Source organism: Budorcas taxicolor, chromosome 19 (genome assembly GCF_023091745.1).
Source record: "Budorcas taxicolor isolate Tak-1 chromosome 19, Takin1.1, whole genome shotgun sequence".
Taxonomy (NCBI): domain Eukaryota; kingdom Metazoa; phylum Chordata; class Mammalia; order Artiodactyla; family Bovidae; genus Budorcas; species Budorcas taxicolor.
Window position 1 is genome coordinate 6,258,604 of NC_068928.1, and position 72,089 is coordinate 6,330,692.

Consider the following 72,089-nt stretch of genomic DNA (forward strand, 5'->3'; position numbering starts at 1 on the left):
TGATGTTTACCGTTGCAAATGTATTATGCATCCCTCAAGATAGAGTGAACAAATGAAGTTGCTCAGTCGTGTCCGACTCTTTGCCACCCTGTGGACTGTAGCCCACCAGGCTCCTCAATCCATGGGGTTCTCCAGGCAAGAATACTGGAGTGGGTTGCCATTTCCTTCTGCAGGAGATCTTCCTGACCCAGGGATCGAACCCAGGTCTCCCACATTGCAGGCAAACTCTTTAACCTCTGAGCCATCTGGGTGAACAAAAGGGCATTGTAACTTCATGTAGTCCGACTGCTTGCTTAAATTTAGGTTTGGGCTCAAATGAGAAAAATCTCTGATTATCAGTCATCTTGGACTTATTCACAGATGTTGGGCTCTATTCACAAATGATTTATGTCTTTGCATAAAAGAGAGTGGGGACTTTGTATGTGTTGCTCAAAGAACCATCAACTGCCTCTCCTGAGGAATTTGTATAAGATCAATATTTATCTATGTGAGCCAAGAATTGTGCCATACTGCTCGAGAGCCAAATACTTCATTTTCTGTCTCTCCGCCCCTGGGAGGAGCACAGCAGACTGAACTGTCGGCACAAAAGCCACTTAAAGTTCTCACTCAGTTTCTGCTGCTTTAGATACCATGCGAGGTTTTGGCTGAACTGCAGATTTCTGTCATGGATGCTGCTCATGACTAACACATAGTATATATATATAGAGAGATATAGATAGATATTTATCATATATATATAGTGTATTTGTAAAATAAATGAGCAAAGAGAAATAAGCAAACATTGTTGTCACAAACTCTTCACAAAGAAAAAAGAGGATAGCCTTGAATGTATTATTTTAAGATATATTAACTGGACACCCACCAGACATTTTTGCCTTGAATGAGGATACAGTTGTTACTTGGAATGATCTTCTAGTCATGTATGTAAATGATTAAGAACATAATAACGAAAAGCCCCGTATTCTATATTAAAGGTTAAAAAGAATTTCTTGGAGATTCAGAGCAAGAATCAACATTCTGTTTAGAGAAACTTAGGAAAGACTAAGAATCTATAGGAGTTCAACAAGCTTGTGATGAATGAGGAAGGGAATTTTAGAAAAAGTAAGGACATAAACAAAAGAAACATAAAAGAAACGTGAAAGACTTTCAGATTGTAGAACTAGAATGCATTGCCATGAACAATTAGAGGACTTGTGTCAGTAAGAACAAGTTAGTCTGAACTTTTCCATTAGAATTGGATTGTATAAAGCCTTATATACTCCATTAGTGAGCTGTCACCTTCTTTTGTAAGCAAGAGATCCTCATATACTTTTAAACATGGAAGTGACATGATCAGATTTCCTGTAGTGATGCATCTTTCGTGCAAGGGGTCAAGCACATTCTTGTGGGTACGGTGTAGACGAAGCATGGACTCTTAAGCAGGGCATGTACAAAGAGCAAGTGAACAGCCATCTTGAGTGACCTGGGCATACACACTACCACTACATACCCTGCAGGACTTTTATAATCAATGTCCACCTCTCTTTCTTGATATCTCTGGAGTCAGCTATGTTGAGGTGTACTATAAGAAAACACCAAAAATGCAATAGAGACTCCTGGAGCTAAGACTATCAAGAATAAGCCAGGTATTGACTTATGTCACTATTTCATGAAAGTCTGGAGGAGAACAACAACAGCATCTTGCTGTAGACTCAGCAATCAGAGTCATGTCACAGTGAGGCCACCACTGTCACCCAACCTGCAAAGAGGTTTCCCTCCACCCAGCCAGGGAGTGAAATGTAAGATGCTTAACAGGTACAATACAGGGGGAGACCACGGGCTTTAAGCAAATACAAGCAGTAACAGCATTCTGAGGAAACACCACCCTTGCCTCTGGTTTCTCTCGGCCTGCAGAACCATACTGCCGTCTACACTGAGTCCCCACAGCCAGGGCCAGATGCTGGGACAGTCTATACTATCTACACACCATCTGGTGGAGGAGGACAGAGAGGAGAGGACAAATGGGATTCCACTTGTTTATCAAGTCTAGTACTCTCTCTATGAAATGCTGCTTTGAGAAGGGCTTCGGAACTTCATTTGGACTCAGCAGGAAAGCCCAGTAATAAGGAAACTAACTTGTCACTAGTGTAAGTAGGGAAAAGAAGGCATAAGCTGAGCATTTGCCATTCTTGAACTATCAAGATTTTGGCAAAGTCTACATGAGAAATCACAAAACATAAATAACAGCAATCTTAGTTTGTAAGCGAGAGGTGAAGGGAGCATATTTAAAGATTTTATATTATACACACTAAATACATAAAATTACTATTAAAGATTTTATGTAACCTATATATACTAAATGCATTTAGAGGACTTCATGAATCATATGAGTTTTAAGATGTGAACCTGGGGAAAGCAATGGTCATTAATTAACACATTTTTAACTGGAATTTTTTTATTTTTCAGAAACTAACACCTGTGGCATTAATAAGTCTTTTGTCAATAGTGTGTTAAGAAAGATTATACAATCAGTTGAGGCTGGTAAGGAGGTGAAATGGAAGATGATATCAGTATTGGGCATAAGTTCTAGAAGCAAAGAGGGTATCCAGAGAGGGTTGCCATTTTCTTCTCCAGAGGATCTTCCTGACCCAGAGATCAAACTCAAGTTTCCTGTGTCTCCTGCATTGCAGTTGGATTCTTTACCAGCTGAATCATCAGCAGTAAATAAAACAGACAAAATTCCTTGCCCTCCTGGAGTTCACTTTGCAATGGATAAAGAAAACAGAAAAACATCATCATTTGGGAGATATAATATTAAATTATTTGTTCCTAAAAGTCAGTTGCTGAGCTGGTCTCCTATATGCAGCTTAATTCCCTGTCAGACTTTTAAGCCTAGTACTACAAATATTTAGTCTATTTTGCTGAAAAATTTTAACATCGACCTCCACTGTTATCTTGGATAGAATACATTGTCTTTACCATTAAAATAATATCTTGTGCTCAAAGTTGAATCTTCTGAGAAGGAAAAGGAAGTAGATGCATCTTTTAAAATGTTTTCCCCCAAATAACTGAAAAATAGAGCTTGGGAAATGCTTACATTAATATGGAGGTAAAATTTCCTTCATGATCATTTCTTTCCGTCTCTTTATCTTCTCATCATCATTTTTTTTTTATGCATGAGAAAGTAAAATTTGAAAATTAAGATGTAAAATAGAATCTCATGAAAGAAATAACCAGGAGCCTTGTATTTTTACTTCAAGGCAAAAAGCTATTTCCTGGTCTCCTCTTTCTTCTACTTCTGCATGTCAATGTCATATACAAATTCTTTATGGTAGGAAGAGTCATTTTTAGTGGATTCTAGTCCCTGCAGTTATCGGCAGAGCACCTCATGGTACTCACTGTGGACAGGTTAACAGGTATTACAGCTTTTTCAGTGCTACCTTAGCCCCAGCCTTGCTTTCACTGCTTCTGAGTTCCCACCTGGTCACAGCTGCTTCTGCTGATGCTCCCCAGGTACAGGGTCAGCTTCTAACTTTTTCCTGATGAAGATGAATAATGTATCACCACTCCCATTCCAGGTTGGCATTATATTACCCTTGACTCCAAATTCATGACCCTAGATGACTGAGGAACTCCTACACTGCTTGCCGCTAATTTGTTCTGAGGTGTACAAGCAAGATTGGTTACTAGGAGGACTTGTGTACATTTGTGTTGCAGTTCACTTCTACATTTTCCCCTACATGCACCCAGTCTGCAATCTAGAACTGCAGTTCTGATGCCCTCTCCTTTTCCAAACGAGATTACACCTTTAGTTTACTAGTCAAGATTCTTGCTGTAGTTATCTAATTACTACTCTGGATATTCTTGCTGTGAACAAGACCTTGGAGATTGTGTCCACCTGGCTTGTTAGACTGGTCAGTTTCCACCAGTCTAATTCTTGTTCCACTCTCCAGATGCAATTCACTGTGAAAGCCATTTTGAAATTAAAGATGGAGACAGATACAGCCCTAGCAAAACTGGGCATGACCTGACTTCTAATGCCTCTGGAGTTGTCCCTTGTCTCACATCGGTGTTCATTTCAAGCTAACAGCTGCTCCATCCCCAGCTGATAATACTGTAGATATCAGTAAAAAGTGTCCAAGTTCCAAATCTCAAGTGGGGATAATCTATAATAGGACTTACCTCATGGTAGTGACAGATGCTTTTGGTGTCAACATTTATTAGCTGTTAAATATTCTGTAGATCACTTTGTCCCTGATCATAGAAATAGACAGATCTGGATTTTATATTTATCCCAGCTTCCTGAAGAAGGTCAAGGGATTGAAAACAGGAGTGGCTTCTCTGGGGCTAATTCAAGACCCCATTAGTCTTCCTCTGGGAACTTCCTGGGAACCACAACTCTAGATTCTTTGGTGCATCCATAATATGGAATAGATTTCATATAATCACCAGTCTTTTTAATGTTCCCAGTTTTTTTCTTTCATCCCTGTTCTAATGGTTCCTTGAAAAAAAAAACAAAACTTTGGTGCACAAATTTGTGAGTGGGAAGAAGGAATCTGGGAGAAAAGTGAAAGTGAAGTTCAGAAGCTTGTTTAGAGAACCAGATGTCTCTTAAGTTAGCAAAGTGGGCTACATTGCCAGCAAGTGCATAGATAAGGTCCGTCTTCTACCCTATCTCTTCTTTGGTTTCTGCCAATCATGCTTGGCCACACTCTTGCCCTGATCCTTAACACATACTAAGGCTGTGTGTGGCCTCCCTTGCAGGCAGAAAACTTGTGGCTATGGAAGAATGGCCTCTGCCAGGAGTTTTTCTGAGGAGCAATTCCAGGAGGCTTGTGCGGAACTTCAGAATCCCAGGCTATCAGGCTGGAATTGGCAGGTGGAATCCAGGGGCTTTACCGTCTACCGGAAGCTAAACAGGGTAGGCGTTGGCTTGCTGCAGGCCGCTAGGGTGGCAGCACACAGGGGATACTGGAAAGCTGCAGCCTGTCTGGGCCCTAGACATCTTCTGGAGCCAGGAGGGACAAGCACTTGGGTGGTGCCTCTAGCCTGCTTTGCCACTTTTGGGTTGTAGTGGGTGGAGAGGACAACTGAATTTATTCTCATATCTGAGGCCTGCCTGACAAGGGCAAGTGGTTTGTAAGAGAGGTTAATGGTAAACTTAACATGTGTGTGTGCCTGATTCTCAGCCCCATGCACTTGCCTGTAAAAGATATGGAACCACTCTCTTTGGCTGATGCCTGTGGTGTTTGCGTGGCATAGCATATCTTAGGTTTAAATACAGGTAGAGAAGAGACTTGGAGAAGGAAATGGCAGCCCACTCCAGTGTTCTTGCTTGGAGAATCCCAGGGATGGGGGAGCCTGGTGGTCTTCCGTCTATGGGGTTGCACAGAGTTGGACATGACTGAAGCAACTTAGCAGCAGCAGCAGAGAAGAGACTGAACTTTTCAGAGAATGGGTGTGCAGGGCGATGTGCATGAAGAAATCCAATGACTTTCTAACTAGCTTTTTGGCCTTCCCCCACTCTATCCCTTCCATCCTACATTGTAGATCTCAGTCAAGCACCTGAGAGAGAGGCTGTGATCAATCGATCCCTTTCCTGTGGCACTGTTGATTATAGAATTATTGATACTAATAGTGACTATAATAGCAATGTATTGTATGCTTTCTTAGGTTCCAGGCATTGTTCAAATGCTTTGAAGACATTGACTTATTCAATCCTCAAATCAATCCCAATATAAAGTACTAGGATTGTCACCTTTCTACTTATATGGAAATGAATATATGAAACAGTTAAATTGATTTCTCAAGACTGACTTGGCTGTCTAACTCCAGACTTGTGCCATCAAGGTGCTCTTTCATTGACTCTGAAAGAGGGCAATTGCTGTCAGGTGGGCTATGCATGTGGAACTAGGTGCTATATCTCCTGTGACTAATCCATCTCCCTCTGCCCTCTAGTCAACACTGACCATTCCCCCTACCTCCCCCAGAAGGCTTTTTGCTCCTTTGTTTTTGTGGCTTTCATCCCCTGAACTGAGACAGAGTGTCTGGCTTTGTACTGTGGATTGTTTCCATTGTGTATTGATATGTAGCAAGGCCCACCTCTCTCTTGGGGGGAGGATGGGTATTCAGAATGGTTCCTATCCCTATCAACTATAATATAAGTCTTATTTCCACCTGTCCTGGGCATGAGAGCAGTCATGCTACATTGATGCAAGCTACAAGTCTTTCCAGAGAACTTCCAGATGTTGGAGGCCATATGGTCCTATAAGTGTGCCCTTGAGCTTTAGCAGCTAGGTTGGAGGGCCACTGTACCATGCCACCTTGATCTCCGTTTGTGTTAAATATCAACAGGCCCTGTTGTATCAGGTGCAAGCCCTTTTCTATAGCCTTTGTCCACATCTAGTATTATATGCTGCCTGACCCATTTTGCTAGAGCCTCATTTTCTTTCCAAGTAAAGTCTATCCTTTACTTTCCTCCTGGAAGAGAATTCCCTCTAATCTCCAGTTAGTAAGTCTTGCCTTCCAAATACCACTCCAAACCAAAAGTGAATTCAGCTTGTCCCATACTCTCTCTAGGCCTGCACTTATCTCCTCTAAAGGCCTTTGCCCATTTCTGTCTTCTAGATCTGTGTGGTTTCACCTACCATGTATGTTGTTAACATTATGTCATTTTTCCACAGCCATGCACTTCCCTGCTTGCAGCCATTTTACCTATGCATGTAGGTATGTCTTTTGGTCTCCAGGTCCTTGATTGGAGATCAAACAGAAGAGTCTTGCCCCTCTGGCAATCTTTACCTTGATTAACATACCAGACTATTATCTTTAAAATTCCAAATCAGGTTTTTGCAATCTTTGCCTTCTTTATAAATTCCTCCAATAGCGTACACAGAGTAGACTTGTTTAAAGTTTACTAATATTGGGGGACAAGCAGAGGGTCTCAATGATCCACCCAACTTTAAAAAAAATTATTTATTTTTTATTGACAGATAATTGCTTTGCAGAATTTTGTTGTTTTTTGTCAAACCTCAACATGAATCAGCCATAGGTATACATATATATTCCCTCCCTTATGAAACTCTCTCCCAACTCCCTCACTGTCCCATCCCTCTGGGCTGATACAGAGCCCCTGTTTGTTTCCTGAGCCTTACAGCATATTCCCATTGGCTATCTGCTTTGTATATGACAATGAAAGTTTCCATGTTACTCTTTGCATACATCTCGCCCCTTCCTTCTGTCTCCCCAGGTCTGTAAGTCTATTCTCTATATCTGTTTCTCCACTGTTACCCTGTAAATAAATTATTTGGTACTGTTATTCTAGATTCTGCATATATGCATTAGAATATGGTATTTATCTATCTCTTTCTGACTCACTTCACTCTGTATAAGAGGTTCTAGGCTCATCCATCTCATTAGAACTGATTCAGATGTGTTCCTTTTCATGGCTGAGTAGGATTCCGTTGTGTATATGTACCACACCTTCTTTGTCCATTCATCTGTTGATGGACATCTAGATTGCTACCATGTTCTAGCAACTGTAAATAGTGCTGCAATGAACAATGGGATACATGTGTCTCTTTCAGTTTTGGTTTCCTCTGGGTATATGCCTAGGGGTGGGATTGCTGAGTCATATGGTACTTTTATTCCTAGTTTCTTAAGGAATCTCCATACTGTCTGCAATAGTGGCTGTATCAATTTACATTCCTACCAACAGTGCAAAAGCATTCCCTTTTCTCCACAACCTCTGCAGCATTTGTTGTTTGTACTTTTTAATGATGGCCATTCTGACCGGTGTGAGGTGATATCTCATTGTAGGTTTTATTTGCATTTCTTTAATAATGAGTGATGCTGAGCATCTTTTCATGTGTTTGTTATCCATCTGTATGTCTTTGGAGAAATGTCTATTTAGGTCTTTTTCCCACTTTTTGATTGGGTTGTTTTTCTGGTATTGAGTTGTATGAGCTGCTTGTATATTTTAAAAATTTATCCTTTGTCAGTTGTTTCATTTGCTATCATTTTCTCCCATCCTGAGGGTTGTCTTTTCATCTTGCTTATAGTTTCCTTTGCTGTGTAAAAGAGTTTAAGCTTAATCAGGTTCCACTTGTTTTCTTTTGTTCTTATTTATATTAGGAGGTGAGTCATAGAGGATTTTGCTTTGATTGAGTGTCCTGCCTATATTTTCCTCTAAGAGTTTTATAGTTTCTGGTCTTACATTTAGGTCTTTAATCTGTTTTGAGTTTACCTTTATTATGGTGTTAGGAAGTGCTCTGATTTCATTCTTTTACATGTAGCTGTCCAGTTTTCCCAGCACCATTTATTGAAGAAGTTATCTTTGCCCCATTGTATATTCTTGCTCCTTTGTCAAAAATAAGGTACCCATAGGCACATGGGTTTATTTCTGAGCTTTCTATCTTGTTCCATTGGTCTATATTTCTGTTTTTGTGCCAGTACCATACTGTCTTGATGACTGTAGATTTGAAGAATAATCTGAAGTCAGGACAGTTGATTCCTCCAGCTCCATTCTTCTTTCTCAAGACTTCCTTGACTATTCAGGGTCTTTTGTGTTTCCATATGAACTGTGAAATTTTTTTGTTCTAGTTCTGTGAAAAATGCCATTGGTAATTTGATAGAGATCATATAAAAAACACAACAACCTAAATCCTATGGGATGCAGAAAAAGCAGTCTTAAGAGGGAAGTTTATAGCAATATAATCCTACTTTAATAAATAAGAAAAAAAATAAATAGACAACCTAAATTTACACCTAAAACAACTGGAAGAAGAAGAAGAAGAAGAACAACAACAACAACAACAACAAAACCCAAAATAAGTAGAAGGAAAGAAATCATAGGGATCTGTGCAGAAATAAATGAAAAAGAAATGAGAGAAACAATAGTAAAGATTAATAAAAGTAAAAGCTGGTTCTTTGGGAAGATAAACAAAATTGACAAAACTTTAGCCAGACTCATCAAGAAAAAGAGAGAAGAATCAAATCAACAAAATTAGAAATGAAAAGGAGAGATGACAACAGACAATGCAAAAATACAAAGGATTATAAGAGACTATTATGAATAACTATGTGGCAATAAAGCAGATAACCTGGAAGCGATGGACAGATTCTTAGAAAAGTTCAATCTTCCAAGACCAAACCAGGACGAAATAGAAATTATGAACAACCCAATTACAAGCACTGAAGTTGAAGCTGTGATCAAAATTCTCCCCAAAACAAAAGCCCAGGACCAGGTGGCTTCACAGGAGAATTCTATCAAACATTTAGAGAGGAACTAATGCCTGTCCTTCTAAAACTCTTTCCAAAAATTGCAGAGGAAGGAACACTTCCGAACTCATTCTACGAGATCACCATCACCCTGCTACCAAAACCAGACAAAGACAACACCAAAAACAAAACTACAGGCCAATATCACTAATGAACATAGATGCAAAAATCCTCTACAAAATTTTAGCAAAGAGAATTCAGCAACACATCAAAAATTTCATACACCATGATCAAATTGTGTTTACTCCAGGAATGCAAGGATTCTTCAATATATGCAAATCAATCAATGTGATACACCATGTTAACAAGTTGAAAGATATAAACCATATGATCATCTCAATAGATGCAGAAAAAGCCTGTGACAAAATTCAGCACCCATTTATGATTAAAACTTCAAAATATGGGCATAGAAGGAACCTACTTCAACATAGTAAAGGCCATATATGTTAAGCCTACACAAACATTACTCTCAATGATGAAAAACTGAACACATTCCCCCCCTAAGATCAGGAACAAGACAAGTGTCTCCACTGTTGCCACTATTATTCAGCATACATCTGAAAGTTCTAGCTAAAGCAAGCAGAGAAGATAAAGAAATAAAAGGAATCGAGACTGGAAAAGAAGACGTAAAGCTCTCAATGTTTGCAGATGACATGATACTGCATGTAGAAAACCCTAAAAATAGTATCAGAAAATTACTAGAGCTAATCAGTGAATTTAGCAAAATTGCAGGATACAAAATCAATACACAGAAATCACTTGCATTTCTATATGCTAACAATGAAAAATCAGAAATAGAAATAAAGGAATCAGTTCCATTCACCATTGCAACAAAAAGAATTAAATATCTAGGAATAAACTTACCTAAAGAGACAAAAAGTGGAGACTGAAAAAGTTGGCCTAAAGCTCAACATTCAAAAAGTGAAGATCATGGCATCTGGTCCCATCACTTCATGGGAAATAGATGGGGAAACAGTGGAAACAGTGTCAGACTTTGTGTTGGGGGGCTCCAAAATCACTGCAGATGGTGACTGCAGCCACGACATTAAAAGACGCTTACTCCTTGGAAGAAAAGTTATGACCAACCTAGATACCATATTCAAAAGCAGAGACATTACTTTGCCAACAAAGGTCCGTCTAGTCAAGGCTATGGTTTTTCCTGTGGTCATGTATGGATGTGAGAGTTGGACTGTGAAGAAGGCTGAGCGCCTAAGAATTGATGCTTTTGAACTGTGGTGTTGGAGAAGACTCTTGAGAGTCCCTTGGACTGCAAGGAGATCCAACCAGTCATTCTGAAGGAGATCAACCCTGGGATTTCTTTGGAAGGAATGATGCTAACGCTGAAACTCCAGTACTTTGGCCACCTCATGTGAAGAGTTGACTTATTGGAAAACTCTGATGCTGGGAGGGATTGGGGGCAGGAGGAGAAGGGGGCGACAGAGAATGAGATGGCTGGATGGCATCACTGACTCGATGGATGTGAGTCTGAGTGAACTCCGGGAGATGGTGATGGACAGGGAGGCCTGGCGTGCTGCAGTTCATGGGATCACAAAGAGTCGGACACGACTGAGCTACTGAACTGAACTGAAATGAAGGAGACAAAAGAAATATACACAGAAAATGATAAGACACTGATGAAAGAAATCAAAGATGACATAAAGAGATGGAGAGATATTCCACGTTCCTGGGTAGGAAGAATCAATATTGTGAAAACGACTATACCACTTGACTTTTGAAAGTCTGCATTAGGATCTTTACTTCCAATCATCAATAGCCACATCAATCATCTTATTTCTTAATAATCATCAAAAGATTTCCTGCTGTAATGAGTCCCTTGATTTTACTGTCTCTCCCCATTTTTGTTAATGTAAGACCTATAAGGGGAGGCTGAGACAGGTAATCCAAGAAGGCTTGTTGGATTGCTGGAGTTTGCTGCAGTAGGCTACCCTTGTCATCAAAGTTCTTGCCAAATGTTTGCTGAGTAAGGTGGATAGTCAATGGATGAATGTCCTGATCATGATAAAGGCAGTTCATCATGGCTTACATACAAATCATATCATCTGCGTCATCAGGGGTTTATTATTTGGAATTTGTAGGTTGAGAAGAATCAGAGAGTCCCCCTTCTCAGACTTTTCAGTGGCCTTTATCCAGTAGAACCAAGCTGGGTATTCCCTAGGGAATAATCTGCTATGAGTTGGGATCATGTATAGCTATGTACAATTAGCTAAGAAGCCACAAGGAGATGTGATCATGAGCTAAATGATGCTGTAAGAAAGCTACTTTTACATGAATTAAAAAGACTAAAATAAGTGTAGAGGCATTTGAAAGGGTTTGCAATGTAACAAAAAAATATATATATTAAAGTAAAACCAATTATGGTTTAGGTAGATACAAATAATACTGAACCTTATTCTTGGACAAATAGCTACTTTGATAGACAACATTTTGATAATATTTTTAATTTCTCTTTCTATTGAATCAGAGAATTTTAGACTTAGAAAATCTTAGAAACCATTCTGTCCAATACCATCACATTCTTTTCACTTTTCTTTTACTTTCTTTTCTTTTTTCAGCTTCCCTGTTCTCACCTTTCCTTTTTTTTTTTTCCTCTCCATGTTGTAATGGTAATAACTTACCATTACCAATGGTAATAACTTTACATGGTGTTTTAATATACAAAATGCTATTGCATATGTTTTCATTTATCCCTCTTAATAATTCTAAAAGATAGACAGATATAGGCTTCGTTTCCTACTTTACAGATGGTATTAGACCCAGGGTTGTTAAGTGAGCCATTTAAGACCTCATAACTAGTAACCAGATATGAACCAGTCTACTTTGATAAACTCAGTACCAAAATATAAAGCTTGCTTCAATTCGGAAGTATCTTCTCTTTCCCCAAACTAAGCAAAACTAATGCGAAGCTGCTACATGCTATTCCAAGTGGTATTGTGGGAAGAACATGGGTTAGAGTGAGATAGTCATTTCTGCTCCACCACACTTTCACTCTCTCATTAACTTATTCAGGATGTGGTGGTGTTTTAGTTGCTAAGTCGTGTCCGACTCTTGAGACCCCATGGACTGTAGCCTGCCAGGATTCTCTGTCCATTGGATTTTCCAGGCAAGAATACTGGAGTGGGTTGCCATTTACTCAGGAGATACTCATCAAATGCCTCCTATGTAGTCTGCCTTGGCAGGCACTGCCTCAGAGCAGGAAGTCAGAGCTGCTGCTTCAATGAATGAACAATAAAGCATATTTGATGATGAGAATAAACTCATAGTAATGACAGACTCAATTTCTAGATAGGTTGATAAGAAGTCTGGGGTCCTTGAGGAGGAGAGAGGGTCGGGGGCTCTCGAAGAGGAGTTAGGGGTCTGGAATTCAAAGGAAGAGAAAAGGGCAAACTTTTTTTTTTCTTCTTCTACATTCCTTAGTCTTAGTCACATAAAACATATTTCTTTAAGCCCAGAGGTGATGATACACAGCAAAACAACTCAGCTTAGCTCTGTACTAAAGATTATATAACAACACTGTATAGTGTTTAAGACAGTTTCTCCTTCTTGAAAACCTTATGACTAATTCTGTTATCTTAAAATTTATATTATGGGAGTGAGTCTGGTAGTTCAGTTCAGTTTAGTCACTCAGTCATGTCTGACTCTTTGTGACCCCATGGATTGCAGCACACCGGGCCTCCCTGTCTATCACCAACTCCCGGAGTTTACACAAACTCATGTCCATTGAGTCAGTGATGCCATCCAACTATCTGATCCTCTGTCGTCCCCTTCTCCTCCTGCCTTCAATCTTTCCCAGCATCAGGGTCTTTTCAAATGAGTCAGTTCGTTGCATCAGGTGGCCAAAGTATTGCAGTTTCAACTTCAACATCAGTCCTTCCAAGGAATATTCAGGACTGATTTGCTTAAGGGTAAACTGGTTGGATTTCCTTGCAGTCCAAGAGATTCTCAAGAGTCTTCTCCAACACCACAGTTCAAAAGCATCAATTCTTCAGTGCTCCAACTCTCACATCCATACATGAAAAACCATAGCCTTGACTAGATGGACCTTTGTTGCATAGTAATGTCTCTGCTTTTCCATATGCTGTCTAGGTTGGCCATATCTTTCCTTCCAAGGAATAAGCATCTTTCAATTTGATGGCTACAATCACCATCTTCAGTGATTTTGGAGCAGGAAAAAAAAAAAATCTGCACTGTTTCTACTGTTTCCCCATATACATGACATGAAGTGATGGGACCAGATGCCATGATATTAGTTTTCTGAATGTTGAGATTTAAGCCAACTTTTTTCACTCTATTCTTTAACTTTCATCAAGAAGCTTTTCAGTTCTTCTTCACTTTCTGTCATAAGGGTGGTGTCATCTGCATATCTTAGGTTATTGATATTTCTCCTGGCAATCTTCATCCCAATTTGTGCTTCATCCAGCCCAGCGATTCTCATGATGTACTCTGCATAGAAGTTGAATAAGCAGGGTGACATATACAGCCTTGATGTACTCCTTTTCCTATTTGGAACCAGTCTGTTGTTCCATGTCCAGTTCTAACCATTGCTTCCTGACCTGCATACAGATTTTTCAAGAAGCAGGTCAGGTGGCCTGGTATTCCCATCTCTCTCAGAATTTCCCACAGTTTATTGTGATCCACATGGTCAAAGGCTTTGGCATAGTCAATGAAGCAGAAATAGAAGTTTTCCTAGAAATCTCTTGCTTTTTCGATGATCCAACAGATGCTGGCAATTTGATCTCTGGTTCCTCTTCCTTTTCTAAATCCAGCTTGAACATCTGGAAGTTCACAGTTCATGTATTGCTGAAGCCTGGCTTGGAGAATTTTGAGCATTACTTTACTAGCATGTGAGATGAGGGCAATTGTGTGGTAGTTTGAGCACTCTTTGGCATTGCCTTTCTTTGGGATGGGAATGAAAACTGACCTTTTCCAGTCCCGTGGCCACTGCTGAGTTTTTCAAATTTTCTAGCATATTCAGTGCAGCACTTTCACAGCATCATATTTCAGATTTGAAACAGCTCAACTGGAATTCCGTCACCTGCACTAGCTATGTTCATAGTGATGCTTCTTGAGGCCCACCTGACTTCACATTCCAGGATGTCTGGCTCTAGGTGAGTGATCACATCATTGTGATTGTCTGGGTCATGAATATCTTTTTGAATAGTTCTTCTGTGTATTCTTGCCACCTCTTCTTAATATCTTCTGCTTTTGTTAGGTCCAGACCTTTTCTGTCTTTTATTGAGACCATCTTTGCATGACATTTTCTTTCTTTCTTTTTTTTTTTTTTTGTCTTTCCGGAAACTGATCCGATTTCTTTATTTTTGGGTTTGCTTATATACCTTTTGTTACATATAGGGATGAATACAGAGTCATGCGGGGGTCAGTAGTCCTGACCTTTATCAAAATCAGGTGCTTCACATAAATGTATTAAAAAAAAGGTCTTAGGGATATTACATCATCTTCTGGCCATGAGATCTGCTGACATTTTATGATCCTTTCTTTCTAATAACCAAAAAACTTATTTCTTCCAAAGGTGTTTTTTCTTAAACCAGGCACCACCCTCCAAATAAAGTTACATTCCTATAGGGTGAGGGTATAGTGAGTTACAATCAAGAAAGGAATTTATTTATTTTTATTTTTTTTTAAGTTTTTTATTTTTAAAATTTTAAAATCTTTAATTCTTACATGTGTTCCCAAACATGAACCCCCCTCCCACCTCCCTCCCCATAACATCTCTGTGGGCCATCCCCATGCACCAGCCCCAAGCATGCTGTATCCTGCGTCAGACATAGACTAGCGATTCTGACCTTTTCTGTCCTTTATTGAGACCATCTTTGCATGATATTTTCCCTTGGTATCTCTAATTTTCTTGGAGAGATCTTTAGTCTTTTCCATTCTATTGTTTTCCTCTATTCCTTTGTACTCATCACTGAGGAAGACTTTCTTATCTCTCCTTGTTATTCTTTGGAACTCTGCATTCCAATGGGTGTATCTTTCCTTTTCTCCTTTGCTTTTCCCTTCTCTTCTTTTCACAGCTAATTGTAAGGCCTCCTCAGACAGCCATTTTGCTTTTTTGCATTTCTTTTTCTTGGGGATGGTCTCGATCCCTGTCTCCTGTACAGTGTCATGAACCTCTGTCCATAGTTCATCAGGCACTCTGTCTATCAGATCTAGTCCCTTGAATCTATTTCTCACTTCCACTGTATAATTGTAAGGGGTTTGATTTAGGTCATACCTGAATGGTCTAGTGGTTTTCCCTACTTTCTTCAATTGAAGTCTGAATTTGGCAATAAGGAGTTCGTGATCTGTGTCACAGTCAGCTCCTCGTCTTGTTTTTGCTGACTGTACAGAGCTTCTCCATCTTTGGCTGCAAAGAATATAATCAATCTGATTTCAGTGTTAAGTACCTGGTGATGTCCATGTGTAGAGTTGTCTCTTGTGTTGTTGGAAGAGGGTGTTAGCTATGACCAGTGCATTCTCGTGGGAAACTCTATTAGCCTTTGCCCTGCTTCATTCTGTACTCCAAGGCCAAATTTGCCTGTTACTCTAGGTGTTTCTTGACTTCCTACTTTTGCATTCCAGTCCCCTATAATGAAAAGCACATCTTTTTTTGGGTGTTAGTTCTAGAAACCCTTGTAGTCTTCATGGATGGAACCCTCAACTTGAGCTTCTTCAGCACTGCTGATCAGGGCATAGACTTGGATTACTGTGATATTGAATGGTTTGCCTTGGAAACAGAGATCATTCTGTTGTTTTTGAGATCACATCCAAGTACTGCATTTCGGACTCTTATGTTGACTATGGTGGCTACTCCATTTCTTCTAAGGGATTCTTGCCCATAGTAGTAGATATAATGGTTATCTGAGGTACATTCACCCATTCCAGTCCATTTTAATTCACTGATTCCTAAAATGTCAATGCTCACTCTTGCCATCTCCTGTTTGACCACTTCCAGTTTGCCTTGGTTCTTGGACCTAACATTCCAGGTTCCTATGCAATATTGCTCTTTACAGCACTGGGCCTTGTTTCCATCACCAGTCACATCCATAACTGGGCTTTGTTTCTGCTTTGGCTCCATTTCTTCATTCTTTCTGGAGTTACTTTACTGATCTCTATTAGCATATTGGGCACCTACAGACCTGGCGAGTTCATATTTCAGTTTTCTATCTTTTTTGCCTTTTCATACTGTTCATGGAGTGAGTCTTGTAAGATCTTTCTATTGTTAGTTCTAATCCTGTCATCTTAAAATTTAAATTGTGGGAGTGGGTCTAGAAAGATATTTACAAACTTGAGAAATTCTTTTGATTTATTGTAATAGCCAATTGAAAAAGCTTATAGCTCCCTTGCTAAGACTAGTGAGGGGGGCACTCTCCTCCCCCTTCTGATGTCTATGTCAGAAGCATTCTCTGTCCCTTTTCATTGTAATAAATCTTCTGCCACACAAGAGCCCAGAGTGGCCAAGCCTGGTTTCTCATTCCAAAACTAAATCTTCTTCTTTGGAAATCATAAATCCAACATCGTTCACTGAGCTATCAGTATACAATGAAATGGCAGTTGAAAAAATGCTACAAAGAAAGAAAAGTGGGATGAAGGGATACAGAGATTTTATGGTGGGGATGGGGGTATCTAGGAGTGATGTGATATGCTCTAGATAAAGGGAATCTGGAAAGCCCCCTTTCCAGAGGTAACAACTGAGTGGAAATAGAAGTAAAATGAAAGATTGTGTCATGCAAATATGTGGAGGAGAAATGGACTAGAGATTATTTCTCAAAGCTCAAGCACATTAGAATTGTCTAGGGAGCTCTAAGGACATCACCAAACTTTACTTAGAATCCAGATTTAATTGAGATGCAGTAGAGCTTAGGGGGGATGGTCCATTTGAAAAGTTCCCCTTTCATATAGAGGTTGATTATTCTGTCCTCCCTACTTTTGTGTATGTGGAAATGCTAGTGCACCAGAATCACCTGCAGGGCCTGTTAAAATTCACAGTAGAACTAAACTCCCAATTTTAATTCAGTGGGTGTGGTTAAGGAGTTCATGTTTTGCTTTTTTTCTCCTCCTTCTTCCTGTTTTCCATTTTGCATTCTATTTTTAGCCAGTTGTCAACTTATATTAAAAATAGAATGGAAAAGCCCAGATCATCAGTTTCTCATAGCAAAATTCAGGTTTAAGCTAAAGGATGTGGGGGAAAACCACTAGGCCAGTGGGCACAAATTAAATCAAATCCCCTATGAATATGCAGTGGAGGTAACAAATAGATTCAAGGGATTAGAACTTGTAAACAGTGTGCCTGAAGAACTATGGGCAGAGGTCCATAATATTATACAGGAGGCAGTGAACAAAACCAACCCAAAGAAAAAGAAAAGCAAGAAAGCAAATGGTTATCTGAGGAAGCCTTACAAATAGCTAAAAATAAGAAGAGATATGCCAAGCAAGGGAGGAAGGGAAAGGCATATTAAACTTAACACAGAGGTATATTAAACTAAACATGTGCTAACAGCACAGAGAGAAAAGGCCTTCTTCAATGAACAGTGTATAAAACTGGAAGAAAACAGCAGAAGGGGAAAGATTAGAAATCTCTTCAGGAAAATTGGAGATATCAGGGGAATATTTTGTCCAAAGATGGGCACGATAAAGGACAAAAACAGTAGAGACTTAGTAGATGCTGAAGAGATCAAGAAGAGATGGGAAGAATACATGGAAGAACTGTATAATAAAGATCCAGATGAAGTGGATGACTACAATGGTGTGGTCAGCTACCCAGAGCCAGACATTCTGGAGAGTGTAGTAAAGTAGGCCTTAGGAAGCACTTCTGTTAGTAAAGTTAGTGGATGTGACAGAATTCCAGTAGAACTATTCAAAACCCTAAAGGATGATGCTATCAAGGTGTTGCATTCAATATGTCAGCAAATCTGGAAGACCTAGCAGTGGCCACAGGACTGGAAAAGGTTAATCCTCATCCCAGTTCCCAAGAAGGGTAGTACTCAAGAATGCACTAACAATCAGATAATTGCACTCATTTCCCATGCTGTGTCGATCACAACAAACTGGAAAATTCTTTAAGAGATGGTAATGCCAGACCACCTTACTTGCCTCCTGTGAAACCTGTATGCAGCTCAAGAAGCAAAAGTTAGAACCGGCCATGAAACAGTGGACTGGTTCCGAATTGGGAAAGGAGAATGTCAAGGCTATATATTGTCATCCTGTTTATTTAACTTCATTGCAGAGTACACCATGCAAAATGTTGGGTTTTATGAAGCACAAACTGGAATCAAGATTGCCAGGAGATGTATCAATAGCCTCAGATATGCAGATGACTCCACCCTTATGCCAGAAATGGAAGAGGAACTAAACAGCCTCTTGATGAAAGTGAAAGAGGAGAGTGAAAAAGCTGGCTTAAAACTCAACATTCTAAAAATGAAGATCGTGGTATCCAGTCCCATCACTTCATGGTAAATAGATGGGAAAGCAATGGAAACAGTGATAGATTTTATTTTCTTGGGCTCCTAAATCACTACACTTGGTGACTGCAGCCATGAAATTAAAAAGCCCTTGCTCCTTGGAAAGCAAACCTAGACGGCATATTAAAAAGCAGAGACATTACTCTGCCAACAAAGGTTCGTACACTTAAAGCTATGGTTTTTCCAGTAGTCATGTACAGATGTGAGAGTTGGACCATAAAGAAGGCTGAGCACCAAAGAATTGATATTTTTGAGCTGTGGTGTTGGAGAAGACTCTGGAGAGTCCCCTGGACTTCAAAGAGATCAAACCAGTCAATCATAGAAGAAATCAGTCCTAAATATTTATTGGAAAGACTAATACTGACTCTGAAGCTTCAATACTTTGGCCACCTGATGCAAAGAGCCGACTCATTAGAAAGTACCCTGATACTGGGAAAAATTGAAGGCAGGAGGAGAAGGGGAAGACAGAGGATGAGATGACTGGTTGGAATCACCAACTCAATGGATATGAGTTTGAGTATGCTCCAGGAGATGGTGAAGGACAGGGAAACCTGGCATGCTATAGTTCATAGGGTCATGAAGAGTTGGACATGACGGAGCAACTGAACAACAACTTATGTTGAAACTTCTGGTCCAGGGACCAGATTTGAGGACAACTGTTGTATGAGGAGCATCTTGCATGGTTCTCAAAAGGGTTATGAGTTTGGAGGTGGGAGCTGAGAAACAGTGGGAACTGAAAGATAAGCACAAAAGTAAGAGCATCTTAAGACAAAGGCAACATCCACTTTAGACTCACTCTCTTTGATATTTAATAGTCCCCAGTTGGTAGCACATGACGTTCCCTGAACAATGTTGAGAAGTTCTCCTGGCAGAGTAGGACCACGGGTCACTTACAAAAGTTTTCCCGGGGATCTGCAGCCAGTTCTCCCGGGAGCTTTAGGCTGATTCCCATGCCAGTAGAAATGGTGACATGACAGCAGATCATGTGACACCAGCATGCAGATCGTGTGCAGCATGCACATCATTGATTTAGGCCAGGGAAATGTTGGTATAAAAAGATCTGGGGAATTTCCTGGGGATCTAGGGGATAGGACTCTGTGCTTTCACTGCTTAGGCCGCAGGTTTGATCTCTGATAGCGGAAATAAGATCCCACAAGACCTTCAGTGCAGCAAAACACAAAGATCTGGCTGATGGTTTGACTTCTTATGTTTTTTAGATGTCTTTCACTGTGAGATAAAGCTGCTTTTATCCTTTCATAGATCTTGTAGTTGGTAAGTTTGGTGAGGAGCAGATTGCACTTTCCCAGGGACTGTTCTTTCCTATGCTGTTAACCTATTAAACTATTAGAAGCCTGGCTTCTCTGGGAAAACTCTGTGGTTCTCCAGGCTGGGGTGAGAGGAAGTTTGGCCTTTCAGAGGGAAGCAGATATTTAATTGCCATTTACCTCCATGAAAGAGAAGCTTCCACTCTCATTCTCCAGGTAGAATCATAATCTGATAGCATCATTGTCTTCTTTACTTCTGGATAATGGACTATTCTTCTCCCTTCTCTCACCCTTCGGTGTACCAGCATGATTCATGGAACAATTTTTTTTTTTCCATGCAGGACACTTACGGACTCTATTTACTCATGAGTAGGGTCACCAGGGCTTAAAACTGAAAATCATATGCAGCCTCCTCCTAATTCCTGCTACTGACTGAGGCCACCTCCCTCTGCGTGTCTCTTTCTGTCCTATTCCAACATCCCTGAGCATACAACTGGATAGAAATGTCAGAGCCTCGGTTCTCTCTCAGGAGGAGGGTGCAGTATGAGGCAGTATGAAGATGCTGGTCCCAAGATGCAGCTTTGAGGGAATGAAGTGAGTGAGTTGAGAGGATTCCCCACATTTGTCTGCAGGTATAGCTTTGTGCTGCCACTCTGTCTTTTACTACCTCCTTGCATGAAGATCACACCAGGTGGCTGTTAATCAACAAGAGCTTCTATTATCACTGGGCCTTTGGAAACCTGGACAGGTAAGATGACTTGTAGGAAGGAATTGGATATTCTGGCTCTTTAGAAGTGACTTAGCAGCAGCAGCTGACATATTATTACACCAATTCCTGGGCTAATCAGGGCTTGAACTGGGTCAATGTCACATAGAAAATGGTTCTTGTTTGGTCTTCTAACCTGCCTTTAACATCAAAATCATCAACTGTGAGCAGAAGGAGAATTCTATCAGGCTCTCCAGTGGGGGTACTTTGTTACTTCACAAGCTCACCACTCCAGACACTATTTTGGCAAACTAGTTTGCTCTCCATGGAAACCATGCAGATGAATATATTTTTGCAAGAAAGGGAGAATTGTGTGAATATAAAACTTTGAGTTTTAGCCTGGGAGTTTTAATGTGTTGTTAAGATATAAAAAGGCTAAAAAACATAATACAGCGTCGTTATCCTGGCATTTAGTGTAGGAAATACATCTTTCTGTGTCTGCCTTTGGGTTGTCTGAATATACTCTAGTGAGACAACAACTCCAGAATATTGGTTCATGGTCTATTCAACCAGTCTTTCAGGGCCTATTGTATGCCAGTATTTTGCTGAGCTCCAGTAATGCCTGATGAACAAGACAAAGTCCATGCCTTCTAGAAGCTGTAAGACTAAAACAAGCACTTTTTATGCTATGTAGATCTGAGTTCCTGACCCAAAACATTTTTTTTCTCCCTGACAAACTACTTTTAGCATTTCTTTCAGAGCAGGTGATCTGCTGCTTGCTCAGGTTTTATTTGCCTGAAAAGTTATTTTGTTTGTTTGTTTTTTCTTCAGATTTGAAGAACAGTGTTATTGGATATAAAACACTAGGTCTGTGGCTTGTTTCTTTTTTTAAATATAAATTTATATGTTTTAATTGGAGGTTAATTACTTTATAATATTGTATTGGTTTTGCCATCCATCATCATGAATCCACCACAGGTATACACGTGTTCCTCATCCTGTACCCCCTTCCCTTCTCCTTCCTGGTACCATCCCTCTGGGTTGTCCCAGTGCACCAGCCCCAAGCATCCAGTATCATGCATCGAACCTGAACTGGCAATTCATTTCATATATGATATTATACATGTTTCAATGCCATTCTCCTAAATCATCCCACCCTCTCCCTCTACCACAGAGTCCAAAAGTCCGTTATACACATCTGTGTCTCTTTTGCTGTCTCGTGTACAGGGTTATCATTATCATTACCATCTTTCTAAATTCCATATATATGCATTAGTATACTGTACTGGTGTTTTTCTTTCTGGCTTACTTCACTGTGTATAATAGGCTCCAGTTTCATCCACCTCATTAGAACTGATTCAAATGTATTCTTTTTAATGGCTGAGTAATACTCCATTGTGTATATCTACCACAGCTTTCTTATCCATTGATCTGCTGACAGACATTTAGGTGCTTCCATGTCCTGGCTATTATAAACAGAGCTACAATGAACATTGGGGTACACGTGTCTCTTTCAATTCTGGTTTCCTCGATGTGTATGCCCAGCAGTGGGATTGCTGGGTCATAAGGCAGTTCTATTTCCAGTTTTTTAAGGAGTCTTCACACTGTTCTCCATAGTGGCTGTACTTGTTTGCATTCCCACCAACAGTGTAAGAGGGTTCCCTTTTCCCCACACCCTCTCCAGCATTTATTGCTTGCAGACTTTTGGATCGCAGCCATTCTGACTGGCGTGAAATGGTCCCTCATTGTGGTTTTGATTTGTATTTCTCTGATAATGAGTGAAGTTGACCACCATTTCATGTGTTTGTTAGCCACCTGTATGTCTTCTTTGGAGAAATGTCTATTTAGTTCTTTGTCCCATTTTTTGATTGGGTCGTTTATTTTTCTGGAACTGAGTTGCATAAGTTGCTTGTATATTTTTGAGATTAGTTGTTTGTCAGTTGCTTCATTTGCTATTATTTTCTCCCTTTCTGAAGGCTGTCTTTTCACCTTGCTTATATTTTCCTTTGTTGTGCAGAAGCTTTTAATTTTAATTAGGTCCCATTTGTTTATTTTTGCTTTTATTTCCAGTATTCTGGGAGGTGGGTCATAGAGGATCCTGCTGTGATGTATGTCAGAGAGTGTTTTGTCTATGTTCTCCTCTAGGAGTTTTATAGTTTATGGTCTTATGTTTAGATCTTTAATCCATTTTGAGTTTATTTTTGTGTATGGTGTTAGAAAGGGTTCTAGTTTCATTCTTTTCCAAGTGGTTGACCAGTTTTCCCAGCACCACTTGTTAAAGAGATTGTCTTTACACCCTTGTATATTCTTGCCTCCTTTGTCAAAGATAAGGTGTCCATAGGTGTGTGGATTTATCTCTGGGCTTTCTACTTTGTTCCATTGATCTATATTTCTTTGTGCCAGTGCCATACGTTCCTGATGACTGTGGCTTTGCAGTAGAGCCTGAAGTCAGGTGGGTTGATTCCTCCAGTTCCATTCTTGTTTCTCAAGATTGCTTTGGCTATTCGAGGTTTTTCGTATTTCCATACAAATTGTGAAATTATTTGCTCCAGCTCTGTGAAAAATACCGTTGGTAGCTGATAGGGATTGCATTGAATTTGTAAATTGCTTTGTGTAGTATACTCATTTTCACTATATTGATTCTTCTGATCCATGAACGTGGTATATTTCTCCATCTATTAGTGTCCTCTTTGATTTCTTTCACCAATGTTTTATAGTTTTCTATATATAGGTCTTTAGTTTCTTTAGGTAGATATATTCCTAAGTATTTTATTCTTTTCATTGCAATGGTGAATGGAATTGTTTCTTCCATTTCTCTTTCTATTTTCTCATTATTAGTGTATAGGAAGACAAGGGATTTCTGTGTATTGATTTTATATCTTGCAACTTTACTATATTCATTGATTGGCTCTAGTAATTTTCTGGTGGAGTCTTTAGGGTTTTCTATGTAAAGAATTATGTCATCTGCAAACAGTGAGAGTTTTATTTCTTCTTTTCCAATTTGGATTCATTTTATTGCTTTTTCTGCTCTGATTGCTGTGGCCAAAACTTCCAAAACTATGTTGAATAGTAATGGTAAAAGTGAGCACCCTTGTCTTGTTCCTGACTTTAGGGGAAATGCTTTCAGTTTTTCACCATTGAGGATAATGTTTGCTGTAGCTTTGTCATATATATCTTTTATTATGTTGAGTTATGTTCCTTCTATTCCTGCTTTCTGGAGAGTTTTTATCATAAAGGGATGTTGAATTTTGTCAAAGGCCTTCTCTGCATCTATTTAGATAATCATATGGCTTTTATTTTTTAATTTGTTAATGTGGTGTATTACATTGATTGATTAGTGGGTATTGAAGAATCCTTGCATCCCTGGGATAAAGCCCACTTGGTCATGGTGTATGATCTTTTTAATGTGTTGTTGGATTCTGATTGCTAGAATTTTGTTGAAGATTTTTGCATCTATGTTCATCAGTGATACTGGCCTGTAGTTTTCTTTTTTTGTAGCATCTTTGTCAGGTTTTGGTATTAGGGTGATGGTGGACTCATAGAATGTGTTTGGAAGTTTACCTTCCTTTGCAATTTTCTGGAAGAGTTTGAGTAGGATAGGTGTTAGCTCTTCTCTAAATTTTTGGTAGAATTCAGCTGTGAAGCCGTCTGGACCTGGGCTTTTGTTTGCTGGAAGATTTCTGATTACAGCTTCAATTTCCATGCTTGTGATGGGTCTGTTAAGATTTTCTATTTCTTCCTTGTTCAGTTTTGGAAAGTTGTACTTTTCTAAGAATTTGTCCATTTCTTCCACGTTGTCCATTTTATTGGCATATAATTGGCTTATTTCTTTCAAAACGCTATATATTTCACTCCACTCTTTTTTTTGTCAGGTTTCTGATGGGATATCTGCTATAATTTCCATCTGTATTCCTCAACTGATAAAGTAATCCCCCATCCTCCCTTCCATGGCTTCTTTCAAGATTTTATTTTTCTCTTTGTATATGATATATTTAAGATTTTTGGTATTTATCTTGCATAGTTTGCTAAAGATTGACAGATCTACTTGAAGGGCAGCCTGAACTTAAATAATAACCTTCTATGTGATTCAAAATAAAATATAATATATTTGGACTTATGACACAAATATTCCTCTCCTATATGTGGAATTGCAACATGACTGTAGTAATTCAGAGCTTTCCTGGGTTGTTGTTTTAGAATGGATGGTGGCAATCATCTAAAGCCAAGATTGTCTCTTTTTTTCCCCTGTAAGAGCCAAATGTAAAATATTTTAGGCTTTACAGGCTAAAAGGCAAAATGATGGTTATTTTGTACAGACTTTTATAACTATGTAAAATGTAAAAGCTTTTCTTAGATTATGGACTATTCACTATTAGCTAACATGGCAGATTCAGCAACCCCCAGTTTAAAGTGTAGTTTTGATACCAAGTTGCTCTGTAAGTTAAGTATTTATGAACCTAAAACCCTAGCTGAGTCTATAAAGTGGAGAGAAATCCTTCTCTGCCAAGTTTGTACAGGGATCCAATTGGAAGATACATTTTGAAGCACCTAATAAATTAAATGGTGTTTGGCTGGCTGTGAACTATAGCTAGTGTGATCTGTGTCCCAACATATCTACCATAGGCTTAGCTTACCCTTTTCCTGTTGAAAAATATAATAACACCCCTATTATTTGAAAAAGTTATGGTCGAAATGATAAATTATAAGGTGCCCTGGCTATGGCTGTGTGCAGTCCAGCTGCTTATTAATTAACTAATAATATGTTGGGAGAGGTCAGTGACTCTTTGAAGGCAGGATAACACACTTTGATCTCTGCCATCACATCACTGGCTTCAAGTCCAGGTTCTGTTGCAACTAATGAACTTCAAGTCAGGTTCCTTAGTTGTGTGACATTGGGTGAGTTTCATAATATAATTAAAAGCCTTACAGATTTATTAAGTCCTATAAATTCTTTTTCATTTAAAGTGTACAATTCAATGATTTTTAGTAAATTTATGGGGTTATGCAACATTCACAAGAGTTTAAGTTTGGAACATTTGTGTAACCTCCAAAGAAATGTCTTGGTCATTTGTAGTCCCTTGCTGTTCCCATTTCCAATTCCAGACAAACATCAAGCTACTTCTTATCTCTACAGAATTAACTTTTCTGGGAATTTCTCAGAACTTCTTTAAACCTCTTTTTTGTTGTCTGTAATTGAGTTTACTAATGGTCTATACCTCATGTTTTCATTGTGTACATTTGAAGTGAACCCTGTCAGGCACTTAACCCAGGGTAAGGTATTCAGTAAGGATGCAGTAAACATTAACTATCAGTGTTATTTTATCTATTTCTCTGCAGTCCTTCAGGATTAAATTTGCCATGTGTTTTTGGAGAGATATCAAATATTGAATCAGATTTAGTCAGCTGTCTTTCTTCTTAACTGTCATGGTACACACTTCCCAATAGCAGCTGCAGCTTTGACACCTGCCATTAGGAGTGATTTTCCTTAATGAAAAATGTTTACTTTTCATACCTTCTGAGCCTGTTACATGCCATAGAAAGTCGGTGCTGGATAGCTGTCACAGTGGTAGATTTGAGAGGCTTCCTGGCCCATGGAGAATGGAAATGAGCTCTTCTAGGAGAGGCAAAGGAAATTCAGTGTACACTTAAGTACATACTGACAGGATTAGAGAGATGTGATTTATCAAGGCTATCTTGTAGTTAGTTATGTAAATGCAGATAAACACCATAATTGAAGAAAATGAGTGATGCCTTTCTCGAGGTCAGCGTGTAGGAACAGTGGGGATTACTCCTCTGTAGAAATTACTCCTATGCAGGAATTGCAAATGTCAAATGCATGCTTTATGACATTTGCACATTTCTCATATATAAACATATTACCTCTTACATAATTTATTCTTCTTAGGATAAATAAATGTACTATAGGCAGCAGTGTTTCTCTAAGTATTTTAATAGAGTATTTATATTTAAAGTATTTGACAGTATATTTTAAAGTCAAATAAAAAAAACTTTCACTTAGGAAGAGGACTTTCATTCAAAACGATTATTTGCCAAGGGTTTGGGGATTATCATAGTAGGGAGAGTGCTTTGACCAAAAACTTCAGAGTGTCTCAGGAGTGAGGCAGAAAGGTCTTTTTTAAGTCAGCAAGGTTGAAGTCACATGTGGGGAGTGAAATGAGGTGATATAACTGGAAAATGTAACAGAGAATTTCTTACCCTAGAGCCAACCTATTCTCAGTGGTGGCTGGATGTGATGCTGCTCAGACTGAGGCTGGGCCAAGTTTAGGGTTCTGGAGGGAGGAGAGACACTTTAGTTCAGTTAACAAGCATTTTGACCCTACTGGTCAGTAGAGTAGGCAGTTTAGCTGATCACTAATGGGACATGGAAAGGGAATGTAGAAGCATTGTGTCTGGCCTTGTGACAAGTGAACAAGGGGTGTGTATATGACTCTCATCCAAATCATGGGGGAAAGGTGATTGTTTAGTGGTAAACTGTTTTTTGGTTTTTGTTTTTGGAATACAAAGGGTGAGTGAGTTTCTTAACTACTGTTTTCCAGGATCACAGAACTGAAGTAAAATTCATCACCAGTAAGGTCCACTTGCAATAATTAGAATTGCTTATTGGTGCAAGTAAAATAAAACTGAATTAAAAATGACAATCAAAGAGAGGTTTGTTTTTCTAGCTAACAAGTAGTTTAGAGGTCAGCAGTTTCTGATTTGGATCAGCTTATCAATGTGGCTGGCAAAACTCTTTAAATCTTTTTAGTCCCCATCCTTTTTCCTCTTGTCACAAAATAGCTTCTGCAGTTGTAGATATCATGTGTATATTCAAAACAGAAAGGAAGTGCCATATAGCCGCTTCTACCTGCATAGGAAACCAGAAAATTTATTAACTATGCATAGGACCATAGGGTTTCTCTCTAAGAAAGATAGTATGTGCTCTAAGAAATCTTTTATTTCTTCTATTAATTGTATTATACATTTTATAGTCACTGACTCTCTACTATTGAAAAATTATCTAGATATATGAAGTATAGCAAATGAAATACCCTATAAATGGAATATAGAAAGCCATGCAATATGTTTTACTTTAAATTAAGAAAAAATGAATCATTCTTAGAACTGGTTTTCTGGAGGAGCTTTAGGAAAAGCCAAGAACATCTTGAGTAAACTTGTTTGAAGTCATTGAAGTGCTAATATAGTTGACAAGTATAGCAACAAGTTTGAAAGAGTTTATATAATTTGAAAGAGACTTACACATCAATACTAAAAACATTGCCCAAATAAACTGATTTATTGTCTTTTCTGTTGTACAAACAATGGTACTCAATCTTGATGAGATGCTCCTTTGATACTGGTGATTGTATAGAGAAAACAACTATCTTAAAGATTTATGAAATGTATAAAGACACTTCAAATATTAATGTCCTCTACTCTAAAATTTATCTCTAATAAAACTTACTGCTTTCAAAATGAAAAAAATATAATTATGGACCAGTCTTATATGGAATAATTATTTCACAGTATTCACATTTGTAAAATTGTTTGGAAACAGAAATAACTAATGAAAATAAATTAAGCATGATCTTTCTATAGTTTTAAAATTATATTCTTTAAAATAAGAACAGTCAGTCAGTTCAGTCACTCAGTCATATCCGACTCTTTGTGGCCCCACGGACAGCAGCATGCCAGGCCTCCCTGTCCATCACCAACTCCTGGAGCTGGCTCAAATTCATGTCCATTGAGTCAGTGATGCCATCTAACTATCTCATCCTCTGTTGTCCCCTTCTTCTCCTGCCTTCAATTTTTCCCAGCATCAAGGTCTATTTTAATGAGTCAGTTCTTCATATCAGGTGGCCAAAGTATTGGAGTTTAAGCTTTATTTATTTATTTATTTATTTTTGGAGTTTAAGCTTTAGCATCAGCCCCTCCAATGAATATTCAGGGCTGATTTCCTTTAAGATTAACTGGTTTGATCTTGTTGCAGTCCAATGGCCTCTCAAGAGTCTTCTCCAACACCAGAGTTCAAAAGCATCAATTCTCTGGCACTCAGCCTTCTCTATAGTCCAGTTCTCACACCCATACATGACTACTGGAAAAAGCACAACTTTGTCTATATGGACCTTTGTCGGCAAAGTAATGTCTCTGCTTTTTAATATGCTATCCAGGTTGGTCATAGCTTTTCTTCAATGGAGTAAGCATCTTTTAATTTCCTGGCTGTAGTGATTTTGGAGGCTAAGAAAATAAAGTCTGTCACTGTTTCCATTGTTTCCCCATCTATTTGCAATGAAGTGATAGGACCAGATGCCATGATCTTTGTTGATGACTGAGTGACTTTCACTTTCAAAATAAGAACACCACCCATTATAACATGTTACTTTCATTATGTAACATGTGTTACAAATAATTATTTATTTACTTAAAAGAAATATGTATTATTCCAAAAAAGCAGAATACACATTCTTTTCAAGTGCACAGGGAACATTCTCTACAACTGACCATATGCTAGAGCACAAAACATGCCTCAACAAATTTAAGAGTTATAGAAATTATTTCAAGCATCATTTCTGACCACAATGACATGAAACTAGAAATCAGTCCCTGAAAAACGAAAAAGGGAAGAAACAATTACATGGAGACTAAACAGCATGCTACTAAAAAGTGTTTAAATTATAAAATCAAAGAAGAAACTAAAAAATACTTCAAGGAAAATGACAATGAAAACAGAACTATACAAACACTATGGAATGTGGCAAAATAGTTCTCAGAGAAAAGCTCGTATTGATACAGGCCTTCTTTAAGGAATAAGAAATCTCAAGTGAATAATCAAACTCACCATCTAAAATAATTAGAAAAAGAAGAACAAACAAAACTCCAAGGAAGCTTAAGGAAGGAGTTAATAAAGTTGAGAGAGGAAATCAATAGAGATAAAAATAATGGAAAAATCAATAAAACCAAGACCTGATTCTTTGAAAGGATAAACAAATTTTATAAACCTCTGGCCAGGCTCATGAAGAAGAAAAGAAAGAAGACCAAATAAACAAAATAAAAGTGAAAGAGGAAAAACAACTGATACTGAAGAAAAAATATATATATATATGACTATGAACAATTATATGCCAACAAATTTGACACATTAGAAGAAATTGACAACTTTCTAGAAGCATACAGCTCACTAAAACTGAATCAAGTAGAAATAGATTTCTTGAACAGACCAATCACTTGAAGTGAAATAGAATCTTTAATTTTTAAAAAATCTGTACAAATAAAAGTCCAAGACCAGATGGCTTCACAGGCAAATTCTACCAAACACACAAAGAAGAATTTAGACTGATCATTCAGATATTCATCTTAAAGTTTGAAGGGAAAGGAACATGCCCAAAGACATTCTATGTGGCCACCATCACCCTGCTACTAAAACAAGTCACTACCAAAAGAGAAAATTACAGACCAATATCTTTTGATGAATGTGCATGCAGTAATGCTCAATAAAATATTTATAAATTGAATTGAACAACACATAAAAAAATCATGCACCATGACCAAGTGGGATTCATCCTAGGGCCACAAGGCTGGCATGACATATACAAATAAATCTGATATACCACATCAACAAAAGAAAAGACAAAACCACATAATAATTTTAATAGATGCAAAACAAGAGTTTGATAAAATTTCACATCAGTTCATGGTAAAACCCTTATGAAAGTGAATATAGAGGGAACAAGTCCCAATATAATAAAAGATATTTATGACAAACCTACAGCCAACATAAAAATCAATGGTGAAAAGTTGAAAGCCTTCCCAATAAAATAGGGAACAAAACAAGGATGCCTAATCTCACCACTTTTCTTCAACATATTATTGAAGACATGTGTGTTAGCCATAGCAATCAGACAAGAAAAATGAATAAAATATAATTCAGAATGGTAGGGAAAAGGTAAAATTGTCATTATATGCATGTGACCTAATACCCCATATTCAAAACACTAAAGACTTCACACCAAAATATTAGAACTTACAAATGAATTCAAAAAAGTAGCAAGATACAAGATGAACATGCAGAAATCAGTTGCATTTCTTTATGCTAGCAGTCATATCAGAAAGGGGATTAAAAATAAAAGCTTTAAATAATGAACCAGAAAAGTAAAATATGTAAGAATAAATATGACCAAGGAGTTGAAAGACTTATATGCTGATAAATATAAAACATTAACAAAGGAAATTAAATAAGATTAAAAAAATAGAAAGATATCCTATGCTCTTAGATTGGAAGAATTTTGTTAAAATGGCCATACTACCCAAAGCAATATACAGATTTAATGCAATGCTTATCAACATATTTATGATAGTTTTCCCAGAACTAGAACAAATAATTGTAAAATTCATATGGAAATATAAAAGACAAAGAATTGCCAAAACAATCTTGAGGACAAAGAACAAAACAGGAGGCATAACCTTCAGACAATACTACATAGCTACAGTAATGAAATCAGCATGGTACTGGCACAAAGACAGACATTCAGGTCAATGGAACAGAATGACAGTTCAGCAATAAACCTACATATCTATGGACAATTAATCTCTGATAAAGGAAACAAAAATATGCAATGGGAAAAATGCAATCTTTTTAGCAAGAATGTTAGGAATGTTGGACAGCCACATGTAAATCAAGGAAGTTAGAATATATCCTTACACTATACACAAAAGTAAACTCGAAATACTTTAAAATTTAAATATAAGACAAGATGCCATAAAATTCCTAGAAGAAGCAAAACATTCTCTGATTTAAGGCATACAATGTTTTCTTAGTTCACTTTTCCAAAGCAATGGAAATAAAAGCAAAAATAAACAAATGGAAAGTAATGAAACTTGCAGGATTTTTCACAGCAAAGGAAACCATAAACAAAACAGAAAGACGAAATATGGACTTGGAGAAAATATTTGCAAATGATGCCACTGACATGGCTTAATTTCTGAAATAACAAAGACCAAACCAAACAACCCAACCAAAATATGAGCAGAAGACCTAAATAGACATTTCGCCAAAGAAGATATATACAGATGGCCAATAGGAACATGAAAGGATGCTCATCATCACTAATTATTAGAGAAATGAAAATCCAAACAACACTGGTACTACCTCACATCAGTCATAATGGACATAATTAAAAATCTACAAATAATAAATCCTAGAGAGAGTGTGGAGAAGAAGGAACCTCTTAACAGGGTTGGTGGCAATGTAATTTGATGCAGTCATGGAAAATATTATGGAGGATGTAAAAAAACTAAAAATAGATTTGTCATATGATCCAACAGTCCCACTCCTGGGCATATAATCAGAAAAACTATTATTCAAAAAGATAAATGCACTCATATGTTCATAGCAGCACTGTTTACAATAGTCAAGACATGGAAACAACCTAAAGGTCCACCGACAGATGAATGGCTAAAGAAAATGTGTTGTGTGTGTGTGTGTGTGTGTGTGTGTGTATATATATGATCATCACTGGGCCATTACAAATAATGAAATAACGCCCTTTGCAGCAACAAGAATGGACCTAGAGATGATCATACTAAGTGAAGTTCAGGTCAGAAAGAGAAAGACAAATACCATATGTTACCAGTTATATATAGAATCTAAAGTATGACACAAATGAGAATGTTTATGAAACAAAAAAAGACAAACAGATATAGAGAACAGATTTGTGGTTGCCTGGGGGAGATGGAGAGAGGGTGTGAAGCATTGGGAATTTGGGGCTCACAGATGCAAACTTTTACATGTAAGATGGATAAACAACAAAATCCTACCGTATAGCCCAGGAACTACATTCTATATCCTGTGATAAATTAAAACATAATGGAAAAGACTACAGAAAAGAAGGTATGTATAAGAGAGTCACTTTACTAAACAGCAGAATTTAATACAACATTGTAAATCAACTGTACTTCAATAAAAAGTTTTAAAAGGAGAAGCAATATATCATATATTGCAATTAGATATTTGTGGATTTTAACATTACATGCCATTTAAATTGTCTTCACATTTTATAATTTTTCTTAATGAATATGAATTATTTTTATAATTATAAAAATTCACTTTATTGTTTCAAAGACAAAATGAAGTTGTTAATATGTTTGCTGAGGTCCTCTTTCAAAGGAAATGAGTCTTTGATGCAAGAATTTGGATGGGGCTGCTAAACCTGTAAAGAACATTTTGCTGATGGACAAGGAAAGATGTCATCCCACAATTTGTCCTCTGGTGTTCTGGCATTCTCAGTCCTGCCATGAAGGGAGTTTTTAAAGAAAGTTGTCATGATAGTTCATTCTTGGGTATTCACATAAATCACACTGTTTTGTTTTTCTCTTCCTTGAGGGCTTTCTTTTTTCTTTTCTGTAATATGACAGGACTGAAGTCACTAAGGGCTAAAATTATCAATACATTCAGGAAGGATGGGAACTAGTTCTAGGAAGCAGTTTGTCTTCACTTATCCAGATAACCAAAGCTAATTCATGTGAAGTTGGGGAGATCATAATCTCTATACATAGCTAACCTTCTTGCTCACTGTGTATAGAAAATGGGGCCACACTATTCTTGAACAGAAGCTAATTCTTTGTCTTCCCAAGCTAACTAAAACGTGTGTGGGTGTAGATGTATGCTGGGTATAAAGCCTCATCCTCTTCCCATCTGTGAAGTTGATGGGAGGATACAGAAGGAGAAGGAGGACTTTTCTCTTGAATCCTGTCCTTCCTGTGGGGCATCCATAGCACAGCACACATGGAGGTCAGACCTACCTGTTTCTCATTTGTTGATTGAAAACTCTTGGTATAATGCCACATACTCTTAGAGCTGACACATCCTTATGAATTCAGTTTCAACTTTACTTTCCATTTTTTGCCAGGTACTTTCACAGACATCTGAGATTCCTAAACTGAGAATTATTGTTATGCCACCTAAGTCAGGAGACCCTTGAAGCCTCAGGATCTCTAGAAAGATTTTCACGTTTACACCTTGACTTCACATAAGTTCTTGGAACAGTGTTTAAGAATGTAGGTTCATTAATCTTTGGTTAGCCATTAGACCTGCGTTAGCACCTGGAAGTATAGGTATATTTAAAAGGTTCATTTTTGTTTCTTTTGTTTGTTTATTTTTGTACTGGAATTAAGTCGTTAGTTTAATCTTAACACAGAACCCTTTGCTAACAGGTTCAGGAATTGTACAATAAACCTTTTGGCAGGGGTGTCAAAATTAGTTGCCATTGTACAGAGAGTGAAGTGTACCCCTCCAGCCTACATCCTCACAGAAAATGGCTTGAAAACAAGGAAAATCTCTTGTACTTAGAAATTTAGAAATAATCTTTTTTTCTGAGTAAAAAGGACCAGTATGATTTGAAGCTGGCATTTCTTCCCCCATTTCATTCTTTTTTTAATATTTAAAAAATTTTTTAATTGGAGGATAATTGCTTTACAATGTTGTGTTGGTTTCTGCAATACAACAGCGTGAATCAGCCATAAGTATACATATATCCCCTCCCTCTTATACATCTCCTCCATTCCTCCCCACTTCATCCCACCCCTCTAGGTTGTCACAGAGCACTAGGCTGTGACATACAACAGCTTCCACTAGCTTTCTATTCCACAGATGTTAATATATATGTTTCAATGCTACTCTCTCAATTTGTACCACCCTCTCCTTCTTCTGTTGTATCCACAAATCTGTTCTCTATCTACATGTATCCCTTTTTCATTCTTTAAAAAAATTTTTTTTTAATACACAAGTTTTTTATAGAAAAAAAAAGCAGTTGCTGAAAAATTCCATCTTGGAATTGGTAAAACAATAATGTTTTGGGTTTCATTATGGCCCATGGTTATCTAAAATAGTCTGAACTCTGCCTATGTGACATTTCCACATGAGTGTTTAATATGCATTTCAAACTCAACATGCTCAAAATAGAACTCTTGGTCAGCCCACAGACCACCACCTCTGCAAGCTTTCTCTCTCTCAGAAAATGGATCTCCCATCTACCTGGTTGTTTAAGCAAATGTTACAAGATTTGTTCCAACTATCTCTGTCTCTACAGGCAACCTGTCAGCAATTTCTGTTGACATTACTTCCAAAATGTTTCCCCAAATAACTGACTTTTCCCCGTCACTATTGTTACCGCTTTGGCCAATCATCAACCTCTCTTCTCTGGATCATTGTACTGGTCTTCTAACCCATCTCCTTACTCATTTATGTTCTATTTTCTATCAAGAAGCAAGAACTAATAAAAAAAAAATTTCCCTATTTTAAGTTATTGACTGGCTTTCCATAGCTACTAGAATAAAATCTTTTTGCCCATTGCCTTGGTTCACAAAGCCCTCTGGATCCAGCCCCCACTACTTCTCTGACAGCAGCTCCTATCACTTTTACCCATCACAGTTCTCTGGTCTCCCTGACTTTCTGTTCTTTGAGTAAGACAATCAATCCACCAGCCTGTGAGCCTTCTCCCTGCCAGGAATGGGCTTTTCTCATCTTCCCATGGCCAGCTCCTTCTAATACTCAGAACAAACTCTTCTGATAAATCCCTCATAGAGACATTCCCTGAACACCTGGTGATATGCAACAAACCACCAGCCCCCCAAAACTAGACACCATTTATCACATAACCTTCTTTTATCCTACTTAAATTACCTGGATAGCTATCACCAGCACCTGTGGCAAAGAACAAATAGAACTATGACAGCAAGATCGCAAGATCTTCACCTGTTTTTTCACCATTGCATTTCCAAGACTGCAGAGGAGATGCCCAGTAGTGAGATGGCACAAGCAACTATTTTTCATATGCTGTGTAATAGCAACTTGAGAATCAATAGGCTGTTTCTATCTGTTCTCATTTTACAGCCAACTGGACTTTATGAGTATAAGCTCATTGGTACTCTGAGAGCTCCACCAGATCTCCTTGCAGATATCTGTATGGATTTAGGCTATATAAGATGGCGGATCCCACAAGTTATAGGTGAGTGACATGTATTTCTTTAAAAAAAATCAATTAGAAGGTAGGACCTATTGCTATTTTCTCTAACCAGCAGAGATCAATAGGTTTACTTTCTATTATACTATGTTTCATTTTAAATTTTGGCTCAGATATCTGAGGTGCTGTGCTGAAATATGCCTTCAATATTTCTAGGACTTCCTTTTTATACTTTAGTAGATTCACTCTCTTGTTTGCTCCTGTTTGAACTTACTACAAGTTTATTGTCATCTCATACACACACACACACACACACACACACACACACACACACACACACACACCTGGAAGAGCATGGAAGGCTTCTTGGAGGAAGTGGTGTCTGAGCTTTGTTTAACAAATTGAATCAAAGTTTTATAAACAGCAAGAATATATATACATGGTGAGGTGAAAAGTGAAGTGTGAGTGGGTTAAGGACATTTGGCCCAGGGAACAATATGAGTAAAATGAGGAAGGCATGAAACAACATGATTTTTTTTTTAAATCTGTGAGCAGTTGGATGCTTTTGAATTGTTGGGGTAGCAGAATCTGGAATTAGCCTGGGAGGAGAGTCCAGAAACCCAAGGGCCTAGGTTGGTCACCTGGCTATGCTTCTTAGATTTTTCCCAGAAATAATGGAGAATTATGAGTGGCATTACATAGGGGATCTTTCTGGCACTTAGAGCAGGGAGTGACCTCTGCTGTCCCAGGCACAGCGGAATAGATACAGCTAGCCCAGGGGGCAGAAACCCTGACAGGCACTTGCTATGGTTAGAAATCCTGGTTGCAAGGAAGAAAAGCTAACAAATTGCAGTGTAATGAAAGGAAAAAGTGTGTATTGGTTCAGGACATAGAAAATCCATGGTTGTCTGGCTTCCAGGATAGCTACACGTAATAGTTCATTTCTCCAGCTTGACTCTGTTTTCTTCTGTATTGACCAAATTCTCAGGCAGATTCTATGTCATGCAGAGAGGCCACCAGAAGATGCAGGCTTACATTTTAACTAAGTACACAACCCCAGAGGACCAGGAATTTTCCTACTGATGGCATCCAGAGTCTCAGGATTGGCTCTTCTTGCCTCAGCCTGGAACATATATTATTTTCTTTGGCATGTTTGTCATGGTTTAGGGCCACGTACTGTTTTCAAATACTCTTACTTTATGGGGAATGGTGGTGCCATATAGTCGAGGGAGAAGCCAGATGTTCTCTGTCCATCTCCCTACCAGTTGTGATTCAGTCATGTGCTGTAGCCATTTACAGAGCCTCTGATGTGTGGTACTTGCTATCAACAGTCCACACTGTGGAGTATGGTCCAGAGGATGTGGTAGTTTGACTTTTCTGGAATAATCCTGAGGTTCTTAACCTAACTCTGGTTCTCCCAGATCTTCTATAAGCTACCCAAGAACCTTTACAAAGCCACTTTTGGGCCTAAACTTGCTAGAGTGGCAAGCCAGGATTCTGTCCACATATGTCTTCCCTGAACTAATCACTGTGACCATGTCCTGCTGATTTTCCCAGCCTTGAAATTAACACTGAGTCAGTCTGGAAATACCAGACAACCTGACCTGCCTCGAGAAATCTGTATGCAGGTCAGGAAGCAACAGTTAGAACTGGACATGGTACAACAGACTGCTTCCAAATTGGGAAAGGAGTATGCCAAGGCTGTATACTGCCACCTTGCTTATTTAACTTATATGCAGAGTACATCATGAGAAACCCTGGGCTGGATGAAGCACAAGCTGGAATCAAGATTGCTGGGGAAAATATCAATAACCTCACATAAGCAGATGACATCACCCTTATGGCAGAAAGTGAAGAACTAAAGACCCTCTTGATAAAAGTGAAAGAGGAGAGTGAAAAAGTTGGCTTAAAGCTCAACATTCAGAAAACTAAGATCATGGCATCTGGCCACATCACTTCATGGAAAACAGATTGGGAAATGGTGGAAATAGTGGCTGACTTTATTTTGGAGGGCTCAAAAATCACTGCAGATGGTGACTGCAGACATTCAATTAAAAGATGCTTACTCGTTGGGAAGAAAGTTATGACCAACCTGGACAGCATATTAAGAAGCAGAGTCATTACTTTGCCGACAAAAGTCTGCATAGTCAAAACTATGGTTTTTCCAGTAGTCATGTATGGATGTCAGAGTTGGACTATAAAGAAAGCTGAGCACTGAAGAATTGATGCTTTTGAACTGTGGTGTTGGAGAAGACTCTTGAGAGTCCTTTGGACTGCAAGGAGATCCAACTAGTCTATCCTAAAGGAGATCAGTCCCGAGTGTTCCTTGGAAGAATTGATGTTGAAGCTGAAACTCCAATAGTTTGGCCACCTGATGGGAAGAGCTGACTTATTTGAAAAGATCCTGATCCTGGAAAGGATTGAAGGTGGGAGGAGAAGGGGATGACAGAGGATGAGATGGTTGGATGGCATCACTGATTCAATGGACATGAGTTTGAGTAAACCCCGGGAGTTGATGATGGACAGGGAGGCCTGTCGTGCTGCTGTCCATAGGGTCTCAGAGTCGGAAACGACTGAGTGACTGAACTGAACTGAGCAGTCCTGCTTAAACCACATAGTGGAGAAGGAGGTAAACAGTGATGCCCTGAAGGAGAATGAGATTCTGGTGCAAGAAAGGGAGAGTCATAGCTGAGCAGGCAAAAGCAGCAGTTGTCTACTCATTCCCTTCCTTTCAAGGTCATTTTCAACCTCTTGTAGTAATAAACTGATAAATTCTTTACTTCATGGTCTGCTTCTAATAGGTTTTCTTTCTTTCAAAACCTGAATTAAATAACACATTTCTGTGCTGTCAGCACCTTCTCAAAGGTTTCTCTTGTTTCCTTCAGAAACTTAGGCTTGGCTCCTTCTCTAAATGGTTAGTTGGACTCTTCCCACACAGCTTGAGCACAGAGGCTGTGCACTTCATAGCGTCACTTTGCTCTCTCTCTCCAAGAGCTGATGCTATTTGCACATAGTAGCATGGTGGATATTAAGGAGATTTGGTCCCTGTAACTGTGACATAAAGCAACATGGGAGAGAGGCAAAAATCTTACAGTTAGCATAATTAAGCTACTTTCTAGGTTTTTAGGAAGAACAGTAACCTCTCTGGAAACTTCATTTCTAAACTGGGTTGCTCAGTTCCAGGACACTTGTGGAAACAGTGTCAGACTTTATTTTTTTGGGCTCCAAAATCACTGCAGATGGTGACTGCAGCCATGAAATTAAAAGATGCTTACTCCTTGGAAGAAAAGTTATGAGCAACCTAGATAGCATATTCAAAAGCAGAGACATTACTTTGCCGACTAAGGTCCATCTAGTCAAGGCTACGGTTTTTCCTGTGGTCATGTATGGATGTGAGAGTTGGACTGTGAAGAAGGGTGAGTGCCAAAGAATTGATGCTTTTGAACTGTGGTGTTGGAGAAGACTCTTGAGAGTCCCTTGGACTGCAAGGAGATCCAACCAGTCCATTCTGAAGGAGATCAACCCTGGGATTTCTTTGGAAGGAATGATGCTGAAGCTGAAGCTCCAGTACTTTTGCCACCTTATGTGAAGAGTTGACTCATTGGAAAAGACTCTGATACTGGGAGGGATTGGGGGCAGGAGGAGAAAGGGACGACCGAGGATGAGATGGCTGGATGGCATCACGGACTTGATGGACGTGAGTCTGAGTGAACTCCGGGAGATGGTGATGAACAGGGAGGCCTGGCGTGCTGTGATTCATGGGGTCGCAAAGAGTTGGACACGACTGAGTGACTGAACTGAACTGAACTGAACTGTAATATGTCACAAAATTGAAGATGAGGAGAAAGTTCACAACAGAAAAATTATTGGCACTGTAGTGCCATCTTATGATTACCAAGATTTTAGAACTTGAAATTTTATTTTTGGATGCCCAATTTTGTTTCACTGCATTCTGTCTTAGAATGTTGTTTGTGGTATACAATGAACAAGTTTTGTTGGGTTCTTTTATTTTTACTGTGTTTTTATATCTATCAGACACTGTCCCTGGTCAACAAGATTTCAGTGGTTCTAAATACCTGACTTTCTCTAAAATTCAATGCCTCATGAGTTAGTGGTTTATCACCCTATAATGTTGTCATATGAAAGCTTCTTGTTAGTTGAAGCCAAAGACTGCCAGATGCAATAACGTCTTTTGTGTTGTTTTTTTGTTTTGCTTTGTCTAATAGAAGCCTATAAAACAGAATGCAATGGAGAAACCGTGATCTACATGAAAATGGAGTTTCCTTTTTTATTGTCCCACAGAGATGTATCCTTTTCCAATGCATACTATTATTCAGCTTTCTAAGTGTTTTTGTTCCCCATGGCCATGACCCAATGGCGGTATATCGAGAAGGTGTGGACAACATTGTCTTTGACTTTTGCATAAGCATCTACTAAAGCTGTTACTTCTTGTGTAGCTTTCAGACATCTCAGTGTGATTTCTGGGTCTGACAACATGGAGCATCTATAATTGTGGGAAGGCAGCTCATACTTTCCTGAGAATTTTCTTAGAAAATCCTTGTACCACAGATTTGGGGGCCTGAAAACAACTTTTCTTTAAGAGTATTCAATACACTCCCTCAGTCTGTAGAGGAGGTAGCTGGGACCCAGAGAGTTAAGGTGACCGAGGTGCACAGTCAGGCAGTTAGCAGCCAACTCGGGGATGGAACTCAGGCCCCGCATTTCCAGCTCTCTCCACCACCCCTCCTCCCCCAGCATTGGCTCTGGACCCTGTGTGTGTGTTTCCTGCTCAGTTTCTTCAAATTGAATTACCTTCCCTGTAATAATGCCATAGACACAGTGGCTGGTCTGTGAATCTTTATTGAGATGAAATGATTATATTACTCTTGGTGAACCTGAACCAGAAACATTGAGGACATTTGCCTACTCATATTTGGATATCTACATATCTTTCTGTGGTCACCAGGTGTAAATAAGCTTGCCTGACCATCCTCTGTGCCCAGAGGTCAATGATTAGGGCCTAAGGGGAGGACAGAGAGCAATGACCCCATTGTTTCCTGAGTGAGATTCTGCTCCAGTCTTTCTCCAGTGCCCCCACCAAGCCTGTCTACAGGCAGTGTTACTCTCTTTTCTTACACAGTGAAAGTGAAAAAGTCACTCAGTCATGTCCGACTCTTTGCAACCCCGTGGACTGTAGCCCGCCAGCCTCCTTTGTCCATGGGATTCTCCAGGCAAGAATACTGGAGTGGGTTGCCATTTCCTTCTCCAGGGGATCTTCCCAACCCAGGGATCGAACCCGGGTCTCCTGCATTGCAGGCAGATGCTTTATTCTGTGAGCCACCAGGGAAGTGAAGTGAAGCCGAATCTCAGAAAAATTAAGTTACCCAGGATAATAGCTGATAAATGACCAATCCTCTGAGATCTCATTGCTTTATTGGAGAAAGGAAGAGTGGGTTTCCCTCACAATTAGAGCAGCAAGGAATCACTGACAGGTAGGTAATGCATGCTCTTGAGCTTCCCAGGTGGCTCAGTGGTGAAGAATCTGCCTGCCAGTACAAGATATGCAGAAGCTGTGGGTTTGAGCCCTGGGTCAGGAAGATTCCCTGGAGGAGGACCTGGCAACCCACTCCAGTATTCCTGCCTGGGAAATCCTATGGACAGAAGAACCTGTCAGGCTACAGTCCATGGGGTCACAAAGAGTCAGACACCAGCTGGGAACTGAGTATATACACCAAACCTGCTATGAAAAGAGAACACCAGGTGGGAGGCAACAGGGCTCTGCAGGGAAGTTAGGCAGACCAAGCAGGAAGTGAACTGACAGTTTAAGGGAGCAAACACCAAGTGGAGGCAACAAAATAATAGCCTTTTGCTTCTGACTTGTGAGCTTTCCTTATATCCATCTGAGAGGTTTGACTCTGGTCTTGCCTTGACTGGCAGTGTAGTGCGTCTATGTGCAGCAGCGGCGAGAACTGGACTTCAGAGGGCGGAAGATACAGGTGGTCCTGGCCAAGAGCACCTCAGTGCCACAGTTTCCAGAGAGGTCAGGATTCATCCGGGTGAGGCAGTGCCAGGTGAAGCTGGCCGTGGAGAGCGATGGCAGTAACCAGAGCAAAGGTAAAAAGAACGCAGCTGTCGGTGTGCTGGCATGCCCTGTGAAGGCTGCGGTGACTGTGAGGCTCAGAAAATGCATGATGCGTTTTCCCTGAGGTCAGAGAACTGGGCATGGGCTCCAAGCAAACAGAGGAGATTCAATTCACCCCTGAAGTTTGGCTACAATGCAAGGTGGATGTTTAAATCTGATCAATCTATTTTTTACTTACTCTTGCATTGGCCAAATGAAATCAAAACATTGAAGTGAACCAAAAGGTTTAGGAATTCACTTCAGGCTGCTTTTGTACTGCACATTCTAGCTGGAGGTGAACAGGAAGGCTAATGGGACCATCTCTGAGGAGGTACCTCTCACTCAGCAAAAACTAAAGGACTCAGGACCTGAGTTGAGTTCCATACTTCCTTGAGTTCCATACTCAGGAGAGAATCTGGGAGGGGTTCATGTGGCCACCTACTGGACTGGAATGGGTGTGGCCTTGAGACTGCAGTAAAATCTGAAGAGTTGTTCTGATGTGTGTTAAATCTGCCACCTTGGATGCATCACCCCACTTTTCTTTTTTTGTTTATTTTTATTTTTTTTAATTTTTATTTTTACTTTATTTTACTTTACAATACTGTATTGGTTTTGTCATACATTGACATGAATCCACCACCAGTGTACATGCATTCCCAAACATGAACCCCCTCCCACCTCCCTCCCCATAACATCTCTCTGGGTCATCCCCGTGCACCAGCCCCAAGCATGCTGTATCCTACATCGGACATAGACTGGCGATTTGATTCTTACATGATAGCATACATGTTTCAATGCCATTCTCCCAAATCATCCCACCCTCTCCCTCTGCCTCTGAGTCCAAAAGTCCGCTCTACACATCTGTGTCTTTTTTGCTGTCTTTCATACAGGGTCATCATTGCCATCTTTCTAAATTCCATATTGCATTCCATACTGTATTGGCCTTTTTCTTTCTGGCTTACTTCACTCTGTATAATCGGCTCCAGTTTCATCCATCTCATCAGAACTGATTCAAATGTATTCTTTTTAATGGCTGAGTAATACTCCATTGTGTATATGTACCACAGCTTTCTTATCCATTCATCTGCTGATGGACATCTAGGTTGTTTCCATGTCCTGGCTATTATAAACGGTGCTGCAATGAACATTAGGGTACATGTGTCTCTTTCAATTCTGGTTTCCTCTGTTTGTATGCCCAGCAGTGGGATTGCTGGGTCATAAGGCAGTTCTACTTGCAATTTTTAAAGGAATCTCCACATTCTATGAGGCCACCATCACCCTAATACCAAAACCTGACAAAGATGCTACAAAAAAGAAAACTACAGGCCAATATCACTGATGAACATAGATGCAAAAATCCTCAACAAAATTCTAGCAATCAGAATCCAACAACACATTAAAAAGATCATACACCATGACCAAGTGAGCTTTATCCCAGGGATGCAAGGATTCTTCAATATCCACAAATCAATCAATGTAATTCACCACATTAAAAATTGAAAAATAAAAGCCATATGATTATCTGAATAGATGCAGAGAAGGCCTTTGACAAAATTCAACATCCATTTATGATAAAAACTCTTCAGAAAGCAGGAATAGAAGGAACATACCTCAACATAATAAAAGCTATATATGACAAACCCACAGCAAACATTATCCTCAATGGTGAAAAATTGAAAGCATTTCCCCTAAAGTCAGGAACAAGACGAGGGTGCTCACTTTCACCGCTACTGTTCAACATAGTTCTGGAAGTTTTGGCCACAGCAATCAGAGCAGAAAAAGTAATAAAAGGAATCCAAATTGGAAAAGAAGAAGTAAAACGCTCACTGTGTGCAGATGACATGATCCTCTACATAGAAAACCCTAAAGACTCCACCAGAAAATTACTAGAGCTCATCAATGAATATAGTAAAGTTGCAGGATATAAAATCAACACACAGAAATCCCTTGCATTCCTATACACTAATAATGAGAAAGTAGAAAAAGAAATTAAGGAAATAATTCCATTCACCATTGCAACGAAGAGAATAAAATACTTAGGAATATATCTACCTAAAGAAACTAAAGACCTATATATAGAAAACTATAAAACACTGATGAAAGAAATCAAAGAGGACACTAATGGAGAAATATACCATGTTCATGGATTGGAAGAATCAATATAGTGAAAATGAGTATACTACCCAAAGCAATTTACAAATTCAATGCAATCCCTATCAAGCTACCAGTGATATTTTTCACAGAACTAGAACAAATAATTTCAAGATTTGTATGGAAATACAAAAAAACCTCGAATAGCCAAAGCAATCTTGAGAAAGAAGAATGGAACTGGAGGAATCAACTTGCCTGACTTCAGGCTCTACTACAAAGCCACAGTCATCAAGACAGTATGGTACTGGCACAAAGACAGAAATATAGATCAATGGAACAAAATAGAAAGCCCAGAGATAAATCCACATACATATGGACACCCCACTTTTCTATGTCTCAATTTTTCATTTATAAACTGGAGTTTAATTTTATCAACTTTTATAATTAAGATAATTGAGAGAAATAACTAAGTGAGATATATATCCAAATATCTAGCACTTATGCCATGCTATGCACTGCTATGCTAAGTCACTTCAGTCGTGTCCAACCTATGGACTGTAGCCCGCCAGGCTCCTCTGTCCATGGGGATTCTCCAGGCAAGAATACTGGAGTGGATTGCCATGCCCTCCCCATCTAGCACTTGCCATGGGTTTAATAAATAACAGCAGAATGCGCCTTGACTATTTGCCAAAGTGTTTATATTAAGTTTCCCATGAAGAAAATGGGAGAGTCCACTTAAATTGTGTGTTACCTCCCTCCTTAATGTCTTGGCCTGAATATAAACCTGGATGTTTGCTGCTGTATTTTCCCTCCTTTTGAATTGTCCTTTCTTTTCCTCTCTAGTATTAATTCATTGCTTCATAAACCCTGGTGGCCGTATTCCATCCTGGATCATCAACTTGTTTGCCAAGGTGAGACCCCCAGAGGCAGGAGGGGAAGTGTGTTTGACAAATATTGACTTAGCCTGTGGGGCTGTTTGACTGAAGAGATGTGCAATCTCAGGCCTCATGATGCTGTTTTACGAAGCAACATGTTTGACTGACTCTGGTTAGGCCTGGGGTTGCCAACACCCAGGACTGAGGTTGGGACAAAAGACCCAGGTAAAGACAAAATCCTTACCTGGAATATCAGCTCCCCACTATTTTCCCACCAAGATCCTGCCAGCATCACTCCCTGGAACCTTTGGACAATAACCTGCTCCTTGAAGGAACAAGGGTGCTTGTGGATCCTGTATCTGCTTATGGAGGAGTTAGGCCAACATGGCTTGGGAGACAGTGAGATATGTTCAAGCCTGGGGAAGCCTCCAGTTTCATTTTTGTGTTTTCCTTCTGTAAGGAGAAGGGACTTCAGTGGTATGCAGATCACCCATGGAGACCATTCAGTCTGCTTTGTGAGGTCCTACTTATGGGCTGGTGGGCTCACCAATTCCCAGGGAGAGTGAAAAAGTACACAAACTTGAATAAAACACATCATAATTTGAATTCTGGTCCCTACTTTTGACTATGTAATCTAGGGAAGCTATCAGTTTCTTCCCTCCAAAAAAGAAAAAAAAAAAAAAACCAAAAAACGGGGATGGATATTTCCACAATGTAGAGAAGGAGTAACCCAAACAACATTTGGGGAAAGTCTGGGCAATGTTCAACACTAACTAAGGAATGACATATCCCACCTCTTGCTTCCAATTCTTACCAATTTCTAATTTTGTAAAGCAAGTCCTTTCTTTCATCTTTTTGGAAAAATCACACAGCCCAGCCCAGTCCCATTTCCTGAGTTTTTCTTTTTCTTTTCAAAAATAGTGTCTTAGAATTGTCTTAGCTTTCTACTAGTAAAAGCTAAAATATGGAAGGTCTGACAACTGTGGACCCTACCTTACCTGCATGCCGAGTCTTACCTTTTACATATCAGTGACAACATTCTGTTGAAATCTTATCAGGAGCCCTATTGTCATATTTATTATTCCCCAAGGCATCTTCCTTCACCTCTGCCACATCTTGAGAATCAAGAGTAGTTGCTGTGAGGACAGAGTAATGACAATCTCCTTTTCTTTGCAGAATGGAATTCCTGGCTTCCTGGCTGACCTGGAGGATGCCTACCTGAGGTACCAGAGGAGAACCTAAGAGAGATTTGGGAGCTTTTGGTTCATGAATGATTTCCCTGGAAGTGCCACAACTACTGATGCTCAGCATGTCTGTCATTTTTCCACCTCAGAAGCCTGCACACTCTCCAGAACCTTGTGTCCAAGTGTGCCAGCCTGATGCCTACCTTCCTTTCCCATTCTCCCCACTGTGGGACACACTGCCTTGTTTCACCGTAGAATGTGGGTCAGATTTGGAAAGCACTTGATTGTTTATTTTTTAAAAGGGGAATCCTCAGAAGGGAACCCCATCATTCCATTGTTGCATTCTTGGGGGATGGTTGGTGGAGGAGTGGTAACACTGCCTAAGAGTGACTGACCCGAGCAAGTTGTCTCCTTCCCACATGTGAGTTTTTGCAACACAAGAGGGTGACTTCTTGTAGCAGCTGCATTACCTTCAGAGTTGACTCGCAGTACAGAAAGAATGGAAGACTCATGTCCATTTCCCGTTTGCTTTGCTGACTTGATTTGCCTGATTTGAGATAATAATCTACTAAGCCTCTCCCCATTTCTATTTGTAGAGGATCATGAGCAGTTTCGATTTCAAATCATTTTGAAAAATGTTGCAGACCTGACTACATGTATAGTGTGGTGACAGTTATCTCAATACTGGTGTCTAGGTTTTTCTCTGCCACTGGAGAAGGCTGTCTGTACTTCATTAGCTCTGAATTTCTGGACACTGAGCCATCAAGACAGCTCTGGCAGTTAACAGAAACCAACCTGTTTTACACACAGCATTGAATAAATTTTCTTTTAGGCAAGAAATGAATTTCTCTTCTAGAATGTTTGGAGATGTTGGAGGGATAATTGTTTTTGTTGTTAAGTTGGCTCAGTTGTATTTGACTCTTTGCAACCCCATGGACTGCAGCATGCCAGGCTTCCTGTCTTACACATCTCCCAGAGTTTGCACAAACTCATGTTTATTGAGTCAGTGTAGCCATCCAGCCATCTCATCTTCCATGTCCCTGTCCTCCTCCTCCCCTCAATCTTTCACAGCAGCAGGGTCTTTTCCAATGAGTTGGCTCTTTGCATCAGGTGACCAAAGTATTAGGGTTTTAGCTTCAGCATCAGTCCTTCCTATGAGTATTCAGGATTGATTTCCTTTAGGATTGACTGGTTTGACATCCTTGCAGTCCAAGGGACTCTCAAGAGTCTTCTCCAACACCACAGTTCAAAAGCATCAATTCTTTGGTGCTCAGACTTCTTTATGGCCCAACTCTTGTATCTGTACATGACTACTGGATAGAAAACATAGCTTTGACTAGATAGACATTTGTCAGGAAAGTAATGTCTCTGCTTTTTAATGTACTGTCTGGATATCTCACTGGGTTGACAGTGGCCTGCTGCAGGTTCAGGAGCACTGGCAGCAGCAGTCCTGGGAGGCACAGCAGACATACTGGCATAAGTCCTTTAGGAGGAGGCTGCCATTACCCCTATCATAGAGCCTATAGCTTACCATAAAGACTGCAAACTCTAGGACTGGGCTGCCTCAGGCCAGACTACAAGGAGGGAGCACAGCCCCACCTACCAAGAGAAAATTGGGTTAAAGATTTACTGAGCATGGCCCTGTACACCAAAACAAGTCCCAGTTTTCCCCACAGCCGGTCCCTCCCACCAGGAAGCTTGCACAAGCCTCTTATCCTCATCTATCAGAGGGCATACAGAATGAAAACCACAATCACAGAAAACTAACCAAAGTGATCACATGGATCACAGTCTTATGTAACTCAGTGAAACTGAACCATGCCATCCAGGGCCACCCGAGAAGGACAGGTCTTGGTGGAGAGTTCTGACAATATGTGGTTCACTGGACAAAGGAATGGCAAACCGCTTCAGCATTCTTGCCTTGGAAAGGCATAATAGTTCCCTTATTATTGAATTAGTACTGTGGTTGACTCTACAGTTTTTTCTCAGGAATTCTACCTAAGTTATCCACTTCTCCCACCACCAGAAGGCTTTCCCATTTTCTAATTTTCTCTTTAAATTTGGAAGGAAAGATAGTCTGTGTACAAAGGGACAGTCTTAAAATCTTTGGTAACATTTTAATTACTGTGTGTGATGGTACTACACCTTGATTAATGGGCATAAAATTTCAGCAATTAATTCCCAGAAGCAGCAAAAATATTAATGAGATACTTCAGATTTTGTCTTTTCTCTTTAGAAGGGGTAGTGCATTCAATACCAAATAAATAGTGACTTATACGTGTCCTGTCTTTAGTCTCCTTCCTGTTTTGTTCCTTTTGTGTGAATGCATCTGTTAGTCTCTTCGGTTTGCAAATCACATTCTATCTAACTCATATACTTGAATATAAAAGATATTTTAGACTCACTTACATGTAAGATCAAATATAGAGTGGTCTCAGATAGGGGGTTATGGGTGCTCAAACTGGCATTTGGAATCAACTCTGTTCTTCTTTAAGCTTTCTTTAATGTTAGGCTGTTTTTGCTGGCAGGATCAATTCTGTTAGCAAAGAGTAGGCCTGCATCTTCCCAGGTTCATGCCAAGTCAATAAAGACAGCATTTCTTTCCAGTAGATCCAGAACCATCCTATGCTTCCCTCTAAAGCATATGTCAATCCCTGCTATAGTCACTGTGGTCACATGGATAGAACTGTGCAAATAAACAATTATTTCATAAATGTGTCATTGAAATATCACTATCAGTAAGGTGGCTGGAATTTAATTTTAGGTAAAGTAAATGCGAATGTCTCATGTAATTGAGGTCAAGTTACCAGTCATTTGTCATTGAAAGACAAGTACTGAAATTATAGCCTTTGAGTAGAGAGTTGACATGAAATGCTATCAGGCAAACTGTGTATTTAAACAGTATTTGATGATCTGCTAAAAACACTGAGATTACTTAGAACACTAACATTCTGGGTAGGAGATTTTTTTTTTAAGTCACTAAGCTTGCTCTCATTAAAAAAATTAAGGTTCTTTTGGCATTCAAGATTTCTGAATCAGGGAAGACAGTCCTACACAGCATTGAAACTTGAGGTTACATGGGAAACTGAGAACCCCTGAGCAAACAGTAAACTTCTTGTTGTTAAGTCATTAACACATGTTTAACTCTTTTGACCCCAGGGACTGCAGCATACCAAGCTCTCCTGTACTTCACTATTTCCTGGAGTTTGCCCAAACTCATATCCATTCAGTTATTTGATACTATCCAAATATTACCTCCTCTGTTGCCTGCTTCTCCTCCTGCTCTCAATTGTTCCCAGCATCAGGGTCTTTTTCAATGAGTCAGCTCTTTGCATGAGGTGGCCAAAGTATTGGAGCTACAGCATCAGTCCTTTAAAGAATATTCAGTGTTGACTTCCTTTAGGATTGATAGGTTTCATCTCATTGCAGTCCATGAGACTCTCAAGAGTCTTCTCTAGCACCACAATCTGAAAACATCAATTCTTCAGTGCTCAGACTTCTTTATGGTCCAACTCTCATATCTGTATACTACTACCAGAGAAGCCATAACTTTGACTATATGGATTTTTGCCGGCAAATAATGTCTCTGCTTTTTTATTTTTTTAACTTTATTTTACTTTACAATAGTGTATTGGTTTTGCCATACATCAACATGAATGTGCCACGGGTGTACATGTGTTCCCAGTCCTGAACTCCCCTCCCACCTCCCTCCCCATGCCATCTCTCTGGGTCATCCCCGTGCACCAGCCCCAAGAATCCTGTATCCTGTATCGAACATAGACTGGCAATTCGTTTCTTACATGATAGTATACATGTTTCAATGCCATTCTCCCCTACCCTCTCCCTCTCCCTCAGAGTCCAAAAGTCCGCTATACACATCTGAGTCTCTTTTGCTGTCTCGCATACAGGGTCATCATTGCCATCTTTCCAAATTCCATATATATGTGTTAGTATACTATATTGGTGTTTTTCTTTCTGGCTTACTTCACTCTGTATAATTGGCTCCAGTTTCATCCATCTCATTAGAACTGATTCAAATGTATTCTTTTTAACGGCTGAGTAATACTCCATTGTGTATATGTACCACAGCTTTCTTATCCATTCATCTGCTGATGGACATCTAGGTTGCTTCCATGTCCTGGCTATTATAAACAGTGCTGTGATGAACATTGGGGTATATGTGTCTCTTTCAATTCTAGTTTCCTTGGTGTGTATGCCCAGCAGTGGGATTGCTGGGTCATAAGGCAGTTCTATTTGCAATTTTTAAAGGAATCTCCACACTGTTCTCCATAGTGGCTGTACTAGTTTGCATTCCCACCAATAGTGTAAGAGGGTTCCCTTTTCTCCACATCCTCTCCAGCATTTATTGCTTGGAGACTTTTGGATCGCAGCCATTCTGACTGGTGTGAAGTGGTACCTCATTGTGGTTTTGATTTGCATTTCTCTAATAATGAGTGATGTTGAGCATCTTTTCATGTGTTTGTTAGCTATCTGTATGTCTTCTTTGGAGAAATGTCTATTTAGTTCTTTGGCCCATTTTTTGATTGGGTCGTTTATTTTCTGGAATTAAGCTGCAAGAGTTGCTTGTATATTTTTGAGATTAGTTGTTTGTCAGTTGCTTCATTTGCTATTATTTTCTCCCTTTCTGAAGGTTGTCTTTTCACCATGCTTATATTTTCCTTTGTTGTGCAGAAGCTTTTAATTTTAATTAGATCCCATTTGTTTATTTTTGCTTTTATTTCCAGAATTCTGGGAGGTGGATCATAGAGGATCCTGCTGTGATTTATGTTGGAGAGTTTTTTTGCCCATGTTCTCCTCTAGGAGTTTTATAGTTTCTGGTCTTACATTTAGATCTTTAATCCATTTTGTGTTTGTTTTTGTGTGTGGTGTTAGAAACTGTTCTAGTTTCATTCTTTGCCAAGTGGTTGACCAGTTTTCCCAGCACCACTTGTTAAAGAGATTGTCTTTGCTCCATTGTATATTCCTGCCTCCTTTGTCAAAGATAAGGTGTCCATAGGTGTGTGGATTTATCTCTGGGCTTTCTATTTTGTTCCATTGATCTATATTTCTGTCTTTGTGCCAGTACCATACTGTCTTGATGCCTGCGGCTTTGTAGTAGAGCCTGAAGTCCGGCAGGTTGATTCCTCCAGCTCCATTCTTCTTTCTCAAGATTGCTTTGGCTATTCGAGGTTTTTTGTATTTCCATACAAATTATGCAATTATTTGTTCTAGTTCTGTGAAAAACATCGCTGGTAGCTTGACAGGGATTGCATTGAATTTGTAGATTGCTTTGGATAATATACTCATTTCCACTATATTGATTCTTCCGATCCGTGAATATGGTATATTTCTCCATCTATTAGTGTCCTCTTTGATTTCTTTCACCAGTGTTTTATAATTTTCTATATATAGGTCTTTAGTTTCTTTAGGTAGATATATTCCTAAGTATTTTATTCTTTTCATTGCAATGGTGAATGGAATTGTTTCCTTAATTTCTTTTTCTACTTTCTCATTAGTGTATAGGAAGGCAAGGGATTTCTGTGTGTTGATTTTATATCCTGCAACTTTACTATATTCATTGATGAGCTCTAGTAATTTTCTGGTGGAGTCTTTAGGGTTTTCTATGTAGAGGATCATGTCATCTGCAAACAGTGAGCGTTTTACTTCTTCTTTTCCAATTTGGATTCCTTTTATTGCTTTTTCTGCTCTGATTGCTGTGGCCAAAACTTCCAGAGTGATGTTGAATAGTAGCGGTGAAAATGGGCACCCTTGTCTTGTTCCTGACTTTAGGGGAAATGCTTTCAATTTTTCACCATTGAGGATAATGTTTGCTGTAGCTTTGTCATATATAGCTTTTATTATGTTGAGGTATGTTCCTTCTATTCCTGCTTTCTGAAGAGTTTTTATCATAAAGGGATGTTGCATTTTGTCAAAGACCTTCTCTGCATCTATTGAGATAATCATATGGCTTTTATTTTTTAATTTGTTAATGTGGTGAATTACATTGATTGATTTGCGGATATTGAAGAATCCTTGCATCCCTGGGTTAAAGCCCACTTGGTCATGGTGTATGATCTTTTTAATGTGTTGTTGGATTCTGATTGCTAGAATTTTGTTGAGGATTTTTGCATCTATGTTCATCAGTGATATTGGCCTGTAGTTTTCTTTTTTTGTGGCATCTTTGTCAGGTTTTGGTATTAGGGTGATGGTGGCCTCATAGAATGAGTTTGGAAGTTTACCTTCCTCTGCAATTTTCTGGAAGAGTTTGAGTAGGATAGGTGTTAGCTCTTCTCGAAATTTTGGGTAAAATTCAGCTGTGAAGCCATCTGGACCTGGGCTTCTGTTTGCTGGAAGATTTCTGATTACAGTTTCAGTTTCTGTGCTTGTGATGGGTCTGTTAAGATTTTCTATTTCTTCCTGTTTCAGTTTTGGAAAGTTGTACTTTTCTAAGAATTTGTCCATTTCTTCCACGTTGTCCATTTTATTGGCATATAATTGCTGATAGTAGTCTCTTATGACCCTTTGTATTTCTGTGTTGTCTGTTGTGATCTCTCCATTTTCATTTCTAATTTTATTGATTTGATTTTTCTCTCTTTGTTTCTTGATGAGCCTGGCTAATGGTTTGTAAGTTTTATTTATCCTTTCAAAGAACCAGCTTTTGGCTTTGTTGATTTTTGCTATGGTCTCTTTTATTTCTTTTGCTTTTATTTCTGCCCTAATTTTTAAGATTTCTTTCCTTCTACTAACTCTGGGGTTCTCCATTTCTTCCTTTTCTAGTTACTTTAGGTGTAGAGTTAGGTTATTTATTTGACTTTTTTCTTGTTTCTTGAGGCATGCTTGTATTGCTATGAACTTTCCTCTTAGCACTGCTTTTACAGTGTCCCACAGGTTTTGGGTTGTTGTGTTTTCATTTTCATTCATTTCTACGCATATTATGATTTCTTTTTTGATTTCTTCTGTGATTTGTTGGTTATTCAGAAGCGTGTTGTTCAGCCTCCATATGTTGGAATTTTTAATAGTTTTTCTCCTGTAATTGAAATCTAATCTTAATGCATTATGGTCAGAAAAGATGCTTGGAATGATTTAGATTTTTTAAAAATTTGTCAGGGTTAGATTTATGGCCCAGGATGTGATCTATCCTGGAGAAGGTTCCGTGAGTACTTGAGAAAAAGGTGAAATCCATTGTTTTGGGGTGAAATGTCCTATAGACATCAATTAGGTCTAACTGGTCTATTGTATCATTTAAAGTTTGCGTTTCTTTGTTAATTTTCTGTTTAGTTGATCTGTCCATAGGTGTGAGTGGGATATTAAAGTCTCCCACTATTATGTTATTGTTAATTTCCCCTTTCATACTTGTTAGCATTTGTCTTACATATTGCAGTGCTCCTGTGTTGGGTGCATATATATTTATAATTGTTATATCTTCTTCTTGGATTGATCCTTTGATCATTATGTAGTGGTCTTCTTTGTCTCTTTTCACAGCCTTTGTTTTAAAGTCTATTTTATTGGATATGAGTATTGCCACTCCTGCTTTTTTTTGGCCTCTTTTTGTGTGGAATATTTTTTCCAGCCCTTCACTTTCAGTCTGTACGTGTCCCTTGTTTTGAGGTGGGTCTCTTGTAAGCAGCATATCGAGGGGTCTTGTTTTTGTATCCATTCAGCCAGTTTTTGCCTTTTGGTTGGGGCATTCAACCCATTTACATTTAAGGTAATTGTTGATAAGTATGATCCCATTACCATTTACTTTATTGTTTTGGGTTCAGGTTTATATACCCTTTTTGTGTTTCCTGTCTAGAGAATATCCTTTAGCATTTGTTGGAGAGCTTGTTTGGTGGTGCTGAATTCTCTCAGCTTTTGCTTGTCTGGAAAGCTTTTGATTTCTCCTTCGTATTTGAATGAGATCCTTGCTGGGTACAGTAATCTAGGCTGTAGGTTATTTTCTTTCACTTTAAGTATGTTTTGCCATTTCCTCCTGGCCTGAAGAGTTTCTATTGAAAGATCAGCTGTTATCCTTATGGAATCCCCTTGTGTGTTATTTGTTGTTTTTCCCTTGCTGCTTTTAATATTTGTTCTTTGTGTTTGATCTTTGTTAATTTGATTAATATGTCGGGGTGTTTTGCCTTGGGTTTATCCTATTTGGAACTCTTTGGGTTTCTTGGACTTGGGTGATTATTTCCTTCCCCATTTTAGGGAAGTTTTCAACTGTTATCTCCTCAAGGATTTTCTCACGGTCTTTCTTTTTGTCTTTTTCTTCTGGGACTCCTATAATTCGAATGTTGGAGCGTTTCATATTGTCCTGGAGGTCTCTGAGATTGTCCTCATTTCTTTTAATTAGTTTTTCTTTTTTCCTCTCTGATTCATTTATTTCTACCATTCTATCTTCTATTTCACTAATCCTATCTTCTGCCTCCATTATTCTATTTGTTACCTTCAGAGTGTTTCTGATCTCATTTATTGCATTATTCATAATATATTGACTCTTTTTTATTTCTTCTAGGAACCTTTCTTGCATCTTCTCAATCCTTGTCTCCAGGCTATTTATCTGTGAGTCCATTTTGATTTCAAGATTTTGGATCATTTTCACTATCAATATTTGGAATTCTTTCTCAGGTAGATTCCCTATCTCTTCCTCTTTGGTTTGGTTTGGTGGGCATTTCTCCTGTTCCTTTACCTGCTGAGTATTCCTCTGTCTCTTCCTCTTGGTTATATTGCTGTGTTTGGGGTGGCCTTTCCATATTCTGGGAATTTGTGGAGTTCTGTTTATTATGGAGCTTCGTCACTGTGGGCAGGGTTGTATCAGTGGCTTGTCAAGGTTTCCTGGTTAGGGAGGCTTGTGTTGGAGTCCTGGTGGGTGGAGCTGGGTTTCTTCTCTCTGGAGTGCAGTGGAGTGACCAGTAGTGGGTTATGAGACATCAATGGTTTTGGAATAACTTTGAGCTGCCTGTATATTGAAGCTCAGGGGTGTGTTCCTGTGTTGCTGGAGAATTTGCGTGGTATGTCTTGGTCTGGAACTTGTTGGCCCTTGGGTGGAGCTTGGTTTCCGTGTAGGTATGGAGGTGTTTGATGGGCTCCTCTTGATTAATATTCCCTGAATTCAGGAGTTCTTTGATGTTCTCGGGCTTTGGACTTAAGCCTCCTGCTTCTGGTTTTCAGTTTTATTTTTACAGTAGCCTCAAGACTTCTCCATCTATACAGCACCAATGATAAAACATCTAGGTTAAAGATGAAAAGTTTCTCCACATTGAGGGACACCCAGAGAGGTTCACTGAGTAACATGGAGAAGAGAAGAGGGAGGGGGTAGTTAGAGGTGACTGGAATGAGATGAGGTGGGATCAAAAGCAGAGAGAGCAAGCTAGCTAGTAATCACTTCCTTATGTGTGCTCCACAGTCTGGACTGCTCAGAGATATTCATGGAGTTATACAGGGAAAAGGAGAGGGAGGAAGTAGACAGAGGTGGCCAGGAGGATAAAAGAGGGAAATGAAAAGGAGAGAGACAAATCCAGCCAATATCCAGTTCCTTAGGTGTTCTCCACCGTCTGGAACAGACAAAGATTCACAGAGTTGGATAGAGAAGAGAAGGGGGAGGGAAGAGACAGAGGCCACCTGGTGGAGAAAAAGGAGAGTCCAAAGGAAGAGAGAGTGGTCAAGCCAGTAATCTCGCTCTCAGGTAAAATTGGGTAGTGAAGTTTGGGTTTTTTTAATGTACAAAATTGACAACAAAAACCAAAAAGCAAAGATTAAAAATCTAGAGTAGAGAGAGGTTGGATTTTCAAAAATACAATATTAAAGAAAAGAAGAAGAAGGAAAAAAAAACAAGAAAAAAGAAAAAACAAGAAAACAAAACAAAAGAAACAAAGCCACAAGAATTATCAAAAAACACCACCAACAACCACACAAATACTATATATGGTGTTTACTTTAAAAAATAGTCTCTTTTTTTTTTTTGGAAAAGCAATAGTAAGTTATAGAAATAAAAATTAGAGAAGAAATAGAGGACTTAACAATTTTAAAAAGTTAGGGGAAAAAAAGAAGAAGAAAAAGAAAAGAAGAAAAAACAACCCCACAACAGCATCAATGCAAAACAACAACAAAAAAGAAGGAATGATTGTAAAAATAGTAAAGATATATCTGGCCCTTTCTCTGGTGGTGTGGGCAGTGTGGGGTTGCTTCCAAGGCAGTTCCCTCTGTTTAACTTCTTCTGTTTGCTGGTCTCTTCAGTGTCTGATTTCCGTCCTGACACGGGAGGGTGGTGGTGGACACTTTTTTTTTTTTTTTTTTTTTTTAGGCTCACTTGTTCAGTCGTGCTGTGGGGAGGGAGGGCTGCAAACAAATAACACTGTCGTGTGCACGCGGTGTCTCAGCCCCGCTGGGCCTGTCCCTGCTTGCCGTGCACAAACTGCTCTGGCTCTACGATGTTCAGCCGGGAACCGTCTGAGGCCGGCCCTAGGCTGCGTGCAGCTCCCCGGTCTAAGCCGCTCAGGTTCGGTGCTCAGGTAGCCCTCAGAGGCGCAGATTCGATTGGGACTGCATTTTGTGCCCTTCCCAGGTCCGAGTAGCTCAGGAGTTTGGTGAGCGCAGTCGCTGCAACTTGTCACCTTCCCTGTCTCTGCTGCTCAGTTTTCTGGGTGTACCGCTGGCACCCCTTGTGAGGTGGACGGTGACTGTCCAGCACCCCCAGAAGTCTTAGCAAAGAAGGCTGCTTGAAGTTTGGTAGGTAAAGTCTCTCTGGGGCTGCGATTGCCCCTTTCCAGCCCTTACGGCTCTGGCTGCCTGTCCCTGGCGGGGGATGGTCTGCAGCCGGCTATTTCCGTTCTGTCCTTTGTGCTGTGCGCGGTCCTGGCAGTGTCTTATGTTTGAGCTTTTCGCGTGGTAGCTATCCCACAGTCTGGTTTGCTAGCCCAAGTTAGTTCGTTCTGGTTACATGCAGGGCATTCCTGCCCGATTCTTACACTGCAGCCCGCGCCTCCCGTGCCTCCCTGCCCTGCCCCCACTTGTTAGTGGCAGATGTAGGCGTCTGTGCTGCTTTGCTGCTGGGGGAGTTACCGTTGGGCTTGTAATCTGTTGGTTTTAATTATTTATTTATTTTTCCTTCCTGTTATGTTGCCCTCTGTGCTTCCAAGGCTCACCACAGACTCGGCAGGGAGAGTGTTTCCTGGTGTTTGGAAACCTCTCTTCTTAAAATTCCCTTCCTGGGACGGAGCTCCCTCCCCACCTCCTTTGTCTCTTTTTTCGTCTTTTATATTTTTTCCTGCCTGTTTTTGAAGACAATGATCTGCTTTTCTGGGTGCCTGATGTCCTCTGCCAGTATTCAGAAGTTGTTTTTTGGAGTTTTCTCAGCGTTGAAATGTTCTTTTGAGGAATTTGTGAGGGAGAAAGTGGTCTCCCCATCCTATTCCTCTGCCATCTTGTATGTCTTCTTTGGAGAAATCTCCATTTAGTTCTTTGGCCCATTTTTTGATTGGGTCGTTTATTTTTCTGGAATTGAGCTGCAAGAGTTGCTTGTATATTTCTGAGATTAGTTGTTTGTCAGTTGCTTCATTTGCTATTATTTTCTCCAATTCTGAAGGCTGTTTTTTCACGTTGCTTATAGTTTCCTTTGTTGTGCAGAAGCTTTTAATTTTAATTAGATCCCATTTGTTTATTTTTGCTTTTATTTTCAGAATTCTGGGAGGTGGGTCATAGAGGATCCTGCTGTGATTTATGTCGGAGGGTGTTTTGCCTATGTTCTCCTCTAGGAGTTTTATAGTTTCTGGTCTTACATTTAGATCTTTAATCCATTTTGTGTTTATTTTTGTGTGTGGTGTTAGAAACTGTTCTAGTTTCATTCTTTGCCAAGTGGTTGAACAGTTTTCCCAGCACCACTTGTTAAAGAGATTGTCTTTGCTCCATTGTATATTCCTGCCTCCTTTGTCAAAGATAAGGTGTCCATAGGTGTGTGGATTTATCTCTGGGCTTTCTATTTTGTTCCATTGATCTATATTTCTGTCTTTGTGCCAGTACCATACTGTCTTGATGCCTGCGGCTTTGTAGTAGAGCCTGAAGTCCGGCAGGTTGATTCCTCCAGCTCCATTCTTCTTTCTCAAGATTGCTTTGGCTATTCGAGGTTTTTTGTATTTCCATACAAATCTTGAAATTATTTGTTCTAGTTCTGTGAAAAATATCGCTGGTAGCTTGATAGGGATTGCATTGAATTTGTTGTTTGCTTTGGATAGTATACTAATTTTCACTATATTGATTCTTCTGATCCATGAACATGGTATTTTTCTCCATCTTCCAAGGGGCAAGCATCTTTTAATTTCATGTCTGCAGTCACCATCCACAGTGATTTTTGAGTCCAAGAAGATAAAATTTTCACTGTTTCCACTTTTCCCCCTTTTATTTACTGTGAGGTGATGGCACTGGATGGCATGATCTTTATTTTTTGAATCTTGAATTTTAAGCCAACTTTTTCACTCTCTGCTTTCAACTTCATCCAGAGGTTCCACCTTCTCCATTAAAGTAGTATCATCTGCATATCTGAGGTTGTTGATATTTCTCCTGGCAATCTTGACTCCATCTTGTGCTTCAACCAGCCTAGCATTTCACATGATGTACTCTGCATAGAAGTTAAATAAGCGGAGTGACAATATACAGCCTTGACATACTCCTTTCCCAGTTTTGAACTAGTCCATCTGTTCCATGTCTAGTGTTAGCTATTGCTTTTTTACCTGCATACAGGTTTCTCAGTAGGCAGGTAAGGTGCTTATTCTGGTATTCCCATCTCTTTCAGAATTTTCCACAGTTTGTTGTGATCCACACAGTCAAAGGCCATAGTATATGAAGCATATTTTTTTTGTTTATTTTTTTCTGGATTTCCCTTGTTTTCTCTATCATCCAGTGAATGTATCCAGGTTGTATATCTGGAAGTTCTTGGTTCGTGTACACTGAAGCCTAGCTTAAAGGATTTTGAGCATTACCTTGCTAGCATGTGAAATGAGTGCAATTGTGTTGTAGTTTAAACATTGTTTGGCATTGCCCTTCTTTAGGATTGAAATGAAAAGTGACCTTTTCCTATCTTGTGGCCACTGTTGAGTTTTGCAAATTTGCTGCCATTGGGAGCAGCACTTTAACAGGATCATCATTTAGGACTTGAAATAACTCAGGTGGAATTCCATCACCTCCACTAGCTTTGTAGCAATCCTTTCTAAGGCCTACTTGACTTCGCATTCCAGGATGTCTGGCACTAGGTGAGTAACCACACCATTTTGGGAGTCCAGGTTGTTAAGACCTTCTTTGTATAGTTCTTCTGTGTATTCTTGCCACCTCTTCTTAATCTCTTCTGCTTCTGTTAGGTCCTTACTGATACCTTTCTGATACCTTACTGATGCCTGTAGAACTCATCTTCCATTGTCATATCTTTTTGCTTTTTCATGGTACCCATAGGGTTCTTTGGTAAAAAAATACTGGAGTTATTTGCCTTTCCTCCCTCTAATGGACCACATTTTGTCAGAATTCTCCATTATGTCAGAACTCTCCACCTGTCTTGGGTGGCTCTGCATGGCATGGCATAACTCAGAGCTTCATTGAGTTATGCAAGTCCCTTATGCAAGACAAGACTTTTATCCATGAAGGGGCATATAGCAAATGTCAGGGGCCTAAAAAACATAGAACTGGTGTTTTGGAGGTTGATCTGTATTCCTCAGGGTCTGCCTCTCCTCAGGGGCTGAAAGTATCATTTGGGGCTCCTTTCTATTGCTAGGGTGGATGCTGCCAGTTCTAATTGATTTTTGCTCAAACAAACTCTTAAAAATCTTAATATTCTTCAGTTTATCTTTTAACAGCTCTGGTGTCAGAAGAATGAATTGAGCCAAAAGGACCTCAGCAGCACAAGCAAGGATACTTGGATGTCTGCTGAGGTTTTGAGCTCACTGCTCTCCCACTACTTCTGGAAGTGGTGAGCAAATCCTTCTCAAATACTAGCTCTGCAGTTTTACATGAGCATTCATACTTTATTTTAGCATTTGTTTCTCTGGACTGGGGCCCCAAAGTTGTCCAGAAAGAGACTAAATCTGACTTAGAAATTGGTCTAGGTCTCGGATTGGACTTGGTCTAGCTTAGAAACTGGAGTCAGTCCAGAGTCAGACGGGGTCTTATTCAAGTTGGACTGAGTCCAATGTGAGTCCTCAGGAGAATAAACTTTTGCTTTAAAGCTGGACATATAAGCTCCCTTTACCAAAAATAATCTTGATCTTGGTGGCCACAGGGAAGAAATTTTACCCCAGATTTTCTTATTTATGATGTTCTCTAGAACAAAAGTGATCTAATGATAAAGAGTAGAGGAAAAATGATTTTTCCTTCTCTAAAAATGTTCAGTGATCAGGATGGGACCCACTGGGACATCCTTCTTACTCCAGAGCCTTCAGACAGCACAAGTGAGGGTTCCAACCAAAGTCAGCTCTCTCATCTCTATCTCCACCTCTGGTGCTTATTTAACAGAGCAAGGTTAAATTGCACTTTCTCCCTTCCTTTCCAAATTTAGATTGACAGGGAGAAAACATTTAAATGTATTAGATCTTTGAACTGTGACTCTCAAATTTGCTTTTGAGTCCTCATTCATTGTAGATCCCTTCTACCTCAAAGACAGTCATTTTCCTTCTTGCTTGCCTAACTTCTGTCGTGAGAACTTGGCTTAGCAAAAGCCAGGTTGGGATCTCCAAAATGTTTGACTTGGAAGCAATGTGGGTTGTGCTCCATGTGCAGCTGTGGTTTTGTCCCTGTTGCCAGCTCTCAGCCCTTTCTTCACTTTGCTTACCCTTGGGACTTGCTCTAGATCTTGGGAGGATAATGCCTTTTGCACTCTCTTTGGGGACTTCTCTTGTTCTCAGGGGATTGTTCAATACTACCAGAAATATGTACTGCTTGTCCAGCTCAAACTTGGCGATATATTTGATGGGGTTTTTTTTCTTTTCTTTTCTTTTTTTTTTAAGTAGGCTCTCTTGTAGGAAACTGGCCAAATATGAAGCTGATAATAAGTGCATGATGGGAATTTGTTTTTAAGCCTTCCCCACTAAGCTAAAATGAAACTTTACACCAACAGGGCAAGAAAAACTCTGAAATCTTTGTGAATGGACTTACCAAAATGCTCCAAAGACATACAATTCTAAATGAAGAACATAGGAATTTTTATATATATATAACTTATTTTCTTATTGAAAGATAATTGCTTTACAGAATTTTGTTGTTTTCTGTCAAACCTTAACATGAATGGTATATATATATATATACACACACACACACACACACACACACACACACACACACACACATACATACATACACTCCCTTTAATGGAGAAGGCAATGGCACCCCACTCCAGTACTTTTGCCTGGAAAATCCCATGGACGGAGGAGTCTGGAAGGCTGCAGTCCATGGGGTCGCTGAGGGTTGGACACGACTGAGCAACCTCACTTTCACTTTTCACTTTCATGCATTGGAGAAGGAAATGACAACCCACTCCAGTGTTCTTGCCTGGAGAATCCCAGGGACGGGGGAGCCTGGTGGGCTGTCATATATGGGGTCGCACAGAGTCAGACACAACTGAAGTGACTTAGCAGCAGCAGCAGCATCCTCCCTTTGGAACTTCCTTCCCATCTCCTTCCCCATCCCACCCCTGTAGGTTGAGAACATAGGAATCTTTTGATTTCCATCTTAGTTGAAGATCTTCTCCCTGATGTAAAGAAGCAAATTGAGGATAATAAAGATGGATGGGTGGGTTGGCCTCCGTACTGTTCAAGTTGTCACTCAGGTCTGTGAGGAATTAAAGAAACCTATATTATCTTACAAATCAGGCCTTTATTATAACTGAAAACGAGGCTCTAGGAAGAATTCAAAGCCCCCTTGTCCTTTTTACCAATGCCCAAATGTACCATTTTCATCTCAAAATGTTTGCAGATATTCTAACAGTTATGAACTTAACAGAAGTCCTTGGTGCAACTTTCATTCTTTCTTTGTGTCTTTGAGAAATAAATATTCTACATAGTCTTCTCTAGAATACAAAGGAATCTCATAAAAAGGAGAGAAAAAAGTCCATTTTGATAATTAGGAGTAGGAAACATCTTAAAAGTCTCACTCAGAAATATTAGTAAAAAACTATCTGAGCAGATAACCTTAATTTATTCCCTCTTCCAGAATCACAATGGACCCAAGTCTTCTTTTATAAACCACTGTTTCATATTATTATGCTTGTTTATTTCTTTTTCTATCTATATGCTATAGTGAGTTTTTTGTACTTCTGAATGATATTTCCAAAGTTATTTTTAAAGGCTCCAGTTATTTGACTTGAAGTTCTACAAGAAATATACAAATCAAGTGTACTATCAGAAATATAGAAACTAACCCAAATGTATTCCAGATTCATGTGATCTAGGATAATATTTGGTAAATAAAACCTATTTTACAAGGACAATTGAATGGTGCTACAAACACAGTGGAAAGTTCCCTCATTTTAATCTGGTTATATGCCCAAACTTCTAACCAAGAAGTAGTTAAGCAATAGGAGCCAATTAAATTACTATAAAACATTCCTTCATCCATAAAATAAATCTTTTCTTTTCCTTCACCAACTAAAAATTGTCACTCGCCAGCTGGCACTACAAGAAGGAAGTCCCCAGCTACTGCAGTCACTGACCTTCAATAGACCTTGAAAGGAGTTTGAGGCAGAAATTAAGAATTAAGCATTCAGTGCTCTGGGAAGTTCTGGCAAAACAGACTTTTGCATAGTTTTCTATTTTCAGGAGAAGATTTTGTTAGCCCAATTTCTTGCTTTTCTTATATCTACTTTCCTGGTAGCTCAGACGGTTAAGCATCTGTCTACAATGCAGGAGACCTGGGTTCTATCCCTGGGTTGGGAACTAGAAAATCACTAAAACTATTATTGGACATCCATCTGCTCCACATGAATAGCAGCAATCTTTCTGAGACTAGTGGAAACCCTCTGCCAAAATATTTGCTTGACTGCATGTATCCCTCTTCACTAAAATCACATATATACTGACCTCCCTTGCCTACTTATCAGAGCAGTTCCTCAGAGATATCCGAGAGGCTGAACCCTGGGCTATAGTTCTCATTTTGTCTCAAGTAAAACTTAACTCACAGCTCTCACACTGTGCTTTTTTTGTTGTTGTTGACAACTTTGGCAATCAACAGAGACCCAGAGCAGACTTCTTGCCTTCTTCTGAACATTATGAAGAACCAGAGGTTGGTACCAATAGAGACCTCCTGTGCCCATCCACCTTCTCAGAGAGTTCAGATGAATTTAGAGTGAGTCTCTCCTGGTTCTTGCATCTCTCGTATCTGTTGATGACCCTGAGTTCTATTTGATGGTCTATAACAGGTATCTGGCCTCCAGTTGAAAGATACTGGGGGGAGGGGGGCAGTTGATAGACACTGGGGAAATTGCCTACCCAGTTGAAAGAAATTAGTTTGCTCAGGTTAAAGACCCTGAATGACCTGGGACAGAGTGGTAAGAGAGGCTGATCTGATGCATTTCCTCAATTCGGGTGCTTTAACAGAATTCACTGGGATAAAGTGAAGTATTAGATGTTAGTTTCTTTCCAAATAAGAGTGACAAGACTCCTCCCAGTTAATTATGGCTTTCAAGCCAACTGAGAAATTTACAAGAGTGCTGGAGGCAGAGTCCTCATACCTTGCAGTGGTACCATAGGGAAATTCATTCATTAATAAAAAAGACTTGATCATCTAGGGATGAATAAGAACTGGCCATTCAGTGATCTGAGCACCCATGATGAAACCAATATCTAAGCACCAAAGGAAGAAACTAAGACACTTTAAGGGGAAGCGAAATAACTCTGGGGTGATGGTTAATTCAGTTAAGCTCATAAGCAGCACACCAGCCCATCACACAATTTCATTAGTAAGTTTTATTCCCAAACAAATTCAACTTTAAAATGGGAATGAAGCTTATCAAATAGAGAGATGCAGGGTGCTAGAAAACCAGCCTCTGACTAATACTCAGTTAGGTTTACGTATATACAAAACTCTTACTTACTCAATTGGGAAGCAAAGGATAAATTTGCCCTGAAAGTGGACGATATCGGCTTCTTTATTTTGTACAAGTTGCTGGAGAAAGCTGGCCTGATTAAACATCTTTTTCAGAATCCTGATTCTGAGGGAACAAATCCTTCTAGGAGAACTTGCTTTTCCCTCCCTGCGCCTTGAGATGTTTTGTTCTACCACACTTCTCAGGAATGCTTATCTTATCTAGAAACTAAGGGACTAGAAAAGGGGGAAAGAGGACTTTTAAAATTTAACATATTCTAATTGTTATTTATAAAGTAGAGAATTTTATATTGTAATATTGATTCATGACTAGGTTTACAGAATGAAGCTATGAAATCTCTGGTTGGGTCTGTCTTTATACCTATGTGTGCAATATTATAAAAATTAATTTGTAAATTAGTTTTACTTAATTGACTTAAGGGCTTCCCAGGTGTTGCTAGAGGTAAAGAATCTGCCTGCCAATGCAGGAGACATAAGAGATGAGGGTTCAGTCCCTGGGTTGGGAAGATCCCCTGGAGGAGGGCATGGCAACCCACTCCAGTATTCTTGCCTGGAGAATCCCATAGACAGAGGAGCCTGATGGGCTACAGTCCACAGGGTTGCAAAGAGTTGGGCAGAACTGAAGCAACTTAGCATGCACAACTGACTTAAAGGGAATTAAGTGCTTGCATAAACTCTAAGAAATATGAAAGAAAACTGTACAGAATGAATTTTAGGTTCCTATGAACTGTGAAATAGTTGGTATTAAATTAATACCTGTATTAAAGTTAAAGTTTATTGATTTAATTAATATTTGAATGTTTTTAGAGTCATCAACTTTCTATATAATACTTTTATTTTTCCTAGGTTTAATAGAGGTCAAATAAGATCTTATTATATCTGTTCCAAATTTTCTAGAAAAAAAAACTTGGTATGATGAAATTTTTATAAGTAAATTATCTCTAAATGAGGTAACAGTTGTGTGAATTCTTTAAGAATAATTATGCTTTAGGAGTATTTAGTTAAAAATAACCTCTACAGATTTTGGTAACTTGAAATCTTAGAGTCGTGCTAAATTAAGCTAAATGATAGAAGTTTATGGTATAGCGAGGTCATTTCCAAATAAGATAAGACACTGAGACACTAATTACTGAACAATTGGTTTCCTTTTACAAACAAACGAAAGGTATTTAGTACCATTAATAAATATGTTTAATGCTATACTGAAATTTTTTATAAGAAAGCACATGTTTTTAGAAATTATTATTGGTATTTATGATTACTTGTCTATGGAATGCTAATGTAAAAAACAGTTCATAATTGCCTATGTCTTAGTTTTTACTGGAAATTAATGTTTCTAAGAGTTGAGGATTCGAATTTAAAATATGCCATTAAAGCTACTAGAAAAAATTAGAGAAATATTTCAGTATACAGTAGCAAAGTAGGATGTGTGTTTTCATAAATAAGGTATGAGGAATGGAGTTATGTTTTATTAAGAGAAAAGTAAGTAATATAGTCTTCGAGCTAGTAGTTTCTGGATATAAAAAAAATAAGTGACAAAGTAATATGGATACAGAAAGTTATTGAAGGTTTGTGGAAAAGGAACTCTGAGAAAAGAGTTTTGCACATGGTCAGAATTAGTTAAGTTTCAAATAATTTTTTAATTCATTTATGTTTAGTTTTAGCTGTGCTGTGTCTTCGCTGCTACACACAGGCTTTCTCTAGCTGTGGTGAGCAGGGGATACTCTCAAGATGTGGTGCACGGGTTTTTCACTGCAGTGGCATTTCTTGTTGCAGAGCGTGGGCTCTCGGGTGCACGGCGTTCAGTAGTTGTGACACCTGGGCTTGATAGTTGAGGCTCATGGGCTCTAGAGTGCAGGCTGTGTAGTTGTGGCACAGAGGCTTAGTCGTCCCCATGGGTAGGAGGTATCTTCCCATGGGCAGGAGATATCTTCCTGGAGCAGGGATTGAACCTATGTCCCCTGTATGGGCAGGCAGATTTTTAACCACTGGACCACTAGAGAAAACTTAGAATCAGTTCAATTGAATAAATTTTAGAAGTAGGCTGGTGCAAAACCAGAAATTTGGTTGTTTTTTTTTTCCTCTGTTAAGAGAACAGTTTTCTTAAAATATTGATCTGCTTTTGATAACAGATTATGAAGCTTATTTTACCTTTAACCAGTAATCTGTTGGGGCTTCCCCAGTGGCTCAATGGTAAAGAATCTGCCTGCAATGCAGGAAATGCAGAGAAGTAAGTTCAATTCCTGTGTCAGGAAGGTCCCTTGGAGGAGGAAATGGCAAACCACTCCAGTAATCATTTTTGGAAAATTCCACAGACAGAGGAGCCTGGTGGGCTACAGTCTATGATGTAGCAAAAGAGTTGGATACAACTGAGGGACTAAACAACAACACTAATCTGTTAGAGCTTTCTAATTTTGCCTTTGAAATCTTTGTCACTTTGGTTGGTTAAGTGAATAAGTATTGATTCACAGTGATCTGTGATCCTATTTGAGCAAGTGTTTTGCAACTTTTTGGTATCTTTGACAAATTTCACATATCAAATGGGGAGAGAGGTGGGAGGGGGGTTCAGGATTGGGAACTCATGTACACCTGTGCTGGATTCATGTCAATGTATGGCAAAACCAATACAGTACTGTAAAAAAAAAAAAAAAATTAATGAAGTTCCTTTGACCTTTAGCTAATTTTATTTTTTTATAAATTTATTTATTTTTAATTAGAGGATAATTTCTTTACTTTGTTGTGTTGGTTTCTGTCATACATCAACATGGATTAACCATAGGTATACTTATGACCCCTTTCTCTTGAAACTCCCTCCCACCCCAGCCTACCCCTCTAGGTTGTCACAGAGCACCAGATTGAGCTCTTTGTGTTACACAGTAACTTCCTATTAACTGTCTATTTTACATATGGTTATATATATTATATATATATACACACACACACACACATATATATATTTATATTTATATTTCAGTGCTACTCTCTCAATTTATCCCACCCTCTCCTTCCACTGCTGTGTCCATAAGTCTATTCTCTATGTCTGTGTCTCTATTGTTGCCCTGCAGATAGGTTCATCACTAACATTTTTCTAGATTCCATATATATGTGCTAATAAACAATATTTGTTTTTCTCTTTCTGACTTACTTCACTCTGTATAACAGGCTTTAGATACATCCACCTCACTACAACTGACTCAAATTCCGTCTTTTTTATGACTAATATTTCATTGTATATATGTACCACAACTTCTTTGTCCATTCATCCAATAATGGATATCTAGGTTGCACCCATGTCCTGGCTATTGTAAATAGTGCTGCAGTGAACATTGGGGTACATGTGTCTTTTAGAATTGTGAATTTCTCAGGGTATATGCCAAGTAGTGGCATTGCTGAGTCATATGGTAGGTCTATTCCTTGTTTTTTAAGGAATCTCCATACTGTTCTCCTTAGTGACTGTACCAATTTGCCCTCTCAACAGTGGAAGGTTTCTCTTTTCCACATCCTCTCCAGCATTTATTGTTTGTAGATTTTTTGATGATGGCCATTCTGACCAGTGTGAAGTGATACCTCATTGTAGTTTTGATTTGCATTTCTCTAATAATAAGCAATGTTGAGCATTTTTTCATGTATTTATTAGCCATCTGTATGTCTTCTTTGGTGAAGTGTCTAAGTCTTTTGCCCACTTTTTGATTTGGTTATTTGTTTTTCTGATATTGAACTGTATAACTTCATGAGCAGAATTCTTGTATGTTTGGGAAATTCATTTACAATTATTTTCTCCCATTCTGAGGTTCATCTTTTCATCTTATTTATGGTTTTATTTTCTGTGCAAAAGTTTTTAAGTTTAATTAAGTACCATTTAAAAAAATTTTTCTGTTACTCTAAGAGATGTGTCATAGAGGATCTTGCTATGATTTATGTCATAGAGTGTTTTGCCTATGTTTTCCTCTAAGAGTTTTATAATTTTGGAGTTAAATTTAGGTCTTTAATCCATTTTGAGTTTATCCTTCTGTATGGTGTTAGGAAGTGTCCCAGTTGCATTCTTTTACATGTAACTGTCCAGTCTAGCTGATTTTAGAATGCTTCAAAGGACCATGAAACATCCCAAAGAGAGATATTAAACTAACTAGGTGTATTTGCTATGTTAAATTACATGAGAAGCATTGTCAAATGAGTAATAAATCTCCTTAGGTTATATTATATGAGTAAATGTTATCAATCTAGATATTTCAGAAATTAAATGGAACTCCTAAAACTCTCATATTTCCTAGTAAAATATTATCTGTCATAATTCTAGTCATTATCTGAAAATCTTGTATGTCACAGCAGTAAGCAGGTTTCTTTGTCGAATGCGTTGTGAACAGGTCTTCAACTGCACCTTCTTAAATAGTCATTCATACAGTTATTGTTTTATTATGATGCTTTTGCAAAAGTCAATTGCAAATAGAACTGCCTTATGACCCAGCAATCCCACTACTGGGCATACACACCGAGGAAACCAGAATTGAAAGTGACACATGTACCCCAATGTTCATCGCAGCACTGTTTATAATAGCCAGGACATGGAAACAACCTAGATGTCCATCAGCAGATGAATGGATAAGAAAGCTGTGGCACATATACACAATGGAGTATTACTCAGCCATTAAAAAGAATACATTTGAATCAGCTCTAATGAGGCGGATGAAACTGGAGCCTATGATACAGAGTGAAGTAAACCAGAAAGAAAAGCACCAATACAGTATACTAACGCATATATATGGAATTTAGAAAGATGGTAATGATAACCCTGTATGCGAGACAGCAAAAGAGACACAGATGTATAGAACAGTCTTTTGGACTCTATGGGAGAGGGAGATGGTGGGATGATTTGGAAGAATGGCATTGAAACATGTATACTATCAGGTAAGAAATGAATCGCCAGTCTATGTTCGATATAGGATACAGGATGCTTGGCCTGGTGCACGGGGATGATCCAGAGAGATGATATGGGGTGGGAGGTACCACCCTTATGGCAGAAAGTGAAGAGGAGCTAAAAAGCCTCTTGATGAAAGTGAAAGAGGAAAGTGAAAAAGTTGGCTTAAAGCTCAACATTCAGAAAACGAAGATCATGGCATCTGGTGCCATCACTTCATAGGAAATAGATGGGGAAACAGAGGAAACAGTGTCAGACTTTATTTTTGGGGGCTCCAAAGTCACTGCAGATGGTGACTGCAGCCATGAAACTGAAAGACACTTACTCCTTGGAAGAAAAGTTATGACCAACCTAGATAGTATATTCAAAAGCAGAGACATTACTTTGCCGACTAAGGTCCGTCTAGTCAAGGCTATGGTTTTTCCTGTGGTCATGTATGGATGTGAGAGTTGGACTGTGAAGAAGGCTGAGCACCAAAGAATTGATGCTTTTGAACTGTGGTGTTGGAGAAGACTCTTGAGAGTCCCTTGGACTTAAAGAAGATCCAACCAGTCCATTCTGAAGGAGATCAACCCTGGGATTTCTTTGGAAGGAATGATGCTAACGCTGAAGCTCCAGTACTTTGGCCACCTCATGCGAAGAGTTGACTTATTGGAAAAGACTCTGATGCTGGGAGGGATTGGGGGCAGGAGGAGAAGGGGACGACCGAGGATGAGATGGCTGGATGGCATCACGGACTCAATGGACGTGAGTCTGAGTGAACTCCGGGAGATGGTGATGAACAGGGAGGCCTGGCGTGCTGCAGTTCATGGGGTCGCAAAGAGTCAGACACGACTGAGTGACTGAACTGAACTGAACTGAACTGAACTGGGAGGTGGGCGGTGGGTTCAGGATTGGGAACTCATGTACACCCATGGCTGATTCATGTCAATGTATGGCAAAACCAATACAGTATTGTAAAGCAAAATAAAGTAAAAATAAAAATTAAAAAAAATAAAAAAATTAAAAAGGCAAAGAAAAGAAAAGAAGACACTTAGCAAGGACTTTTTGACAGGTACAAGATTCTGACAACTTTCTGATCATACCACTGAACTGAATAAGAAATTAAAGAATTCTAATGGAAAATCTGATGGCTTTATAAAGTTGTTAACCAAAAGGATCACTTATATAGGACTGTGGGAACTGAAATGTCATTATAAAATTTATGGTTTCTGTGTGAAATATTACTGACTTTTAATCTGTGTTTTCTAGATATAAAGAGAGATTTCCTCTCAAGCTAATTATGACTTACAACAGTTTGGTAAACTATACTTTTGTAAGCAGAATCAAAAGTTTTGTCTTTTTTATGTAACTGATCTTTCCTTTGATTGGAAACTCTTAGGTTCCCAACAACTTTAAAAACCATGTAAATTAGGAGGTTCATCTCCCAACACGTACAAGAATCCTAAAGCACTTGAGGTACCTTGAACATGGAGGAATTTGCCCAAATTTGTAGTTATCTCAGGTGAAATCTGTGACAAGCCTTTAGTGTGGCTTTCCTGGCCTTGATAAACATTTAAAAAATTCACTCTGAGTTTCCCTGTAAAAGATTCCCACAAAACCAGTTTTAAAACAGCCTGTATGATCAATTACACTTCTGTAGCTCATCAGGCCAAGTACTGAAACCAGAATTATTTTGCAAAAAAATTCATCGAAATTTTGCTATATTTGGTAGAAATTAGGATTATTTTAGAGAGAAAAAGATTGTGTTTCAGTGGATATTAGATTGAACGTTTTTGATTTGGGGATTTTTGGTGGTTGGGGGGAAGGGGTATGGACACTTTACTTTGTATTCTAGAATCCTCTGTACTTTTCAAAATTTCCACAAAGAATTGCTTTCATAGGAATGTTTCAAACAAAATCATGAGAAATGTCAAAGCCTTGGAGAGACCCCATGGATGCATGCACCCCACTGCCCCTTCTCTCTCTGTGGTGCCTTTGAGAGATAAAGGGTGAAGGAAACTTTGTAGGGTCTCCAGGCCTCTGCCTTACCCACCCACATTTGCCAGCCTGAGGGGAAGCCTGCCAGTCACCTCCCCTGCCCTTGGCTGCAGCAAGAAAGGCTGGGCTCCTCCCTGCCTCCTACATCTGATCAATTGATATTGAGCTTACTGACTTGAAAGAAAAAGTAGTCCAAGCATTTGTCAAGCAGGCATCTGGCTCTTTCTTTCCTTTCACATTTTGGTTCAAAGAGCCAACAGCTAAACTTTGATCACCTGCCAGCACCTGGTACCGTGCTGAACATTCAGCACCAACTGATGCTTTTAAACTTACACTGATCTGGTGACATCAGACTGCCAGGACCACTAATTTGCAAAAGCTGCACAGAGAAGGCACAGAGCCTGAGTACATGGACACTAGAATTTGAACCCAGGCCACAACTCCATGCAAACACCAGCCATTCCATGCCCTTGTTTTATTTGCTTCAAACATGTGTTCTTTGAATGATATTTCTTCACTTGCTTCCCGTGGCCTCTTGTTTATTGTTAAGGTCTTTATCTGTCTTGTTCACTGCTGTGTCCCCAGTACCTGGAAGAGTCTGACAAATAGCAAGTACTCAGTACATGTTTGGAGGATGAGAAGATATTGAAGTGAATCAGCACATGCCTGTTCTGCCCAAGGCTGCATATTGTCACCCTGCTTATTTAACTTATATGCAGAGTACATCATGAGAAATGCTGCACTGGAAGAAATACAAGCTGGAATCAAGATTGTCAGGAGAGACATCAATAACCGCAGATATGCAGATGACACCATTCTTTTTTTTTTATTTTTTTTTTTGAGGGGGGGGGAAGTGGAGGTTTGTTTACAACTTTTACTATTTTCTTCAAAGCTACTAGTCTATTTATATCTTCTCATTTTTATTAATTTTATTCATTTGTATTTTTCTTGAAAAGAATCCATTTCATCTACATTTTCAAATTCATTTCCACTGTATTATAATATCAGTTCAGTTAAGCCGCTGAGTTGTGTCCGACTCTTGGCAACCCCATGGACTGCAGCATGCCAGGTGTCCCTGTCCATCACCAACATTCAGAGCTTGCTCAAACTCACATCCATCGAGTCAGTGATGCCATCCATTCTTAGGCAGAAAGTGAAGAGGAACTAAAGAGCCTCTTGATGAAAGTGAAAGACGAGAGTGAAAAAGTTG

General features: G+C 39.1%; 1 protein-coding gene across 1 annotated transcript; it reads left to right on the forward strand.

Moving 5' to 3' along the window:
* The first annotated feature begins 4,768 nt into the window (after positions 1 to 4,768).
* On the forward strand, positions 4,769 to 45,985 carry LOC128065185 (phosphatidylcholine transfer protein-like). Its single transcript, XM_052658322.1, has 6 exons — positions 4,769 to 4,900; positions 35,587 to 35,701; positions 39,883 to 39,962; positions 41,599 to 41,770; positions 44,712 to 44,779; positions 45,920 to 45,985. The coding sequence occupies exons 1-6, from the start codon at positions 4,769 to 4,771 to the stop codon at positions 45,983 to 45,985; spliced, it is 633 nt and encodes a 210-aa protein (XP_052514282.1).
* The last annotated feature ends 26,104 nt before the right edge of the window (positions 45,986 to 72,089 follow it).

Excerpts from the sequence above, each read along its gene's own strand:
- LOC128065185 (XM_052658322.1), top strand. The coding sequence starts at position 4,769 with ATGGCCTCTGCCAGGAGTTTTTCTGAGGAGCAATTCCAGGAGGCTTGT. Across the intron at positions 39,963-41,598 it reads TTTTATTGTCCCACAGAGAT|TGCGTCTATGTGCAGCAGCG; the intron begins GTATCCTTTTCC and ends CTGGCAGTGTAG. Across the intron at positions 44,780-45,919 it reads TCATCAACTTGTTTGCCAAG|AATGGAATTCCTGGCTTCCT; the intron begins GTGAGACCCCCA and ends TTTTCTTTGCAG.